This window comes from Rhinoderma darwinii, chromosome 3 (assembly GCF_050947455.1).
Source record: "Rhinoderma darwinii isolate aRhiDar2 chromosome 3, aRhiDar2.hap1, whole genome shotgun sequence".
Classification (NCBI taxonomy): Eukaryota; Metazoa; Chordata; class Amphibia; order Anura; family Rhinodermatidae; genus Rhinoderma; species Rhinoderma darwinii.
The window spans coordinates 307440873-307512961 of NC_134689.1; the positions used below are offsets into that span (position 1 = coordinate 307440873).

The following is a 72089-nucleotide window of genomic DNA, read 5'->3' on the forward strand; positions in this document are numbered from 1 at the left end:
TTTTTTTAGAATATATTTTAGGCACCATGTCAGGTTTGAAGAGGTTTTGTGGTGCCAAAACAGTGGAAATCCCCCAAAAGTGAGACGGTTTTGGAAACTACACACCTCAAGGAATTTATCTAGGGGTATAGTTAGCATCTTGACCCCACAGGTATTTTGCTATATTTATTGGAGTTTGTCTGTGAAAGTGAAAATCTACTTTTTTTCTGAAAAAATATAAAAAAAAATAATATTTGCAAGGAATAAAGATTAAAAAGCACCCCAGAACTTGTAAAGCTACTTCTCCCGATTACGCCAATACCCCATATGTGGTACTAAACTGCTGTTTGGACCCACGGCAGAGCTCAGAAGGGAAGGAGCGCCATTTGGATTTTGAAGCGCAGATTTTGCTGGATTGGTTTTCAGTTCCATGTCGCGTTTGCAACGTCCTGGAGTAAGAAAAAAAACGTGGAATCCCCCCAAAACTGACCCCATTTTGAAGACTACACCCCTCAAGGAATTGTTCTAGGTGTATAGTTAGCATTTTGACCCCACAGTTTTTTTGCTGAATTTAGTGGAATTAGGCTGTGAAAATGAAAATCTACTTTTTTCTGAAAAAACATAGAAATGTTTAATTTTTACAATGAATAAAGGAGAAAAATTACCCCAAAATTTGTAAAGCAATTTGTCCTGATTACAGCAATACGCCATATGTGGTAATAAACTGCTGTTTGGACCCACGGCAGGACTCAGGAGGGAAGGAACAATATTTCGCTTTTAGCTGGAATGGTTTTCGGGTGTCATGTCGCATATGCAAAGCTCCTGAGGTACCAAAACAGTGGAAACCTCCCAAAAGTCCCTTTAGGGGACTGGAACGAGCGATCATTAGGTTGCTGGTACAATACACTGCAATACTAATGTATTGCAGTATAATGTCATTTTACAGGCTCCTGTAACAGCGCGATCACTGTTCCTGTCCGTTAGTCCTGGGTGTCAGCTGTAATACACAGCGGACACCTGCAGAATATGGAGCATGCACAGTGCATGAGCCCGCTCCATAAATAACCCCTCGCACCACGACGTGCTATTAAGTCGTGGTGCGCCAAGGCGTTAATGCGCAGCGGATGGTGCAAAGTGAAAATTTAAATTTTCCACTGATGTGCCATTTTAATGCACAATATATTGTGCCCAGTTTGTGCCACTGAAGACAAATACCTCATACAATGTTGAGCGGTTTCTCCCGGATATAAAATGTCATATATGTGGACGTAAGCTGGTGTTTTGGCACGCTGTGGGGCTCAGAAGGGAGGGAGCGCCATTTGGCTTTTGGAGCGCAGATTTTGCTTGGTAACTGTTCTGTTTGGGGTTTTGCTGGTATTTCAGTTTATGATGTGGGGGCATATGTAATCTGTGCGGAGAACATCAGGGCATAATAAGAGGGTATAATAATGGTGTAAATAAATAATAATCCGCAGATATGTGGCCGGTGTCGCACTGATAAATGGCGCCCGATCTTATCCGCTTTTGGAACACTCTGCACATTTTGCATCGCCATATTCTGAGAGCCAGAACTTTTTTATTTTTTCTCCATCGGAGCTGTGTGAGGGCTTATTTGTTGCGGGACAATCTGTACTTTTCATTGGTACAATTTTAGGGTACATGTGATTTTTTGCAATCACTTTTTATTAGATTTTTTTGGAAGCAAAGTGACAAAGAAACATAAATTCTGACAATGTTTTTTGTATTTTTTTTTTTACAGTATTCACCGTGCGGTATAAATTACATTTTACTTTATTCTGCGGGTCGGTACGATTACGGCGATACCATATGTATATAGGTTTTTTATGTTTTGTGGCGATTGCGCAATAAAATCACTTTAATAAAATAATTTATTTTCTGTGTCACCATATTCTGAGAGCCATAACGTTTTTATTTTTCCGTCAAAAAAGCGGTGTAAGGGCTTGTTTTTTGCGGGACGGGCTTCAGTTTTTATTGGTACTATTTTGGGGTACATGCGACTTTTTGATCACTTTTTATTCTTTATTTTGGGAGGGTTGATGACCCAAAAAAAGTGATTCTGACATTGTTTTTTAATTATTTTTTTTGCGGTGTTCACCGTGCGGGAAAAATAATATTATAGTTTTATAGTTTGGGTCGTTACGAACGCGGTGATACCAAATATGTGTACTTTTTTTTAACATTTTCATTTTTTTCCTATAATAAAAGACTTATTATAGGAAAAAAAGCATTCTTTTTTTTTGTAACTTTTATGACTTGTTTTTACACTTTTATAAAACTTTTTTATTACTTTATTTATTTTACTTTTTACTTGTTTTACTTGAAGACCTGCAGCACTGATCGCTGCTATAATACATTACACTACCTAGGTAGTGTAACGTATTATAAACTGTCAGTGTGACGCTGAGAGTCACACTGACAGGAAGCTTATGAGGACCGGCCTCCGGCTGGTTCTCATAGGCTGCTGTGCATGGCAGACCCGGGGGCCGTTATATGGCCCCCGGTTCTGCCTTGTAACCGACTGCAGCACCAGCAATCGGTCCCCGGGAAAGTTTGTTGTAGCAACAAACTTTCCAGTTTGTTATAGCAACAAACTTTCCAGTTCGTTGCTACAACACACTTTCCCTGCGATCACATGACCGGGACCTGAAATAATCAGGTCCCGATCATATATCCGGGACCAGAGGCAGGTGATAACAGCGCGATCCGGGTGTCAGCGCTACTCTGAGACACCCGGATCGTGCTTTTAACACCCACCGTGAATTCACGTCGGCACTGCACAGAGCCCAGCAAATGCCGACATGAATATACAATGGGCGGTCGGGAAGCGGTTAAAGAGGCTATGTCACCACATTATAAATGCCCTATCTCCTACATAATGTGATCAGCGCTATAATGTAGATAACAACAGTGTTTTTTATTTTGAAGAACTATCATTTTTGACCAAGTTATGAGCAATTTTCGATTTATGCTCATTACTTTCTTAATGCCCAACTGGTCCAAGTGGGCATTGTGAAGAGAAGTGTATGGCGCTGACCAATCAGCAGCATACACTTCTCTCCATTCATGTTCATTTGTACTCATCACAGCGTGATCTTGCAAGATCATGCTGTGCTGTCACATAAACCCACATTAACTTTACTGAAGTGTCTTGAGAGTGAATAGACATGACCTCCAGCCAGGACGCAATGTCTAGTCACACTCCCGATACTTCGGTAAAGTTTGTGTGGGAATTAATCACTGCACAGCGTCATCTCACGAGATCACGCTGTGAATGACAGCATGCTGACAGCAAAGTTAAAAGACGCCCAGTTGGCCATTAAGAAAGTAATTAGCATAAATCTAAAATTGCTCATAACTTGGTAAAAAATGATCGTTTTTCAAGATAATAAACACTGCTATTATCTACATTACAGTGCCGATCACATTATGTAGGAGATAGGGCACTTATAATCTGGTGACAGAGCCTCTTTAAGGGCCATCATCAGAATGGCTGACATGTAATACTACATTTATCCTGCAGCTGGCCGGCTCTTAACTTGCAAAATCAGCTGTGCCAGGGAACTTGGGATCAGAGCCTGCGGCAATCAACTAATTGACGCAGCAACTCCCATATTAATATTAAAGCTGTTTTCTGTGATGAGACACACTTTTTAAATATGAAGGCAATTTTATAAAATATGTTGATAAAAAGTCATTGTTAGGGTATGTTCACACGGCCTATTTACGGACGTAATTCGGGCGTTTTTGCCCCGAATTACGTCCGAAAATAGCGCCTCAATAGCGCTGACAAACATCTGCCCATTGAAAGCAATGGGCTGACGTTTGTCTGTTCACACGAGGCGTAATTTACGCGCCGTTGTCAAATGACGGCGCGTAAATAGACGCCCGCGTCAAAGAAGTGACCTGTCACTTCTTTGGCCGTAATTGGAGCCGTTATTCATTGACTCCAATGAATAGCAGTGCCAATTACGTCCGTAATGGATGCGGCGTTCAAGCGCCTGCACATGCCGTTACGGCTGAAATTACGGGGATGTTTTCAGGCTGAAACATCCCCGTAATTTCAGCCGTTACGGACGCCCTCGTGTGAACATACCCTTATTATGGCAATTGTTCAGATTAGAATACAATAACATTCTTCCTTTACTTAACCCCTTGGAGCCGCATGAGCCCTGTTCAGCAGCGCATGGAGTCACTACAAGTTCTTATTACAGAGCCCTAGGTACTATATGTGTATTCTAAGGATGATCCATGATCTCCCCTTGAAGCAATGCTCCCAGATGTTAGATGTGAGTAATTGGCTTAATATGGATTCATATTAAAATAAAAAATTGCCACGTGTGAACCCAGCCTTAAAGGAGGATTCCAGGGACACCAAACTTTTTTTTTAAAAATGTTGTCTTCCGGACTTATGACTGAGATGAGCTTTTTTATTTTCCATTATAAACAAATATGCGCCTATGAATTTGCCCATTGAAATCTGTTAATGCTGTACACAAAGCCAATATACAATAATTTGTAGGTCATCTTTTAACAATTTTGTTTTATGAATTCAAATGAGCTACAATCCATTATGGTCATATTATAACAGAGAACAAAAATCCAGCAATAAAATAATTATAAAAATTTATATTTTTAGCATGAATTCAGTGTTAATTTAATTTTGTTAATGGTATTTAAGAAATTACATAGCAATTTATGACCGTGTAATTTAAGTGATCTGTTTATTGCATAATTCTCCACATTATTTACATGTATTTTGGACATATGCCTTCTTGTACACAGGATCATTTAAGGGAAGATCCTTTGCATGAAATACATACGTAGGAGGAGGTCAAATCCATCTTTTTCCTAAGTCCATGTTTTGCTAAATGGATTTTCACAGCGATGGAGATCAAGGACAAAATCACAATGTTGTGGGTTTTATATGCTTGTAAGACAAATTGAACAGCTGGAATTCTGTTCTTTCCATTGTGGCGAATAATGATATGTAGGGTTTCATGGTTGTAACAGTTGTGCTCAGAGCAAAAACAAACTGTCTATTTAATGAGACAAAAAGTAGATGGAAGTGTACCATAATTGTAAACCTGACTGTAAATACTACAACACAATATGTGAAAGCATAGCCGTAGTATTGTATTACTGAAACACAGATGCAATAATTTCTGTCATTCAAGTCAAAAAGGCACTACAAACCTTTGAACCAGGTTTGCAGATTGATGCAGTTTTTAAGGTACCTAAGTCTTTTCTTTATATGCTTCCTTTCTATAGTATTCACCCCGTACTTAAAAAACACCAAAAAACACCAACAAACACCAAAAACTTCATCAAGCTGGCCGTTGGCCGCCATTTTACAGATTAGAAAAAGAAAGAGGGGAGTAGAGGAGATAAAAAAATATATACTATATTCACCTGGCTTCCCGTGGGGACACATCCCTAGAAGAATCTTGAGATTATATAGATTCATCCAATGTGACCCCTGCAGCCATCAGAGACACATCGCAGACATGGGACAAAATTACGTCACTTCAGCAGAACGGCAGGCACGCGGCACTTTGGGAGACCAGGGAAGGTGAGTATGGTATTTTTGTTATATTAGGGATGGAATTGATGTCTTCTAAGACTGTATCCAACTTCAGATCAGAGTCAGTCAGGGCAATCTGGGCACTTGCGATTCACTGCAAATTTATTCGCATCAAATCGAATTAAACAGCCGATTCTATAGAATAACAATACCTATACCAGACTGTGAAGACTACTAGTATATCCAGAAAATGAAACACACATAGCACAAGTCATGTACCATGACAATATAAAATAAACTTTATTGAAATATACATAACACATTGGCCATCAAAATATAAAAACAATATAGCACACAGTTAAAAAGGAGAGTATGGAGGAGCTGCGTGAATAATCCAATATATATGCTACCATACTATAAACATCCTGTGATGTGGTAACAAATGCAGATATCTATAGAAAAGATAATCATATAGATCAAGTATTTGGACAACAGAAGCACATAAATATATTTAGCACCTAACAGAAGAGCACACAATTGTGCATGCATGTAAAAGTATACAGCTAAAGCTCCAAGTTGCACCCAAAACAAAGACCATGCTTTATAAATAAAGGATATTGCACAAACCCATGGACTGCATGATAGGAAGCACGCAGGAACACTCCACACTGACCGCCCCCGACGCACGTTTCACCGTCAGCTTTCTCAAGAGAAACGACGAAACGTGCGTCGGGGGCGGTCAGTGTGGAGTGTTCCTGCGTGCTTCCTATCATGCAGTCCATGGGTTTGTGCAATATCCTTTATTTATAAAGCATGGTCTTTGTTTTGGGTGCAACTTGGAGCTTTAGCTGTATACTTTTACATGCATGCACAATTGTGTGCTCTTCTGTTAGGTGCTAAATATATTTATGTGCTTCTGTTGTCCAAATACTTGATCTATATGATTATCTTTTCTATAGATATCTGCATTTGTTACCACATCACAGGATGTTTATAGTATGGTAGCATATATATTGGATTATTCACGCAGCTCCTCCATACTCTCCTTTTTAACTGTGTGCTATATTGTTTTTATATTTTGATGGCCAATGTGTTATGTATATTTCAATAAAATTTATTTTATATTGTCATGGTACATGACTTGTGCTATGTGTGTTTCATTTTCTGGATATACTAGTAGTCTTCACAGTCTGGTATAGGTATTGATATTGGCTTTATGATTTGTGTGGACGCATTATTGTTTGGCGCATGCCAATGGTCTATACTCGTATAGGTATTCATCATTCTATAGAATCAGACCTGAAACTAATTTCTGGAAATTCGCTCATCTCTAATATTGGATTATCAGTATTTTACTATATGCAACAGTTTCCACTGGACTTTAATAATCACCACTTTGAAATAACTTATAACCATACTATACACATATAAAAGGCACAAATACACAACAGTAACAGAAGACTTTACATATCCTTGTTAGGGCATGACCACACATGGCGGAATTCCTCCGCAACTGTCCGCATCAATGCCGCACAGAATCTGCGTTGCAGATTCTGCAGCGGATCTGCACAAAATGTGCAGAAAATTGATGCGGACTGGCCGCTGCGGACTGCAGGAAAAGTGCTTCTCTTCTCCCTATTCAGTGCAGGATAGAGAGAAGGGACAGCACTTTCCCTAGTGAAAGTCAAAGAATTTCATACTTACCGCCCGTTGTCTTGGTGACGCGTCCCTCTTTCGGCATCCAGCCCGACCTCCCTGGATGACGCGCCAGTCCATGTGACCGCTGCAGCCTGTGCTTTGCCTGTGATTGGCTGCAGCCGTCACTTACACTGAAACGTCATCCTGGGAGGCCGGACTGGAGACAGAAACAGGGAGTTCTCGGTAAGTATGAACTTATATGTTTTTTTACAGATACATGTATATTGGGATCGGTAGTCACTGTCCCGGGTGCAGAAACAGTTACTGCCGATCGCTTAACTCTTTCAGCACCCTGGACAGTGACTATTTACTGACGTCTCCTAGCAACGCTCCCGTCATTACGGGAGCCCCATTGACTTCCTCAGTCTGGCTGTAGACCTAGAAATACATAGGTCCAGCCAGAATGAAGAAATGTCAAGTTAAAAAAGCAAGACGTATCCGCAGCACACATAACATGTGCATGACAGCTGCGGACTTCATTGCGGAACTTTGAATCTCCATTGAAGTCAATGGAGAAATTCCGCCATGAGTCCGCCACTGCTCCGCAACAGACAGAGCATGCTGCGGACACCAAATTCCGCTCCGCAGCCTATGCTCCGCAGCGGAATTGTACGCATCGTGTAAACGAACACTGCTAATTTAAAGTGAAAGTCAATGGAGAAACGGCTCCGCTGCGGATTAACGCTGCGGAGTGTCCGCAGCGGAATTTAAGTGGAATTCCGCCATGTGTGAACCCGCCCTTACAGCTTTTATCTTTTCAATTTGCAGATAAATTAGCTGTAATCATTAGAACAAAGCATGATACATTGTTACATTTATAATGCAAGGTGATCTATTTGCTTATGTATATATAATGATTTCTCAATCTGACATCCTATTATGAAGATACATGAGTGACATAAAAAGCTAAAATACCTTCGTCTTCTAGGTGCTGCATGAATAGATTGTACCAAGATGTTAAAAAGGCATGGCACAAAAAGTAAACAAAATGTTCTGTATTCTAAGGGTCATTTGTTATTCATACAATAGTTCTGTTCTGAAGATAGAAGAGAGTCCACTGTAATCCATATTGTAAACCAAATCCCTAGTTGTATTTGTAAATGTTAGTGTTAGCTCATCATGACTATAAAAGCAGTAACTAGGCAGGATGTGGTTAAAGGTTATAAAACATTATATGACAGCACAGTGCTACATCTAATGATGTCTAAATGGATAATCTATCACATGCAGCTAATACCTCTAATATTCTAAACTGTCAAAGTCAGCTGATATATACTCTAGGTGCAAAGAACCAACATCACTAGTTTATGTGACAAAAATAATAAAACCAACAAAAGACAAACAATAGCTAAGTATCTTACCTTTTACGAGACTCTATCTATCTATCTATCTATCTATCTATCTATCTATCTATCTATCTATCTATCTATCTATCTATCTATCTATCTATCTATCTATCATCTATCTATCTATCTATCTATCTATCTATCTATCTATCTATCTATCTATCTATCTATCTATCTATCTATCTATCTATCTATCTAGCTATCTCATATCTATCTATCTATCTATCTATCTATCTATCTATCTATCTATCTATCTATCTATCTATCATCTATCTATCTATCTATCTATCTATCTATCTATCTATCTATCTATCTATCTATCTATCTATCTATCTAGCTATCTCATATCTATCTATCTATCTATCTATCTATCTATCTATCTATCTATCTATCTATCTATCTATCTATCTATCTATCTATCTATCATCTATCTAGCACACAGAAAAATGGCGACAGCACACTGCGAACAGTAATGTCATCTAAACCGCTAAATATAAATAAATATGCATTACTGCTAAATCTACTTACAATAGGGAGGTTCTTAGTGTACGTTTTTGTTCAAAAAGTGTTCGCCCACCTGCCACAACAAGGCACCCTCCATAGGTGGGGACCTACTCTGCACATACACCCAGAACTGGGACTAAGCCTACATAAATCTGGGGATGGTAGGATCCAGCATTAAACTATTTAAAATCACCCAGGGCAGAATGGGAGGAGTGCAAGAACAAAAAATGGAGGCAGTCACTAACCCCACATATATGAATCACATAAACAACACAAAAGATCAAAAAGTGTTTGCCCACCTGCCACGACATGGTGTCCTCCATTAGTGACTGCCTCCATTTTTTGTTCTTGCACTTCTTCCTACCATCCCCAGATTTATGTAGGCTTAGTCCCAGTTCTGGGTGTATGTGCAGTGTATGTCCCCACCTATGGACGACCCCTTGTCGTGGCAGGTGGGCAAAGAATTTTTGTGATCAAAACCCTCCCTATTGTAAGTAGATTTAGCAGTAATGCATATTTATTTATATTTAGTGGTTTAGGTGACATTAGTGTTTGCAGTGAGCTGTCACCATTTTTGTTGTGCTGTATAAATTTTCAGTCACAGGCGTTCTTGCACCTGTATACATGTTTTGTTTCATTTTGTTGGAATGTGCTGTTCAAATTTTTGTGTTGTTTATGTGATTCATGTATGTGGGGTTAGTGACTGCCTCCATTTTTTGTTCTTGCACTCCTCCCATTCTCCCCTGGGTGATTTTAATTAGTTTAATGCTGGTGCCTATTATCCCCAGATATATGTACGCTTAGTCCCTGTTCTGGGTGTATGTGCAGCGTAGGTTCCCACCTATGGTGGACGCCTTATCGTGGCAGATGGGCAAACACTTTTTGATCAAAAATGTGCACTAACAACCTCCCTATTGTAAGTAGATTTAGCAGTAATGCATATTTATTTATATTTAGCGGCTTCGGTGACATTGGTATCCACGGTGTGCTGTTGCCATTTTTTTGTGTGCTGTAAATTTGCAGTCACAGGCGTTCTTGCAACTGTATACACGTTTTGTTTCATTTTGTTGGAATGTGCTGTTCAACTTTTGTGTTATCTATCTATCTATCTATCTATCTATCTATCTATCTATCTATCTATCTATCTATCTATCTATCTATCTATCTATCTATCATCTATCTATCTATCTATCTATCTATCTATCTATCTATCTATCTATCTATCTATCTATCTATCTATCTATCTATCTATCTATCTATCTATCTATCTATCTATCGGTACTTTGGTGCAACCATATTAAAGATGTTCTCATTAAAAAAAGCTTTCCAGGCATAGCTAAAAAAAATCTAATTTACCAGGAAGTTTAGATGCTACATTTATTACTTGGAGATTCCAGAGATTACAGGGGTCATTCTGATATGCTGTCATAGGTCCTCTTTTATACTTGCAGGCATATCTCAGTACGTTTATGCACCAACCCACTTGCCTGGTGTTTTGTACAAATAATATACTCCTCTGCATCCACAGGAGTTTATCACTTATGTACCGCATAGTGCTGAGCGGCTGTCAGTTCTCACTCCCTAAATCACTAGAACAAATTAGCACCATACGTCTGTCCTTGGTGTCTAGAATGAGCTAAATTTCAAGCTGACCATTAGGTGCCCAGACGAACCCATTGGCAATACATACATTGGGACCAGGGTTTAGCATCTTGCTCTGTTAAGCCCCATGCACACGACCGTAAAATCGCCCGTAATTATGGTCTGTAATTACGGGCCCATTCATTTCTATGGCCGACGGACACCTTCCCTTATGTCTACGGGAGGGTGTCCGTGCCGTAGAAACCAGCCGAAAAAAAATAAGACATGTCCTATTCTTTTATATTACGGACCGCGCTCCTATACTTTATATATAATTACGGGCACAGTCGTGTGCATGGAGCCTAACTCTGATAAATTGACATTATACCTGGGTATAGCATGATAAATAATTGTATGTGGTCTTTCTAAACTGATTTTGTGTTTTGCAATTTATTTCTATACATTTTTTTGCTTCTGAGCCTTTTAGTCTATATGCAATTTTTTTTAATTATAGAGCTACAATTCTAACGTATAAGACAATGTAAGCTGAAATATTTTAACATGGATCCCTAATTCAGTCTCCAATATTTTATACAAGGAAACATGGCTCCATAGTAGGAAATTTGGTATCACTTAGCACGATTCTATAGGAGAAGATATAGCTATTCAGCCCTAACATTATTTGGCACACTTCTCAAACTCGTTTTCATCAACGGTGGTCTAGGTGCGCCAAACGTCTTGAGAAAATCACATATGTCAGCAGATTTCCTCCATTACCAAATTCATTATAAAAACTTGCAACTATGTCCCTCTCCAAGAAAAACCTATTTCACTACCCTTATGTCCACACTATCTATAAATCCAAGACAAGTCTGTGATAGTTTTAACTCCCTCTTTAGCCCTAAACTGCAGATACCTACAGTATCACAGATCTTACTGCTGAAGACCTGGTCACTTATTTCACAGTTATAATTGACAACATCCATCATGAAATTATCTCACCGTCCCCAAGCAGCGATGAACTCGTGTCCTCCCACACTCACACTTGTTCACTGTCAGCATTTGACCCAATTACAGAAGATGTCGTCTCTAGGTTCCTCTCTTCTTCTCGTCCCGCTACCTGCATTAGTGATTCTATTCTCTCTCAACTCGTCCAGTCCCTCTTCACAACTGTCACTAGTCACCTAACTAAAGTATTTAACCTCCCTCTTGCTCCTGGAATCTTTCCCTCCTCTTTTGAACATGCTGTTGTAGCCCCATTACTGAAAAAAAAGCAAAAACATTTATTGCCCCATCCTGCACTACTTACTACCGACCTGTCTCCAATCTCCCCTTCATCTGTAAACCCCTGGAATGCTTGGCCTGCTCTTGCCTAATCCGCTATCTCTCTGCTTGACCCCTTGCAATCTGGTATCTATCTATATGCTACAGAAACTGCTCTTACTAAAGTCCCTTTTGATGGCTACATGCAAATCTAACGGCAACCATTCTCGCTTATTTCTTCTGGACCTTTCTACTGCATTTGACACTGCAGACCATGAACTTCTACTCAGTATGCTCCACTCTATTGGACAATGCTCTCTCTTGCTTTTCTTCCTACCTCTCTGACTTCTCGTTCAGTGTATCAGTTACCGGTTCTACTTCTTCTCCTCTTCCCCTTGCTGTTGGAGTTCCTTAGGGCTCACTCCTAGGTCCTCTTCTTTTCTCTCTCTACTCAGCCCCTATTGGACAAACTATCAGCATATTTGGCTTTCAGGAACATCTGTACACTGATACCACTTCCCGTGACATAATTGCCGCTATAATACAAAAAAACGGTTATTGTCTGTCAGTTGTCTCTAACATCATGTCCTCTCTCTATCTGAAATGAAATCTTTCAAAAATGTAACTTCTTGTGTCTCCATTTCAGTGTGTGGCGCTACCAAAACTCATAGACAGGATACCCGCTGTCTTGGGGTTATGCAACTTATTACTAGTTTGTCTTCCCCTCACTAAACTCTTCAATCTGTCCTGAATGCAGCAGACAGGCTTATCCTTCTGTCCAACCAATATAATAATGCCTTTACCCTGTGCCTGCCGCTGCAGAGGTTGCAAATGTATAACTCTCATCCACAATGGTGTCCTCAGTGCTGCACCTACCTACATCTCTTCCCTCATCTCTGTCTATCGACCCATCCATCTAAAACTAACATCCTCCCTAATCCAAGCATCTCTCTCTCCCACATCCGTTTTTAGGATTTACTTTAAATATAAATATTTTTTTTTTACAGAATCTGGCAGAAACACCTTCAGTTGTCCTAGTTTCTGTTTCCTGTATTTTTCCCCCTTTGTATTGATGAAACAGATTGACCTTAAAAAGAGACATCTACACGATTCCCCTAAAGAATTAAACCTCTAGCTATGCTAATTGTAAAATAGTCATAGGCAAGCTTCTTCTACTGCACCACCCTTCCAGATCGTGATTCTAGATTCACACTATGGGGATTGTGTTTGGTGTGGTGCTTTTATCACATGCACTATCATGCATACAACTATGCCTATACATATGTCTGCCATTGACACCCCCATTAAAAAAAAAAAAGGAATATGGCCGCTAAATGTTTGTAATGGTATGTACACAACCTATTTTCGGCCGTAAACGCCCGAAAAACGGCCAGAAAAGCAGAAGCAGAACGCCTCCAAACTTCTGCCCTTTGATTTCAATGGAAAAACGGCGTTCTGTTCCGACGGTTTTTCTTTTTGCGGTATTTTTTTACACGTAAAAAAACGGCCGCAAAAAAGAAGTGCAGGACACTTCTTGGGACGTTTTTGGAGCCGTTTTCCATAGACTCTATTGAAAAAAACTCCAAAAACGCCCGTAAAAAACGCAGCAAAAAACGCTTCGAAAATTGCGAGTGGCACAAAAAACGGCTGAAAATCAGGAGCTGTTTTCTTTTGAAAACAGCTCTGTATTTTGAGACGTTTTTGACTCTGCGTGTGAACATACCCTAATAGAAAAATACATCTAATTGATAAAACTCTATGGGCACGATAGATAGATAGATAGATAGATAGATGTATGCATGGGAGATTTTCTCTGGCAAAAAGTGATGTGAGCCGAACCTAAGAAAGAAATAGCTTATTTTTGGGCTCTATTGAAAATCTCATGAGAAGTTCACTGCCCTGCATTTACTGAAGAGAATATCTTTGTTTTGGAAGATAATTGAAGAATTATATCCCTAGCGGCAGTAAATAACTAAGTATAATAAATATACTACACATAGTGTTTCTATCTAGATATATAGTATATAGAATTTTTCTAAGACCCTGTGTCCTTTTCCAGTAGACTTTTTTTAATCGGTACCGTATATGTTGATCATTCTTCATCAACTGGTCGATACCGTGACACCATAAATAGTCCTACTTGGATTTACCACAATGCATTTTTGCAATGCATTAACCTCGCTGCTGTTAAAACAAAGTCTGAGTCTTTATTAGTTTTAAATGCTGCGGATGGACCTGTGGTTTTTCAGAGATATGTGAGAGGAGCTGTTATCTCTTTCAGCTGCTAGAAAACATTCCTCTTTGTGGCAAGGGATTGGGCCTTGGGACTTTTAAAAAGCCAATTACAAAGCATCTTGGGTAGTGCTGCACATTGCTAGATAGTTACTCAATTATAACAATGCTGATGATACAGGCTCTGAAGGAATATTTATAATATCCGGGAGGTTATATGAAGTAAGCATCCATTTTATTCATGCAGAATTGTTTTCTGCAGACTCCAGCTCCTTTTGCATTTGTCGGTTTACAAATCAGGCACTTTGTATTTTTAAACATTAGAATAATTAGGTCTTTTTATTATATTAACTTTATTGCTCTCCGACACTAGAATTTGTGTACTAAAAGCATTCCCATGCCCATGGGAGCAGCCGACTGTCCTTCTTTTAGGGAAAAAAAAAGAAAGGTCTATAAATGCAACACATAGCATACACAGGAGCCCATCCAAGATAAATGACTAAAATGATTACAATATTTTAATTTAAGGCAAACGAATCATTGCAGAGCATATTTTACTCTTTAATTTAATATACCACAAATATGTGATCAGTAGGGGGGCAACCTCTGGGACCCCCACTAAGCCTGGTTCACTTCTATTGAAGTCTGTAGAAGATATGTACACAGCTAGTCACCACTGTGGGGAATACCCCATGTAAAGAGGTAATCCCTTAAATCATTTTCATATTGAAAGTCCAGAAATTCTGTTAATAGCGTTTTGAAAGTAATATGCACTGTTTCTAGCATATACCTTTCAGATTTGTATTTACTTGCCTGTGCCACCTTGATGCTGCTGTTAATCTTTGCTGTTGGGGGAGGGGCTCTGAGCAGAATCAGTCTCCTTCCCCCTCTGGCAGCTGGAAATATAGTCACTTCTTAGGGTATGTTCACACGGCGGGGGTCCGTAACGGCTGAAATTACGGGGATGTTTCAGCCTGAAAACATCCCCGTAATTTCAGCCGTACCGGCATGTGCAGGCGCTTGAACGCCGCGTCAATTACGGCCGTAATTAGCGCTGCTATTCATTGGAGTCAATGAATAGCGGCTCCAATTACGGCCAAAGAAGTGACAGGTCACTTCTTCTACGCGGGCGTCTATTTACGCGCCGTCATTTGACAGCGGCGCGTAAATATACGCCTCGTGTGAACAGACAAACGTCTGCCCATTGCTTTCAATGGGCAGATGTTTGTCAGCGCTATTGAGGCGCTATTTTCGGCCGTAATTCGGGGCAGAAACGCCCGATTTACGTCCGTAAATAGGCCGTGTGAACATACCCTTACTTTCCCTGCAGTAGGTAACAATGTGTCCAGAGTCGAAAATACAGTGAAGGAAATAAGTATTTAATCCCTTGCTGATTTTGTAAGTTTGGCCACTGTCAAAGACATGAACAGTCTAGAATTTTTAGGCTAGGTTAATTTTACCAGTGAGAGATAGATTATATAAAGAAAAAACAGAAAATCACATAGTCCAAATTATATATATTTATTTGCATTGTGCACAGAGAAATAAGTATTTGATCCCCTACCAACCATTAAGAGTTCAGCCTCCTGCAGACCAGTTACACGCTCCAAATCAACTTGGTGCCTGCATTAAAGACAGCTGTCTTACATGGTCACCTGTAGAGATGAGCGAACCGGGACAACCGAACCCGGTTTCGGTTCGAACTTCCGGAAAAGTTCGGTTCGCAGCGAATCCGAACTTCACCGGGTTCGGCCGAACCCGTTTTGACCGAACCCGGTCAAAAATATTATACAAATCGGCAGCCACTTGTCTCTATCAATCACTGATAGAGAAAAGAGGCTGCTGATTAAAAATAAAAAGCATTTCATACATACCTGGTCGTTGTCTTGCGGACGAGTCCCTCTTCTTCCTCCAGTCCGACCTTCTTTTCTGACGCGGCAGCCTGTGATTGGCTGCAGAGGCCTCTGCAGCCTGTGATTGGCTGCAGAGGCCTCTGCAGCCCGTGATTGGCTGCAGAGGCCTCTGCAGCCCGTGATTGGCTGCAGCGCTCACATGGGCTGCATCGTCATCAAGGAATGTCGGGCCGGATGTCGCGAGGGACGCGTCACCAAGGCAACGGCCAGGAGACCGGACTGGAGGAAGCAGGGAGTTCCCGGTAAGTATGAACGTCTTTTTTTTTTTACAGGTACTCTATATTGTGATCGGTAGTCACTGTCCAGGGTGCTGAAACAGTTACTGCCGATCAGTTAACTCTTTCAGCACCTTGAAGAGTGACTATTTACTGACGTCGCCTAGCAACGCTGCCGTAATGACGGGTGCACACATGTAGCCACCCGTCATTACGGGGCCTCATGCACACGACCGTAAAAACACCCGTTATTAAGGGTCGTAATTACGACCCGAAATAGCGGGCCCATAGACTTCTGTTAGCCACGGGTACCTTCCCGTTTTCTCACGGGAAGGTGCCCGTGCCGTTAAAAAGATAGAACATGTTCTATTTTTTTATTTTACGGGTCGTGCTCGTAATTACGACTCGTAATTACGAGCACGGCCGGCCACGGGCAGCCGGCCGCTTTTACGAGCCGTGCTGTCATTATAAGGGTATGTTCACACGACAGCATCCGTTACGGCTGAAATTACGGGGATGTTTCCGCCTGAAAACATCCCCGTAATTTCAGCCGTTACGGCATGTGCAGGCGCTTGAATGCCGCGTCCATTACGGACGTAATTGGCGCTGCTATTCATTGGAGTCAATGAATAACGGCTCCAATTACGGCCAAAGAAGTGACAGGTCACTTCTTTGACGCGGGCGTCTATTTACGCGCCGTCATTTGACAGCGGCGCGTAAATTACGCCTCGTGTGAACAGACAAACGTCTGCCCATTGCTTTCAATGGGCAGATGTTTGTCAGCGCTATCGAGGCGCTATTTTTGGACGTAATTCGGGGCAAAAACGCCCGAATTACGTCCGTAATTAGTGCGTGTGAACATACCCTGTGTTCACACGCACTAATTACGGATGTAATTCGGGATTTTTTGCCCCGAATTACGCCCGAAAATAGCGCCTCGATAGCGATGACAAACATCTGCCCATTGAAAGCAATGGGCAGACGTTTGTCTGTTCACACGAGGCGTAAATAGACGCCCGCGACAAAGAAGTGACTTGTCACTTCTTTGGCCGTAATTGGAGCCGTTATTCATTGACTCCAATGAATAGCAGCGCCAATTACGTCCATAATGGACGCGGCGTTCAAGCGCCTGCACATGCCGTTACGGCTGAAATTACGGGGATGTTTTCAGGTGGAAACATCCCCGTAATTTCAGCCGTTACGGACGCTGTCGTGTGAACATACCCTAAATTTTATAGCAGCACGGCCCGTAAAATAGAAAAATAGAACATGTTCTATTTTTTTAACGGCACGGGCACCTACCCGTGAGAAAACGGGAAGGTACCCGTGGGTAACAGAAGTCTATGAGCCCGTTATTGCGGGTCGTAATTACGACCCGCAATAACGGGTGTTTTTACGGTCGTGTGCATAATGGGAGCACGGCTTGGAAAAACGACCGGCTGCCTGTGGCCGGCCGTGCTCCTCTCCTGAAATACTCTGTGCTGCCTTAAACTCTGTGGACAGGTCAGGATCCTGTTTCTTTTAAATGCTGCTAGGGAACCCGCTCGATCCACTATATAAGGCTGCGCTACAGGATCCTGACCTGTCCACAGAGTTTAAGGCAGCACAGAGTATTTCAGGAGATGAGCGTGCAGATTCAGTGCTGCTGTGAACTCTGCTCTTACCATTACGTAGCTCTCAGTCTGTTACCTCTCCTCCACTACTGTCCTCAATAACACCTTCATGATTGGCAAGTCACCACGTAACGGTAAGAGCAGAGTTCACAGCAGCACAGAGTATTTCAGGAGATGAGCGTGCGGATCTTGTGCGCAGTGGTGACTTGCCAATCATGTGAAGGTGTTCTTGAGGACAGGAGTGGAGGAGAGGTAACAGACTGAGAGCTACGTAATGGTAAGAGCAGAGTTCACAGCAGCACAGAATATTTCAGGAGAGGAGCGTGCAGATTCTGTGCTGTTGTGAACTTTGCTCTTACCATTATGTAGCTCAGTCTGTTACCTCTCCTCCACTCCTGTCCTCAATAACACCTTCACATGATTGGCAAGTCACCACCCCGCACAAGATCCGCACGCTCATCTCCTGAAATACTCTGTGCTGCTGTGAACTCTGCTCTTACCATTACGTGGTGACTTGCCAATCATGTGAAGGTGTTCTTGAGGACAGGAGTGGAGGAGAGGTAACAGACTGAGAGCTACGTAATGGTAAGAGCAGAGTTCACAGCAGCACTGAATCTGCACGCTCATCTCCTGAAATACTCTGTGCTGCCTTAAACTCTATGGACAGGTCAGGATCCTGTTTCTTTTAAATGCTGCACTATAGCGCAGCCTTATATAGTGGATCGAGCGGGTTCCCCAGCAGCATTTAAAAGAAACAGTGTGTGTGTTTGGGTATGTGTCTTTGTCTGTTTTTGTTTTTATATGTGTGTTTGTGTTTATGTGTGCTTGTGTATATATGGGTGTGTTTGTGTATATGTGTTTGCGTATATGTGTTTGTGTATATATGTGTGTGTATATATGGGTGTATGTGTATATGTTTGTGTGTAGATGTTTGTGTGTGTGTGTTTTTGTATATGTGTGTGTTTGTGTATATGGGTGTGTGTTTGTGTATATATGGGTGTGTTTGTGTGTGTATATATGGGTGTATTTGTATATATGTTTGTGTGTAGATGTTTGTGTGTGTGTGTGTGTTTGTATATGTGTGTGTTTGTGTATATGTGTGTGTGTTTGTGTATATATGGGTATGTGTGTATATGTGTGTTTGTGTATATGTGTGTGTTTGTGTATGGTTGTTTGTGTGTGTGTGTGCGTGTATATATGTGTGTAGGTGAGTAGAAGTATTGTTATTGTTCACATTGATAACTGTTTTTTTATGTTGTTGCAGATTTTGATGTACCGATTGGACTACGTCTTCGATTCGTTGGACTACTGCGTAGATCTACGTTTTTTCAAATTTTAATAAAATGGTTAACGAGGGTTTTGTTGGGGATTTCTTATTTCAATAAAAAAGAATTGTCTTTGTGTTTTTTTTTAAACTTTATTAGTGCCTAGATAATGGCAGTTGGCTGATTGACAGCGTCCATTATTAAGGCGGTACTTAGTGTTAGCCGGTGCAGAGGCTAGCACTAACCACCCATTATTACCCCGGTACCCACCACCACCAGGGGTGCCGGGAAGAGCTTGGTACGATCCAGTACCCGACCATCTGTTGTGATGGTCGGGTACTGGGGCGGCCGTAGGCTGGTATTATGAGGCTGGGAAGGGCCAAAAACAGTGGACCTTCCCACCCTTGTAATGCTAGGCTGCTGCTGCTGCTGTGTTGTATCGGGCTGGTTATAAAAATGGGGGGGACCCCCACGTCGTTTTTTTTTTAAAATTTAACAATAGACGTTGGGTCCCCCACATTTTTAATAACCAGCCATATACAAGGCCGCAGCAGTCTGGCATTACATGGGTGGGAAGGGCCACTGGTTTTGTCCATTCCCAGGCTAATAACACTGTGTTGTATGTGGCTGGTTATGATAAATTGGGTGGAACCCCATGTCTTTTTAAAAAAAAAAATAAAAATAAATAAATAATTTAAAAAAAATGACGTGGGGGTCCCCCCCACTTGTATAACCAGCCAGATACAACACAGCAGCAGCAGCCTAGCATTACAAGGGTGGGAAGGTCCACTGTTTTTGGCCCTTCCCAGCCTCATAATACCAGCCTGCGGCCGCCCCAGGGCCCGACCATCACAACAGATGGTCGGGTACTGGATCGTACCTGGCTCTTCCCGGCACCCCTGGTGGTGGTGGGTACCGGGGTAATAATGGTGGTTAGTGTTAGCCTCTGCACCGGCTAACACTAAGCCTCGCCTTAGTAATGGATGTTGTCACTCAGACAGCGGACATTACTAAAGTGGTAGTAATAAAATTTGAAAAGAAAAAGACAAAGATATAGATAAAATATTTTATTGAAATAAAGCACCCCCAACACAACCCTCATTAACCATTTTATTGTAGAAAAAAAAACCGTCATCGAAGTAGTCCTCGAAACCGACGTAGTCCAAACACCAAACCTGTAAAAAAAAAAAAAAAATGAAATAAAACATGTCGTAGGCTTAGATTCAGTTTAATGTGTGATACTGACTGTTATACCATGTATAGAAGCCTGCCACGAAGTTGACTTAGATACAGGGCGCCAGCAGACAGTATCATACATGGCCATACAGACATATATACAAACAAACATACATGCATACATACATACAAACATACACACATACATACATGCAAACTATCATACATACATGCATACACACACACACATGAAACCATACATACAAACATGCAAAGATACATACATACATATATACAAGCATGCACAAATATACATGCAAACATAAATACATTCAAACATAATTACATACATGCACATATATATAAACATACATGCAAACATACATGCAAAAATAAAAACATGCAAACATACATGACAACATACATACATACATGCAAACATACATACATACAAACATGTATACATACATGCCAACATACATACATGACAACATACATACATACATGCAAATATACATTCATGCAAACATACATAAATGCAAACATACATACATGCAAATATATACATGCAAATATATACATGCAAACATGCACATATATACATACATGACAACATACATACATACATGCAAACATACACACATGCAAACATACATACATGCAAACATACATACATACATACATGCAAATATCTACATGCAAATATACATACAAACATACATGCACATATATACATACATACATGACAACATACATACATGACAACATACATACATGCAAACATACATTCATGCAAACATACATTCATGCAAACATACATGCAAATATATACATGCAAATATACATACACACATGCACATATATACATACATGCCAACATACATGCACATATATACATACATACATGACAACATACAACATACATACATACATACATACATGCCAAAAATAATAATAATACGTTCATACTTACTTTCCTCCTGTCCGGCATCCAGCGATGATGTTTCATCCATGTCGCCGCTGCAGCCTGTGATTGGCTGCAGAGGCTGTCACGTGGGATGAAGCGTCATCCTGACGTGCGTGACCGCCACTACAGCCTGTGATTGGCTGCAGCGGCGAAAGGGATGAAACGTCATCGCTGGAGGCCGGACAGGAGGAAAGTAAGTACGAACGTATAATTTTTATTTTTTTATTACATTTAAATTGTATTTTCCGCGCGCCGAGCATGTACTGTCAAGGTTGCTGAAAGAGTTAGTGCAGCCCATTAACTCTATCAGCACCCGAGACAGTAGCATGCTCGGCGAACTAGCCGAACCGAACTTTTGAAAAGTTCGCTCATCTCTAGTCACCTGTATAAAAGACTCCTGTCCACAGACTCAATTAATCAGTCTGACTCTAACCTCTACAACATGGGCAAAACCAAAGAGCTTTCTAAGGATGTCAGGGACAAGATCATAGACCTGCACAAGGCTGGAATGGGTTACAAAACCATAAGTAAGACGCTGGGTGAGAAGGAGACAACTGTTGGTGCAACAGTAAGAAAATGGAAGACATACAAAATGACTGTCAATCGACATCGATCTGGGGCTCCATGCAAAATCTCACCTTGTGGGGTATCCTTGATCCTGAGTTCAGCTGAAAACTACACGGGGGGAACTTGTTAATGATCTCAAGGCAGCTGGGACCACAGTCACCAAGAAAACCATTGGTAACACATTACGCCGTAATGAATTAAAATCCTGCAGCGCCCACAAGGTCCCCCTGCTCAAGAAGGCACATGTACAGGCCCGTCTGAAGTTTGCAAATGAACATCTGGATGATTCTGAGAGTGATTGGGAGAAGGTGCTGTGGTCAGATGAGACTAAAATTGAGCTCTTTGGCATTAACTCAACTCACCGTGTTTGGAGGAAGAGAAATGCTGCCTATGACCCAAAGAACACCATCCCCACTGTCAAGCATGGAGATGGAAACATTATGTTTTGGGGGTGTTTCTCTGCTAAGGGCACAGGACTACTTCACCGCATCAATGGGAGAATGGATGGAGCCATGTACCATCAAATCCTGAGTGACAACCTCCTTCCCTCCACCAGGACATTAAAAATGGCTCGTGGCTGGGTCTTCCAGCACGACAATGACCCGAAACATACAGCCAAGGCAACAAAGGAGTGGCTCAAAAAGAAGCACATTAAGGTCATGGAGTGGCCTAGCCAGTCTCCAGACCTTAATCCCATCGAAAACTTATGTAGGGAGCTGAAGATCCGAGTTGCCAAGTGACAGCCTCAAAATATTAATGATTTACAGATGATCTGCAAAGAGGAGTGGGCCAAAATACCATCTAACATGTGTGCAAACCTCATCATCAACTACAAAAAACGTCTGACTGCTGTGCTTGCCAACAAGTGTTTTGCCACCAAGTATTAAGTCTTGTTTGCCAAAGGGATCAAATGCTTATTTCTCTGTGCACAATGCAAATAAATATATATAATTTTGACAATGTGATTTTCTGTTTTTTTTTAAATATAATCTATCTCTCACTGGTAAAATTAACCTAGCCTAAAAATTCTAGACTGTTCATGTCTTTGACAGTGGGCAAACTTACAAAATCAGCAAGGGAACAAATACTTATTTCCTTCACTGTATATACCATGCAATATTTACTTAGCAACAAATCAAAATATAATAAAATAAAACAATATAAGACTGAGTGGGTGAGTAAATGTAATGTCAGAACCCTTCACTGGATAGGTTTTTTTTTTAATAGCTTTGTGGACCCGTGTGCAAGAGGGCCACTTTCAAATGTAGTGGAAGAAACCTGCAGCAAATCTGCTGCAAAATCCGCATGTGTTACAAGTGATGTGTATTCACTGTGGATTTCGCCCTATACATTGAAAGGGTGTAATCTGCGGTGAAAATCCACAGTTTTTCTGCAGCATAATGGGCATGCTGGGGATTTGAAAACCTGCGGCATGCCAATATTTCCGCTACGTGTGTATGGGGTTTTGATAACTCCATCTACATGTAGAGCACTATAAATTGCCACGGATTTGCGATGCGGAAAAACTGCCACGTCTGAACTTGGCTTTAGATCTCTTAGCACATAATTACATTTTCCAGGAAAATGGCTCTTTGGAAAACTAGAAAGTACTGCTCCCAAGAGAGGTTCCGAGCTAACATTAATTCTAATGTAAAAATGGTGACTGACACTTTATGAGTCCTTGTGCGCTAGTTACATGTGTAGCAGAGCTGATTTTTTCATTTAACTGTGTTATGATAATGTAGTAGATTTACCTTCAAATTTACCTAACCAAAAATTATGTATTGTTATATTATGATGCGTTTTTCCAAACTCCGCTTTGCTAGATCTTTATATTACAGACATAAGAATTTCAAATTCTTTTTTGCAGAATTTATTTAGGTTTGATTGACTGCAAATGAAATAGTTTTATTGCAAATGAGCATCTGCCAATTTTTTTTATTTCATTACTTGTCAGATACTAAGTATAAATACTGATAATAGAGACCAAAAATGCATTAGGGTTCTTTTACATTGACCTATTCTGGCCGCGAAAATGATCGCCGATCAACGAGATAGCTAGTTGATCGGCTCTTGATTGCTCCTTTTACAAGGAGCAATGATCAGTAATGTATGGGGAGCAGCGATTGTTACTTCGCTCATCCCCATGGATTTTCATCATGTCGTCAGCACATTTCCCTGTTTATGCAGGGAGATGTGCTGCTTTAACGATAATATTTTGTGCTGCACAAATTATATAATCAGCAAATGAATGAGCGTTTGCTCATCATATTCTGATCGTTATGATCGGGATTCATTTGAATGCTCGTTTGCCCGATCATTGGCATTGGAGTTTTCCACTTTAAAAAAAATATTTTCTAAAACATACTAAATAACTATCAAACTAACATTCTAACATACTTGCCCTTTGAAAGATCTTGATTTCTTCGAATCGCAGTGACGTCCATTCAGTGGGTTGCCCCAGTCGATGAGGCATCAAGCTCGGGCATGCACGGTTCAAAGAATCTCTCTTTGAACCACGCATGCGCTGTCCAATGATAATCCATTGCGCCTGCGCAGCCCTTCCATTAGTGGTGTACTGAGAGCAGTAAAATGACGACGGAGAGGAGGGAGCGTGTACTGGTGGGTGTATTATGAATGTTTGACAGGCCCTACTCCCAGCACATGGCATGCTGGGAGAAAAGCGGTGCATGCTGGGATCGGGCCGAACCAGAAAAGGTGACGGACCAAACAGAGGGATGTAAATAAACAACGGGAGGTCAACAGATAAACTTTATCCCTCGGGAGAACAAAGAAAAAGAATAAAAGGTATTCAGGGGGGTTTATTTATGGGCAAGAAAAGTGACAGAGGAAAAAAAAATGTAGATCTCGGAAAACCCCTACAACTCTAAAAGACGTATTAGATTGAATTAGAGTGAATTTAGATTGTGAGCCCCAATAGGGACAGTGAGTGAGGACAACTTTTGTACAGCGCTATATAAGTAACAAAAATAAATAAATATTGAAAGGTAAAGAGCTATACGCTGGGCCGCCATCAGGAATTTCAGGGCCCCATACAGATAAATTGTCTGGGCCCCCCTACCGTGGCACCGCCTGTTAACGGTACTCCATCCAGCACTAGATCATGCCACTCCTTCATTTCTACTTGCTCTCTGTAAATCGTCGACACAGATGTAGCGCAATTCAGAGTATTGCAGCCTTCTCACATTCACTTCATTGTGAGAAGGCTGCAATACTGTGAATCGCCGCTACATCCGTGTCGACGATTCACACTGAGCAAGTAGAAATTAAGAGGAAGCAGCACTCAGACCGACCCATAAACTATTGATGGCCTATTCTGATTCTGCAGCATAAACTGACATGCTGCGGCTTAAAAAAAACACACCGCAGGTCAATTTTTTTTGCAGCGTGTGGATGAGATTTGTTCAAATCTCATCCACTCTGCTGCGACTGTAATACGCTGCAGATTTTCCGCAATAAAATGTGTTGCATAAAATCTGCAACGTTCGTGCCTAGTGTGTTCCTACCCTAACAATAAGGCCCAGTTCACAGAGTTTTTGGGCCTTGATATTGACTCGGACACTGCGTCAGAATCAGCACCAAAAAACTTCCAAAACCGCCTCCCATTGATTTAATCTGAAATCAATGGGAGCCAGTCGCGGAAAAAATAAAAAGCAGCATGTCCTTTCTTGCCGCGGTTCTGCCTCTGACCTCCCATCGAAATCAATAGGAGGTAGAAAATGCATTTTTCGCTGCGTTTTCTTTGTCTGCTGTCCTCAATCGCCGCGGGCAAAAAACGCAGCAAAAAACGCGCCAAGATAGTGTGGGCAGGTCAAAATCTGCCTCAAAATTCTTTAAGGAATTTTGAGGCAGATTTTTTCTGCCTGCAAAATACTCTGTGTGAACAGGGCCATACATAAACAGCACTTTGAGACACTTTACTCACTGTGTCAGAAGAGCTGCTGGTTCCCACTCCAGTCCTCGTTGTCAGGTGATGTCTTCCAGGCGATGTATTCCAGGCGATGTCTTCGGTCCAGACGTCCAGTCCTTCACCTCCAACCAGGCTCCAGAAAATGGCGGGGATCGTAGAACGCCTGCCGCCGCGCTACAACTGGACTCCTCCCCCTCTCCTTACGCAGCTACGCTCTGGAGGAGGAGGAGAAGAAGGTGGAGGAGGCCCAGGTAAGTTGTCTGTGCGCCGCTGCCCTTGTGTGCCCGTCGGTGTGTCTCGTTTGCGCGTGCGCGCGGGCGCGGGTTGCGCACGTGGGCGTGCGCGAGATGGCGTGCGCGCTGGGCCGGCGCGAGCGAGTGGGCACGCGCGCAAGCGGGCGGTGTTTGACGGCTCCCATGACGAGAGGGGGGGCACGCAGCTCACGACATTCTTTTTGTGAAAAGAACAGGCCCCATTGCAGGGGCCTGTTTTTTTCTACCAAAGGCAAGTTGTGGCCGTTGCCGGGCCCCCCTTTCAATTAGGTTTGGCCGGGCCCCTTACAGAACTACCCCAAATACCCCCCTGATGGCGACCCTAGCTATACGTATAGGGGGCAAAAGCTTTTTTTTTTTTCTTAGAACTATTTCTTAAATAATTTCTTCAGATCATGCTGTGGATGATATACATGCAGCATATGCTAAAAATTTCTCAAAACTCTAAGGGTATGTTCACACGCCCTATTTATGGACGTAATTCGGGCGTTTTAGCCCCGAATTACATCCGAAAATACGGCTCCAAAGCGGCAGCATACATCTGCCCATTCATTTGAATGGGCTTTACGATGTTCTGTGCCGACGGTCATTTTTTTTACGCGCCGCTGTCAAAAGACAGCGCGTAAAAAAGACGCCCGCGTCAAAGAAGTGCCTGTCACTTCTTGAGACGTAATTGGAGCCATTTTCCATTCACTCCATGGAAAAACAGCTCCAATTACGTCCGTAATGGACGCAGCGAAAAGCGCCTGCACTTGCCATTACGTCTGAAATTGCGGAGCTATTTTCTCCTGAAAACAGCTCTGTGATTTCAGCCGTTACGGACGAGTACGTGTGAACATACTCTAATGCGTGAATGGGAATTCACACCAGAGGATCCTTCAGTTGACCCAGGCTCTGACACAGTAACTGGCCCCAAAAGTCCAATAAAGGACAATTCATCAGCTGACTTTGGAATGCAATCAGTTGCCATTAGGGTATTTTTCCCATGGTTTCATTGAAAAATAACCTATTAGACCTTATTGATAATGTGTCCTATGTCTACAATGATAACAACAAAATGCAACTAAAAGTAAATGTGTACAGGTTCTGCATAGATGGATGATGGGCCCAAGGAAGCCTAGTCCAGCACTGCACATTCATCACTAGCATTGCACATCTGACACCTGTGTAAAAAATATCACAGCAGAGAAAACACGTGAACGCCATCTTATAAAAATAGAAAATGAATGCTATTCCGGAGTTATCAAAACTTACAATACCAATAGAGAACATTCACAGGATATAGGAGTATAAGTACAATGTCCAAATAAACTGAAATCAAGACATGTTTCTGCATCCTTTGGCCCGAGGCTTGATTCAAGACTTTGCCGCATTCACACAGGCACAGAGTGAAAACACTATATAGAGAAGCTAAATTATTTTGTCAGTTCTAGTGCTAGAACAAGCAACACTCAAGGAAAAATGTCTTCATGTCCTTGAAAGGCCAAATAATATATTATGATTTGCACAGTTACACTAGACAAAGTACTTATTACTGAACCATGTCATAATAAAAAAATCTGTACACCTCCCAAAGTTTGTAAAAAAGTGATTTTACACTTTTTAAATTAGTTTCAGTTGTGGAGTTTGGCTTTGAAGCTGTGTTGTAGATATAGCTGAGAAGTTCCAGCTGAATGCAATACGAGAAGAGATGAACAAATCAATCCACCCAATTTGATATTTAATTTGCAAATTGGGACCAGCTTTCTTATTAACATATATTAGAAGAATCAATTTGCATAGTAGTGATTTGGTGCATAAATCCAAATGAAAACTAAGCAAATCGCCACATTACTTTATTAATTTTCCGTAGCTTTTATAGCGCCGACATATTCCTCAGCACTGTACAGAAATTTTCGCCATTCCCGTGTGCCCACTTGGGGTTCACAATCTAATTTATTATCCTATCGGAGAAATACACAATATGGAACATTTCATAGGAAGACGCAATTACATTATTAGCATGATTTTATAGTGTGGATAGAAACCCATGCAAGCACAAGGAGAATATACCAACTCCATGCAGAATTTGCCTTTGTTCAGATTCGTACCCAGGACCTTACAATAGTTTGACCACTGAGCCACCGAGCTGTTTTCTAATCTATTAAATTGGCAAATTGGGAAGTTCAATTACAAGTGGTTAGGGCCCAAAAGTAGAGACTATAGGATATTTATGGATTGTTTATATTGCCTGTATTGCTAAGTGGCATTCTACTTTGTTGTGAAACACAAAGACCTTATGCAGTAGTTATACCCAGTGGTGGTTTAATATGATCTTGCACCTTGGGCTGTACATAAGCTATTGGCCCCACAACGCACCACACATTAGATGAATGTTAGCCAAACCCACTGAAATTGGCTTGAACGGCCGACCATCTAACGTGCATTGTGGTGTCCTGACAGGTGTTGAGATAATAAAGGGTATGGCATGTTCGATTTCAAAATGCCTGGTCCCTTTGTTCTCTTGGAATATATGTTTTGTCCGCCCCCCCAAAAAAAGAAAAAATTTAAAAATAAATCAAAGATTTATAACATATGACAGAGCAACCCTTATCAGAATACACGTTATCATCTGCCATGCCTGTGGCAGAGCCGTTTATATAGTCCAGGAAGTAAGGGGATTGGTTAGGGAACATTTTGGCTGATGTGCACGCTGGCCCTTTAAGGCCGTGGACGAGCACGCATGCACACCCTCAAAACAGGGGGAAGCAGCCGCGAGAGTTGGCATCTCTTAGGAGGGAGAATGCTGACTAGCTCCTACTGTCGCGGCTGCCTCTAAGCACGGCGTGCAAGTGGTCAGTGACCGCGGGCACAACAGTACCCCCCTTATGCCCCCCCTTTGATTGGGCATTATACTGCATGGGGGTATCTCTGTGGGCTTTATACTGTATGGGGGCATCTGTGTGGTCATTATACTGTATGTGGGCATCTGTGTGGGCTTTATACTGTATCAGTGCATCAATGGGGGCATTATACTGTGTGGTGGCAGCTATGGGGTCATTATACCGTATGGTGACAATTAGAGGGCATAATTCTGTGTGAGGGCAGCTAGAGGGCATTATACTCTGTTGCTATTCATGCCACATCAGTTGTCCCTCTTTGTGATACTTGAAAGTTGGGAGGTATGGAGAAATCCCCAGCCAAAGCGTTGCCGATGCTGTTCCCAGGGGTTCCGCTCCTGGAGAAGCCAGAGAGCATCAGGTACCAGCAGAGGTTGGGGCAGACCTGCAGGTTTAAAATGAGGGGACTTGTTTAGAGCACAGTTAGCACAGGATGAAATCCAAGACATCCCTAGGAAGCGAGGGCGACCAGTAATGACGTGCAATAAAGTCTCGAGTCTTTCGAACACCAGGATGCCCGGCCATTTTGGAATTATGCCCCCATCGAAAAATTGTTTTCCTGTCAGCAGGACGGACAAAGATCTTTCCAGGCGGAATGTCCTTGATCTGCAGGGCGTTTATGGCGATAATCCCAGAAGGGTCAATAATATATTGAGGTTTCTCTTCTGAGTCGTCAGTCTCAAATGATCGAGACAAGGCATCGGCCTTAATGTTTTTGTCCGCAGGGCGGAAATGAAGAAGAAAATGAAACCTGGAGAAGAACAGCAAGCTCTTGGCTTGTCGAGGATTTAGTCGCTGTGCAGACTGCAGATTAAGATTTTTGTGGTCGGTGTAGATGATGATGGAGTGGACAGAACCCTCAAGCAGGTGTCTTCATTCCTCCAAGGTCAACTTGACAGTGAGCAACTATCGATCCCCAATAGAGTAGTTGCGCTCAGCAGGGGAGAAGAGTTTGGACAGGAATCCGCAGGATATTGCCTGACTCTTAGAATTTTTTTTAAACAGGCGTGGTCCAGCACCAATGGAAGAGGCATCAACCGCCAAGAAAAACTGCTGAGTAAAATCTGGATGATGAAGAACAGAAGCAGACGTGAAGGCGTTCTTGAGGTTAGAGACTGCCGACTCTGCTTCAGGGGTCCAGTCCATAGCGTTCACTCCCTTTCTGGTGAGAGCTAAGATGGGAGCAGTAAGGGACTAGAAGTTTAGAATGAACTGGCCATAGAAATAAGCGAATCCAAGAAATCTTTGTATAGCTTGGAGACCCTCAAGACGTGGCCACTCCAAGACGGCCTTCACCTTCTCCGGGTCCATTTGAAGACCACGATCGGAGACAATATAGCCCAGGAAGGGCAAGGTCTTTTTTTCAAATATGCACTTCTCCAGTTTTGCGTACAATTTATTCCCCCTTAACCGCAACAAGACTTGGCGTACATGCTTCTGATGCGTCGTCGAATCAGGTGAGTAGATTAAGATGTCGTCCAGATATACTACCACACAGACATACAGGAGATCTCGGAAGATGTCGTTCACGAACTTCTGTAACACTGCCGGAGCATTACACAGTCCAAAGGGCATGACACAATACTCGTAGTGACCGTCCCGGGTGTTAAATGCGGTTTTCCATTCGTCGCCCTTACGTATATGAGTCAAGTTATAGGTCCCGCGTAGATCCAGCTTAGTGAACACCTTTAGCTCCACGAATCCTGTCGAAAAGCTCAGAGATAAGTGGCAAGGGGTACTTATATTTTACAGTTATTTGGTTCAGTCCACGGTACTCGATGCACAGTCGGAGTGACCCATCCTTTTTCTCCATGAAGAGGAATCCAGCTCCGGCTGGTGAAGTAGACTTTCTGATAAACTCCCTGACCAGGTTCTCCTTGACATACTGTGACATGGCCAGGGTTTCAGGCAAGGAAAGTGGGTAGCCTCATCCACGAGGGAGATAAGCTGCAGGAAGCAACTCTATAGGACAGTCATATGGACGATGAGGAGGAAGGACTTCTACCTCCTTCTTGCTGAAGACCTGAGGAAGGCAACAGTGCAGACATTGCGGTCCCCACTGGAGAACCTCTCCGGAATTCCAATCAAGGACTGGAGCATGTTAGCGAAGCCATGGTAATCCAAATAGGATGGGGTTGATAGCCCTGAACAAGATGTAGAAAGTAATCAGCTCAGAATGAACAAATCCTATCTACAACCTTAGTGGTTTGGTGATAGAATCGCGTCAGAGGCGACCACCAAAGGTTTCTCCCAAGAGACTGTGGTCAAATGAAGATAATCAACTATGTCCTGTTGGATGAAATTTGCGGCCGCTCCAGAATCAAGTAGGCAGGCACACAGTGCGATCCTTCACTGGTGAAAATAGTCACGGGAATAGACAATTCTGGGAGAAAATGTTGTGGCAGAGAGTGATTCAGTCAATCGTCTGCCTTGTCGTTCCTGGTCGGACAATCAGAGTGTATCTACCTGCATAGGCTCCTCCAAAGGTGTAGTAGGACAGGGTAGTAGCGGCCTTTGAAATTTCTGAGCTAGTCAATAGGGTTTCTTCTCCCGATGGACTTCCAGCATACTCTCTTGGATCCGCATATTGATCCGGGAGGCCAGAAATATTAAGACATCTAAGGTAATGGGAAGTTCTTGAGCCGCCAGTTCATTCTTAATATGAGGAGCAAGACCCTGCCAAAAGGTCGCCACCGGGGCCTCATTATTCCAAGCCAGCTCTGCCACCAGTGTACGGAAGGAGATGCCATACTCCCTTACAGTTGACTCCCCCTGTTTGAGGCAGTAAAGGCAGCAAAATCATAGATCCAGGACAGGCAGGAGGGGTAACAGGTAATGGAACAGCAGCAGCATCCAGAGGGGGAGCACTAGGATGATCCAAATGGGTGATGATTGAATTTACTGCCTGTAGAAGCTGATCCTGGCATGCCCGCAGATCATGCATGTCTGTTTGCATCACATGAATCGCCATCTTCGGTTAACCAGCGAAATCCATTGCCTGAGCATACTGTCACGCCTGTGGGGTATGTGGACCCAGTATGCCGCACCACTGTAGCGGAGTAGCAGCTGGCCAACTATAGTCAATAACAGTCTCTAGTGTAAGAGTACATGGGAGAATGTTCAGACAGATGCTCGGAGTGGCAGACACGTGGCACAAGTGATGCTTGATGTGGCAAATGACACCAGACGTGGAGGATGACACGGAACGTGGCAGGTGGCAACACGACTCCAACACCAGATGCAACCCAGGAACAAGTACAGTTACAGGATACAGGTAGTAGGATACGGGAACACTGGGTTCAGCAACCAAGGGACCAATTGAAAAACTAACATGGAAATACAACAACAACAATGCTCAGGCAAGGAGTAGAAGGGCAGATCCCTTTATATAGTCGAGGAAGTAAGGGGATTGGTTAGGGAACATTTTGGCTGGTGCACGCACTGGCCCTTTAAGGCCGTGGACCCTAGAAGCAGGGGGAAGCAGCCGAGAGAGTCGGCGTCTCCTAGGAGGGAGATGCCGACTAGCACCTAGTGTCCCGCGGCTGCCGTTACATATGACGTGCCGGCAGTCAGCGACCGCTGACACAACATCAACTGTTACTGAACAAAACCCAGCATACCAAGACAAATATAACTAATAATAACACTTTATAAGGGCCAAATAATACTGCCACACCGTGACCATATATTATTACCAAATTGTGAATGTATAATACCACCATACCGGTACCAGATTATACCTTTACACCAGGACCACATATTACCACCACATATAGGCTCAATCATACCACTATACTTTTACTGAATAATATCCACATCATGATCACATATTACCACCATATAAAATGACTGAATAATACTATCATACTGTTAATGGATAATACCTCCACACCATGGCTACATATTGCCACCACAAAGTGATTAAATAATACCACCATAATGTGACGGAATAAAACACACTATACAAAGACCAATCTTACCACCTTAGTGACTCAATAATATCACCATACTGCTAATGAATAATATCCACATCCTGACCACATATTACCTCCACATAGTACTGAATAATACCACCATACTGATACTGAATGATACCGCCAAACCATGGCCACATATTAACACCACATAGAGAGTGAATAATATTATCATACAGTTACTGAATAATACAGCCACACCATGATCATGTTACCACCACACATAGTTACTGAATATAACCAGAATGAACACATATTACCAAATTTTGACTGAATAATACCACCATACTGTAACCAGATAATACCTCATCACAAATCCACATCATAACCACATATTACCACCACACAGTAACTGAATAATACCACCATACTGTTGCTGAATAATACAACCACATGATCATACATTACCACCACATCGTGACTGAATAATACCGTCATAAACATATATTATTACCACATTGTGAATGAATAATTTCACTATACCGATAATACCACCATATTGTTACTAGATAGTATATGATCTGTTAGTAATTAAACACTATACAAAGATTGATACTGGCACCATACAGTGACCATTAAGTTGTAGTTACTAGTTTTACACAGGTGATTACAGTACAGTTTCATCCAGTGACTCAAAGGTAATCCACTCTGATTGGAGTAATGCACTTTCCATTTTTTCTTCGTCCAGACCGCCATGAGGACCTCTCTCGGCCATGTCTCGGCCATGTCTCGGCCTTGCACAGGCATCTTAGGTGCTTCGCTTTTTCAGCAAACTCCCCCCTTATTCTCCACCTTTACATAATCTCCCCATTCACAGTGCTTCAGACGGTAATAAAGCCACCCTTGGGGCCCCACACAGTAATAGTATCCCCTTTTTGTGACCCCTGTAGGCCCCACAAAGTAAGTGCCACTTCTAGTTCCCCCACACACTAATAGTGTCCCTTTTAGACCCACACAGTGATAGTGCCACTTTTAGCGCCCCTCACACACAAATATTACACCCTTTTATGCCCCACTCAGTAACAATGTCCTTTCTTATGTCCCCACTCAGTAATAATTCCCTCTTTTATGTCCCCACTCAGTAATAATGCCCTCTTATGCCCCCAAAGTAATAATGCCACCTTTTATGCCCCAAAAGTAATAATGACACATTTTATGCACCCACAATAACATGGCTCCTTTGCCCCTTTAATGCTCTACTCAGTAATAATGCCTCCTTTTATGAACCTACTAGTGGCGGGCGGGATGCAGTGACGTCATTAACATGCTCCCAGTTTCTCATAGGTTGCAGGCCTAATAAGACTGCGGCCTGCAAGAGTAAATGGTGCAACAGGGAGCCAATGGCTCTCTTTTTCGCCATAGTTTTTGTCCTCCCAGGCACAGTGGACCCCGGCACCTGCCTGGGTTTGCCGGGTGCTGACGATGGTGCGTTTTTAGGTATGGATGGGGCCCCGGAGCAGTGGTAGGCAGTCTCCCCTCTGGTTATCTGCCACTGGTTATACACTAATGCCATCAGTCAATATATCAGTGCAAGTGTGCTGTCACAAAATCATAAGCAGTCAACAACTTATCTTTTGGTTCTTCTAGAGTACAGGTGAGTAATATCATATATGGAATACAACAAGACATTAGCATTGCATGCATAATGATATGCAAAAATCATACTTGTTATGCACTGCAGCCCAAACCTAAATCTCTCAACCTGAATAAATAAAACGCACACTTCGTGACTTTGGTATAAGGGCTACAGCAGCCGTTTCTTAACATACCAAATAAATTAACATTATAAAACATAATCAAACATTTAACAAAACATTTCAGATAAATTACAATAAGGCAGAGAGAGTAGGTCATCTGAAGTATCAGAGTAAACTCCCCCTAATGCTTTTAACCCTCTCAGCCTATATTTAAACAGTCCTCAGTCATGCTTCCTTTCACACAGGCTCTACCTTGCTCCAGTATTTAGGGGATTGTGATGTACTGACGCCCAAACCTTAAAAGGGCTCTCAGTGCATTTTATATTCATGGCCAATCCTTAGGTTAGGCTATCAATATCATGTCTGTGGAATTTGCTATGTCTCTTGCTATGCCATTGATTTGCCTAAACCTGTCCCGGTAGTGGGTATCGACTCCACTCCTCTTGCTAATGGTTATTTTACACAGCATACCCCTGTTTTTGAACTCCTTGTTGGCTCCATGCATTTGGAGCAGTGCTCTGTACTGTTGATGCAGGGATTATCGTCCGATTTGGTTTTAGGCCTTCCCTGGTTGCAGTTGCATAATCCCATGTTTGACTGGAATACTGGGGAGCTTACCAAATGGGGTAATGAATGTTTGACGTCATGTTTTTCTGTTAATTCTATTTCTCCCCCTGAGGAGGTGAACACGCTACCTGAGTTTGTTCGGGACTTCGCTGATGTTTTCTCTAAGGAGGCCTCCGAAGTGTTACCTCCTCATAGAGCATACGATTGCGATATCGAATTGGTACCAGGAGCTAAGCTTCGTAAGGGTAGGATATTTAATCTTTCTTGTCCCGAACGTGAAGCCATGAGAGAGTATATCCAGGAATGCCTGGCCAAGGGTTACATTCGCCCCTCTACTTCTCCGGTAGGTGCTGGCTTCTTCTTCGTAGGGAAGAAGGATGGTGGTCTTAGGCCATGCATTGACTACCGTAACCTGAATAAGGTCACTGTAAGGAACCAGTATCCCCTTCCTTTGATTCCTGATCTCTTTAATCAGGTTCAGGGGGCCCAATGGTTCTCTAAGTTTGATCTACGGGGGGCGTATAACCTTATCCGCATCAAAGAGGGGGATGAGTGGAAGACTGCATTTAACACGCCCGAAGGTCATTTCGAATACCTCGTCATGCCCTTTGGGTTGTGTAATGCTCCGGCGGTCTTCCAGAATTTCATAAATTAGATTTTGAGAGATTACCTGGGGATATTTCTTGTAGTGTACCTTGATGACATACTGGTGTTTTCCAAGGACTGGTCCTCCCACATTGAGCATGTCAGGAAGGTGCTCCAGGTCCTTCGGGAAAACAAACTGTTTGCAAAAACCGAAAAATGTGTGTTTAGGGTACAGGAGATATCATTTTTGAGTCAAATCCTCACTCCTCATGAATTCCGCATGGACCCCGCCAAGGTTCAGGCTGTGGCGGAATGGGTCCAACCTGCCTCCCTGAAGGCGTTACAGTGTTTTTTGGGGTTCGCTAATTTGTTACAGGAGATTTATTGCTAACTTCTCGGTCATCGCTAAGCCTCTTACGGACTTCACTCGCAAAGGTGCTGATCTCCTCCACTGGCCTCCTGAGGCTGTCCAGGCTTTTGAGGTCCTTAAAAAGTGCTTTATCTCGGCCCCGGTGCTGGTTCAGCCCAAGCAAATGGAGCCATTTATCGTGGAAGTTGACGCATCCATGGTGGGAGTGGGGGCTGTCTTGTCCCAGGGTACCAGGTCCCTCACCCATCTCTGCCCCTGTGCCTACTTCTCCAGGAAGTTTTCGCCCACTGAGAGTAACTATGATATTGGCAACCGCAAACTCTTAGTCATTAAATGGGAATTTGAAGAGTGGTGCCACTTCCTGGAGGGGGCTAGGCACCAGGTAACGGTCCTACCGACCACAAGAATCTGGTTTTCCTAGAATCTGCTTGGAGGCTAACCCGAGACAAGCTCGATGGGCGCTATTTTTTACCAGATTCAACTTTTTGGTTACCTATAGGGCTGGGTCTAAAAATAGTAAGGCCGATGCACTGTCGCGTAGCTTCATGGCCAGCCCTCCTTCGGAGGAAGATCCTGCTTGTATTTTGCCTCCCGGTATAATCATTTCTTCTATTGATTCTGATTTAGTCTCTGAAATTGCGGCTGATCAAGGTTCAGCTCCCGGGAACCTTCCTGAGGACAAACTGTTTGTTCCCCTGCAATACCGGCTAAGGGTACTTAGGGAAAATCATGACTACGCACTATCTGGTCATCCAGGCATCCTGGGTACCAAACACCTCATTGCCAGAAACTATTGGTGGCCTGGGTTGCCTAAAGACGTTTAGGCCTACGTCTCCTGCTCTGCGTTTGGTACCTCGTGCTCTCCTGGTTTGACTTGGCTCGTTCACCACTCTGGTTGCTCACGGTGTTGCCATGGGCAACTGCCCCTTTCCCTTTGCTTTGTGTTCCCTTGTATGTTTGTCTCGTGCACTTACTGAGCGTAGGGACCGCCACCCAGTTGTACCCCGTCGCCTAGGGTGGGTCGTTGCAAGTAGGCAGGGACAGAGTGGCGGGTAGATTAGGGCTCACTTGTTCGTTTCCCTACCCCTGTCATTACATAATCACATCGTCACGCAAAAAACAAGCCCTTATACGGCTATGTCGACGGAATAAAAAAAAAGCTATGACTCTTGGAATGTGACCGTGAAAAACAAAAAATAATCCTTGGTCATTAACGTGCAAAAAGGCCTGGTCATTAAGGGGCTAAAAGGAAAATAAAAATGGGCACAAGATGATATGACCCTCTTAGTGAAAAACCTGACATAGCTACTTGGTTAGCGAAACACGTGTCAAGGTGCCCCATTCTCCTTTATAGTATTCACAGCATGATAAAGGATAAGCTCTCTAGATTTTGTTGAATCTTTTTGTTGCCTGTTTGGGCACGGTGGCTATTTGGGTTGACAATATATAAATAATGTGTGTTATATCACTGCTCGTACTTATTTATCATTTGTGAGGGTTAATCGACATTATTTGCATATTTTGTTTGTCTGCACGGCCGCAAACTATAGGCATATCCTTTTGGACCCCACTATATTACATTTGCCCTTATATACTGTACGTTAAATGACCAAATGTCTATATTGATTTTGTATGTACAGTATGTGTTATGTAATTTTTTTCTAATATCTTGTTAGCTATTGGACTTTTTCTGTTCTTATTATGACATCATGCATGGTTATTTACCTGTGCTTTGTGTTTTGGTTTTCTTGGAGGTGCGTTCTGGGATTTTCAGTACGAGGGAAATATAATCTTGTGCCCATTTTTTCTGTTATTTTAACTAATTGTGATAGTGAAAGCATTTACTTTTTGATATATGTATCAACCCAATCTCAAGACCGCTGGGCCAATAGCACAGCCCTAACTACCCCCTCAGGCCCACAACACATACCCACCGACAATTTGACAGCGACAAGCCAGCACCTCACACATTCCTAACAAACACTGCAAGACCACCTGCCCTACAGATACCTCCCCAGGACTAACTCTACCCCAAGAGCGCAAACCCAACAGATACTCCCCCACAGAAGTATTAGACAAGACAGACAGACAAGACACATATATACGAGGAAAAAAAGGGGATCTTCTAGCACATCCTTAAAAAGGTATAACTGTATGCGGCAAACATAATTAAAAGTTTGAGACAGAGCACAGGTTAGGCATGTAGGCATTAGACAAGACACATAGGGACACTCATCAGGCCACCCCTAGGGGAGTACCCTGTTCAGCCACATCAACATGTCCAGAAGTTGCAGCTGATCCAGTGTCCCGCTGTGATCACTCTGGTCGCTGCCAGTGACCATGACAACACTGCGCACAGGAGCAGCGGAAGAACCGAAACACCAACACTGCCACAGGGCTCAGGAATCTCCTGGATGATGTCATCCCCAGCCTCATTACTGATGCTGCAGGAGGTGGCTCTATTACGCCTACCACCAAAAAGAGCCGCAGGACGAGAGCCAGAGCAGGTGAACTATGAAATTATGTTAAAGTGACCGTCCAGTCCCCCAACTGGAAAGTTGTTCTGGCTCCCCTGTATAAACACACATACACAAAATAAATATTTCAGTGTTACAATGCTACACTTCCTGTCGGCTGCTGCAGAGTTGAGTGGAAGGGCTACAGCGGATGAGTGACTTCCTCAGCCTGTGCCCACTTGCTCCATCGGACTGACTGTGCCGATGTATATGATTAGGCGCCAACACAGTCAAGAAAAGCCTCCCAGGCAATACATACTGCCCAAGCAGGGAAGCGGCAGTCTAAAGACATGACGACATCCATCACTACGTCTTCAGCTGTAATCGCGCTGGTGGCTTTTAGCCACTAGAGTAATCCCATTGAAGAAAAGAGAATGGGAAGGCTGAAAATAACTATTAGGCCTTATTCACACGAACGTGTCCATTTTGCGTCCGCAAAAACGGACACGTTTGTAATGCGCTGCAGTTCTGTGTGTCATCCGTGTGTATTCCATGTTGCATCAGCTGGTGATGTCACTGTTGGTGCACATTTCTTTCTTTTTTTCTTTTTACATTTCTTATGAACTTGTGCGTGACTCACGGACAGCACACGGATGTGCGTCTGTGTGCTCTCCGTGATTTTCACGCACCCATTCAATTCAATGGGTGCGTGATGCGCTAAAAACGCACAAGAATAGGACATGCAGTGAGTTTCATGCAACGGAAACACGCTGCGTGAAAAACACTGCATGTCTGAATAGCCCCATTGATTGAATTGGCCCATGTGACGGCCATTGTTTTAACGGCCATCACACCGACGTATTACACGTTCGTGTCAATAAGGCCTTACATGTAAAGTAACAGCAAAATCTGATATACTAATATTAATTTTATTTTATTTTTTAAATGGCTCAGGCACACAGCGTGAGTATATGTGAGTATATGTCCTGCAAAACAAAACGGTGAGTTTAGCAGAACTAATCCTTGATAAATAACATTTAAGAAATTATATCATTAATTGGTCATTTCTGGGCATACCTTAGAATACTAATTTTCTCATCTCCAAAATTAATGTTGGTGGCTGAATAGAACCGTCTTCATCTCCTTCTATTTTAAGACATAGTTTTGTATTGCATAAGGAATCGCTCATTTAAGACACATGAATTCTGCATTAATTCGCAAGCTGAGCAGAAACAAGGGAAGGCATTCTGTAAATGAGACACTGTTTAAAACTTCTCATTGATTGAAGAAGAATAGGCTTATGATTAGCTGAAGGCTTTTTACCAAGTCACCGGGAGGGGAAGCCAATTCGATTACAGCTAGAAATACAGTACATCTCCCATGTACAGGATGATAGTTGCCAATGACTGTGCACCTGGCAGTAGAATCTTTTATGTGCCTCCCCTATTGCTACACATAATTACTAACCAACTTATCTGCTACTATTCTACCAATGCAGCCAGATAAAACAATATCCAACAGCTCGCAGGATAGAATTAGCATGTATTCTGGATGTTGTAACTGTGCAATAGATAAAGCACTGGCACAGACTTGTAATTTTTTCCTTCCATAGATTACCTATGTTTGCTTTCTATAAGGCAACCTAATGTATTAGGGCTGAGCTTGTCATTGTCATGTGTGAGCTGTTGTTCTATACGGAACTGCAAGTACACAAACTAGTTCTAACAACTTATCAAGTTATTATAATACACAACAGATGCAGTCCCAAAGGGCCAAATGACAAGCTGAGGCCTTTTTCACAGCACGTTATTGCACCACGTTTGACGTATATGCCGGAAAATCACCTGCCGTATGCGTTACACGCAAGCTGTGATGAATGCCTAAGGGTATGTTCACACGGAGTGGTTTCAGCCGTTTTTCGGGCCGTAAACAGCGTTCTGTTCCGACGGGCTGTTTTTTTTCGTGGCCGTTTAGAAAACAGGCGAAAACAGCTCCTGATTTTCAGATGTTTTTGCAGCAACCCGCGTTTTTCGTGGCATATTTTACAGCTGTTATTGGAGCTGTTTTTCAATGGAGTCAATGGAAAAACGGCTCCAAAAACATCCCAAGAAGTGACATGCACTGCTTTTTCGCGGGCGTCTCTTTATGCGCCATATTTTGACAGCGACGCGTAAAATTACAACGCGTGGGAACAGAACACCGTAAAACCCATTGCAAGCAATGGGCAGATGTTTGTAGGCGTTTTAGGGGCGTTTTTTCCGGAGTAATTCGAGGTGTAAACGGCCAAATTACATCTGAAAACTGCGTGTGAACATACCCTAAGGCCTTATTCACACGTACGTGTGCGTTTTGCGCACGCATAAAACGCTGCGTTTTTTGCGCATTGCAGTTCCGTGTGCCATAAGTGTTTGCTGCGTTTCTGCGTGATTTTCACGCATATGCCATCCTTATGACACGCGGTTTTGATATTTAGAAAAATAAATGAAAGAAGTGGTTTTATTTTTCCATTCATTTCTTGATCTACTGTTGCGCGAATCACGCGCGACACACAGAAGTGCTTTCGTGTGCTGCGCGTGATTTTCACGCACCCAGTAATTTCAGCCGTAACGGCATGTGCAGGTGCTTGAAAGCCGCGTCCATTACGGACGTAATTGGCGCTGCTTTTCATTGGAGTCAAGGAATAACGGCTCCAATTACGCCCCAAGAAGTGACAGGTCACTTCTTTGACGCGGGTGTCTATTTACGCACCGTCATTTGACAGCGGCGCGTAAATACACGCCTTGTGTGAACAGACAAACGTCAGCCCATTGCTTTCAATGGGCAGATGTTTGTCAACGCTTTCAAGCCGCATTTTTCGGACATAATTCGGGGCAAAAACGCCCGAATTACGTCCGTAATTAGTGCATGTGAACATACCCTCAGCTTCAAAAACTCCTGAAAATCAGAGGCTGTTTTCTCTGAAATCAGCTCCGTATTTTTCAGATGTTTTTTGTTAAGCATGTGAACATACCCTTAGGCTGGGTTCACACACCCTATTTACGGACGTAATTTGGGCGTTTTAACCTCGAATTACGTCCAAAAATACGGCACCAAAGCGCCGGCAAACATTTGCCCATTCATTTGAATGGGCTTTACGATGTACTGTGCCGACGGTCATTTTTTTTACGCGCCGCTGTGAAAAGACGGCGCGTAAAAAAGATGCCCACGTCAAAGAAGTGCCTGTCACTTCTTGAGACGTAATTGGAGCCATTTTCCATTGACTCCATGGAAAAACAGCTCCAATTACGTCCGTAATGGATGCAGCGAAAAGCGCCTGCACTTGCCATTACGTCTGAAATTCCGGAGCTGTTTTCTCCTGAAAACAGCTCCGTAATTTCAGCCATAACGGAGGCTGCCGTGTGAACATACCCTTAGGGTATGTTCACACGCTTAACAAAAAACGTCTGAAAATACGGAGCTGTTTTCAAGGGAAAACAGCGACTGATTTTCAGATGTTTTTTTGAGCAACTCGCGTTTTTCGCTGCGTTTTCGCTGCGTTTTTTACGGCCGTTTTTGGAGCTGTTTTCATTGGAGTCTATGAGAAAACAGCTCCAAAAACGTCCCAAGAAGTGTCCTGCATTCTTTTGACGAGGCTGTAATTTTACGAGCCGTCTTTTCACAGCGACGTGTAAAATGACAGGTCGTCGGCACAGTACATCGTAAAGCCCATTGAAAGTAATGGGCAGATGTTTGCCGACGTATTGGAGCCGTTTTTTCAGACGTAAAACGCCTCCATTACGTCTGAAAATAGGTCGTGTGAGCCCAGCCTAAGGGTATGTTCACACGCTTAACAAAAAACGTCTGAAAATACGGAGCTGTTTTCAAGGGAAAATAGCCCCTGATTTTCAGACGTTTTTTGAGCAACTCGCGTTTTTCGCAGCGTTTTTTACGGCTGTTTTTGGAGCTGTTTATTGGAGTCTATGAGAAAACAGCTCCAAAAACGTCCCAAGAAGTGTCCTGCACTTCTTTTGACGAGGCTGTAATTTTACGAGCCGTCTTTTGACAGCGACGCGTAAAATGACAGGTCGTCGGCACAGTACGTCGGCAAACCCATTCAAATGAATGGGCAGATGTTTGCCGACGTATTGTAGCCGTATTTTCAGACGTAAAACGAGGCATAATACGCCTCGTTTACGTCTGAAAATAGGTCGTGTGAACCCAGCCTTATGGGCAGATGTTTGCCGATGTATTGGAGCCGTTTTTTTCAGACGTAATTCGAGGCGTAAAACGCCTCCATTACATCTGAAAATAGGTTGTGTGAACCCAGCCTAATAGTTACAGAAACAGCATAGCTCGGATGGTTCACTACTTCTGTAGCTGCCAATCACTGTTATGGGAGTTACGGAAACAATGTAGCTGAGTGAGTTACGCTGTTTCTATAACTCATCCATGTTTTGAGGTGTATTGTACAAGCAATCTAATGATCGCTGGTTCAAGTACCCTAAAGGAACTAATAAAATGTGTAAAAATAAGTTAGATAAATTTTTAGAAGTGTAAAAAAATATTAAAATTTAAAAAAAAAAAACTTTTCCCATTTTTCCCCAAGCACAATGTAAAAATAAAATAAAATAAATAAAAACAAATTGTTTTTTCTTTGTAAAAGTAGTAAAATATGAAATTTTCCCCTATTTTCTGTTGTATAAACCCTGGGTGCGTCTTATAGTCAGGTGCGTCTTATTGTCCGAAAAATACGGTAAATTATTTGATTTTCTTTGGGTATATTCACTCACAGCAGATTTATTGCAGAAATTCTGGCATCTGAATATCGTTGTTTTTATAGAACGTGCATGGATTTCTACAAGCCCCATTCAGATGAATTAGAACAGTCAGGCTGGGTTCACACGACCTATTTTCAGGCGTAAACGAGGCGTATTATGCCTCGATTTACGCCTGAAAATAGGGCTACAATACGTCGGCAAACATCTGCCCATTCATTTGAATGGGTTTGCCGACGTACTGTGCAGACGACCTGTAATTTACGCGTCGTCGTTTGACAGCTGTCAAACGGCGACGCGTAAATTGACTGCCTCGGCAAAGAAGTGCAGGGCACTTCTTTGCAACGTAATTTGAGCCGTTCTTCATTGAACTAAATGAAGAGCAGCTCAAGATTTACGAGCGTCATAGACGCATCACATAATACGAGGAGGAGCATTTACGTGTGAAACGAGGCAGCTGTTTTCTCTTGAAAACAGTCTGTCTTTTCACACGTAAATGCCGGCTATCGTGTGCACATACCCTCACAGAAATTTCTGCAACAAATCTGTTGTGTGTGAACATACCCTTTAGCAGAACATTGCAGTTTTAGTTTTTCAATGTGTTTATCAAAAATGTAAACTGAATTCACCTGCCTAAATGATCTCATCTTGCGTAATATACTCCTAAGGGTATGTTCACACGCTTAACAAAAAACGACTGAAAATACGGAGCTGATTTCAGAGAGTACAGTCTCTGATTTTCAGGCGTTTTTGAAGCTGAAAATGAAGCTTCTTTTAATTTGGAGCTTCTTTTGAGAGTATGTTCACACGCAGTGGTTTCAGATGTAATTCGGTCCGTTTACGCCTCAAATTACCCCTGAAAAGACTGCACCATTATGCCTCGAAACATCTGCCCATTGCTTGCAATGGGATTTACGGTGTTCTGTTCCCACGAGGCTTAATTTTACGCATCGCTGTCAAAATATGGCGCGTAAAAAGACGTCCCCGAAAAAGAAGTGCAAGATACTTCTTGGGACGTTTTTGGAGACGTATTTTCAGACGTATTTTGCTAAGCGTGTGAATATACCCTGAGACTTCTTTTCAGGCTTCTTTTGAGGCGTTTTTTGAGGCGTTTTTCTTAGGGTATGTGCACACGATAAGGGTATGTGCACACGATAGCAGGCATTTACGTGTGAAAAGACAGACTGTTTTCAAGAGAAAACAGCTGCCTCGTTTTACACGTAACTGCTCCTCCTCGTATTATGCGAGGCGTCTGTGACGCTCGTAAATCTTGAGTTGTTCTTCATTGAGTTCAATGAAGAACGGCTCAAATTACGTTGCAAAGAAGTGCCCTGCACTTCTTTGCCGAGGCAGTCAATTTACGCGTCGTCGTTTGACAGCTGTCAAACGACAACGCGTAAATTACAGGTCGTCTGCACAGTACGTCGGCAAACCCATTCAAATGAATGGGCAGATGTTTGCCGACGTATTGTAGCCCTATTTTCAGACGTAAAACGAGGCATAATACGCCTCGTTTACATCTGAATATAGGTTGTGTGAACCCAGCCTAAGGGTATGTGCACACGGTAGCAGGCTTTTACGTCTGAAATGACAGACTGTTTTCAGGAGAAAACAGCTGCCTCGTTTCAGTCGTAAATGCTGCTCCTCGCATTTTGCGAGGCTTCCCTGACAGCCGTAAATTTTGAGCTGTGCTTCATTGAGTTCAATGAAGAAAATTATGTCTGCAAGAAGTGTCCTGCACTTCTTTTGACGAGGCTGTATTTTTACGCGTCGTTGTTTGACAGCTGTCAAACGACGACGCGTAAATGACAGGTCGTCTGCACAGTACGTCGGCAAACCCATTCAAATGAATGGGCAGATGTTTGCCGACGTATTGTAGCCCTATTTTCAGACGTAAAACGAGGCATAATACGCCTCGTTTACGTCTGAAAATAGGTCGTGTGAACCCAGCCTTAGTGTTCAATGGAAAATCAGCTCGAAAAAACGCCTCAAGAAGTGACAGCCACTTCTTTTTACGGAGCGTCTTTTTACGCTCCATTTTTTAAAACAGCGGCCTAAAAAGACGCCCCGTATTAACTAAATGTTGTATGTCCCATTGATTTCAATGTGTAGATGTTTATTGGCATTCAGCTTCCGTTTTTTCAGCCGTTTTTCGAGGCATAAACGCCCCGAAATACGCCTGAAAATAAAATGCCAAGCTACAGTTTTTGCAGATGGAAACAATAGGAATTTCAGTTGCATCATGCCAGCAGAATAAGGTCAAATTGATTTATATAAAAGTCTTTCAGGATTTCAAAACTTTTTGAAATAAGTATCAATTCTACATTTCAGTAGAGGTATATCTTCGGGTATAGTCACATGCGGCAGATGTTTTACGCCTCGAATTACCCTTAAAAACGCCCCTAATACGCCTACAAACATCTGCCCATTGCTTTCAATGGGAATTACGATGTTCTGTTCCCACAAGCCTTTATTTTACGTGTCGCTGTCAAAATATGGCACGTAAAATGACGGCTCGTCAAAAGAAGTGCAGGACACTTCTTGGGACGTTTTTGGAGGCGTTTTTCATTGACTCCATTGAAAAACAGCTCCAAAAACGGCCGTAAAAAAAGCAGCGGAAAACATGAGTTGTTAAAAAAACTTCTGGAAATCAGGAGCTGTTTTCGCCTGAACACAGCTCCGTATTTTCAGATGTTTTTGCTCACTGCATGTGAACATACCCTAACTTGCATTGTGGAATATCTGCAGCCTATTAGGGCATGACCACACATGGCGGAATTCCTCCGCAACTGTCCGCATCAATGCCGCACAGAATCTGCGTTGCAGATTCTGCAGCGGATCTGCACAAAATGTGCAGAAAATTGATGCGGACTGGCCGCTGCGGACTGCAGGAAAAGTGCTTCTCTTCTCCCTATTCAGTGCAGGATAGAGAGAAGGGACAGCACTTTCCCTAGTGAAAGTCAAAGAAATTCATACTTACCGGCCGTTGTCTTGGTGACGCGTCCCTCTTTCGGCATCCGGCCCGACCTCCCTGGATGACGCTCCAGTCCATGTGACCGCTGCAGCCTGTGCTTGGCCTGTGATTGGCTGCAGCCGTCACTTACACTGAAACGTCATCCTGGGAGGCCGGACGGGAGGCCGGACTGGAGACAGACGCAGGGAGTTCTCGGTAAGTATGAACTTATATTTTTTTTTACAGATACATGTATATTGAGATCGGTAGTCACTGTCCCGGGTGCAGAAACAGTTACTGCCGATCGCGTAACTCTTTCAGCACCCTGGACAGTGACTATTTACAGACGTCTCCTAGCAACGCTCCCGTCATTACGGGAGCCCCATTGACTTCCTCAGTCTGGCTGTAGACCTAGAAATACATAGGTCCAGCCAGAATGAAGAAATGTCATGGTAGTAAAAACAATACGCTCCGCAGCACACATAAGATCTGCGGACTTCATTGCGGAATTTTGACTCTCCATTGAAGTCAATGGAGAAATTCCGCCATGAGTCCGCAACCAGTCCGCCACTGCTCCGCAACAGACAGAGCATGCTGCGGACACCAAATTCCGCTCCGCTGCCTATGCTCCGCAGCGGAATTGTACGCATCGTGTAAACGAACACTGCTAAATTAAAGTGAAAGTCAATGGAGAAACGGCTCCGCTGCGGATTAACGCTGCGGAGTGTCCGCAGCGGAATTTAAGTGAAATTCCGCCATGTGTGAACCCGCCCTTACAGTCCCAGCCATGTATAGAAGATTTGAACAAATCTCATCTACATACTACAGAACATTTTCTGGATGGAAATCAGAGCATTCTGCATTTTTGCTGCGGAAATGCTGCAGAATTTCTGGGGTAACGCTGCGGAAAAATCTGCAACATTCATGTCCCTTGTGAATCTTGCCTTATATGTAGACTTTTTCACAAATTTTGCCACAGAAATCTCTTTTTGCATTGCAATGGGTCAAATTCACAGGAAATTTGTGACCTGGTAGATTTAAACATCTCAAAAGAATTTTTCCCCAGTATGTAAATGTAATTAAGTAAAACCCTATTCACATGCAATGTACGTTGAAACTGTAAATTATGGCGAAACATGTCGGGGATCAATGTGTAACAGTTTTTAAACAGCTGAACAGATCTTAGTCCATATCCTGTCTCTCCATCTGAATGAGAAGAAAATATATAGGTGTCAATAATAGCACAAAAGTGTCAATACTAACTGCAAATAGCAAGTATTGATACTAGAAAGACAAAAATTCAAATATCAATACAAAGACAAAATATCAAGTTGGAGATGATATTAGATTCTTCCTGGATTAAGTCGATTAAAATTGATTATTTATTTATTACATGACAATTGCTTGGTCTGTTATCAGGGCCAACTATTAAGCAGCAGCAGCCTAGCATTACCAGGGTTGGGAAGGCTCATTGTTTTTGGGCTTTCCTAGCCCAATACCAGGCTGCGGATGCCCCAGTACCCGATCATCACTACAGATGGTCGGGTACTGGATCGTACCCGGCTCTTCCCGGCACCCCTCGTGGCGGTGGGTACCGGGGTAATAATGGAGAGGTTAGTCTTAGCCTCTTCTCCGGCTAACACTAAGCCCTGCCTTAGTAATGGACGCGGTCTATCAGACTGCCACCATTACTAAGGCAGTAGTAATGAAATTTTTAAAAAAACACCCAAGACAGAAAAAATATTTTATTTAAATAAAGGCACAACACTCGTTAACTATTTTATTAAAAATAAAAACGCTGTAATCAAAGTAGTCCTCAAATCCGACATAGTCCAACGACCAAACCTGTAAAAAAACACACAAAAATCTTTAGTAACACTAATAAGTAAAAACGCAAAACCATTATTATACTTACCTTCCTGGGACTGTGACAGTAAACTAAGCTCTAAGCTGTCATTAGTTAGTTTACATCACGTGGTCCCAGGTTACCTCAGTTCATTGGCCTACTTAGGCGAATGAACTTAGGTAACCAGCCATCACGTGATGTAAACTAACTAATGACAGCTTAGAGCTGTCACTGCTTAGTTACTGAGCCTTATAAGTGGCGCAGGATCACCCGAGATGAGCCAAAATTTTAGCGCATCTCGGTTGCGTGTGCCACTATAAACCTTGTGTGGAGACTCCTGCAGATACAAAGGAGTCCCCGCGCTAGGAGTTACTAGCATTGGCGGGGCTCAGCAATAAAGTTTCCGCTGATGCAGGCCTGGTGTTTTCTGATCTGGCCTGCTCCAGCGGAAAAACGGCAGGCGGCGCGATGACGTCATCGCGCCGCCTGCGCCACAAGAAAGTACCAAATGATGAGAAAGGGAACTAATAGTTCAGGGACTCTATGGCAGGCACTATCTACAGGCGGCTCTATGGCAGGCACTATCTACAGGGGGCACAGTGTGTGTGTGGGACATGGTGTATGGTGCTATTATAATTAGAGGTGCAGTGTATGGCGCTATTATATTTAGGGGTGTAGTGTGTGGTATAATGATAACTTTATATTTATTTATAGGTGCAGAAATGTTGGAAAAGTGAGAAGTTGAAGACATCTGAGCGGCAAACTGCATAAATGGGCTGTGACCGGGAGAAGTCATCATAGAGGTCTGGACTGGATGGAGAGAAAGAACTAGAATCTGAGACGTCACCGGTGAGTCACTTAATGTAAATGTTTATTCTGCCTCTAATCAGTACTGTAGTCACTGTATGATCTGCAGCGAGATGATGGGTGGTATGATTATGATAGGATTTATTTTTTGTGAAACGGCATCTCCCAGCATATCCTTATCACTGTTTGGGCCATGCTGGGAGCTGTAGTTTTACGCCGTACAAACCTATACGGCAGGGGTTGCACTAAATTGAGCTGTATTTGTGCTGGTGTTGTATATATGTAGTGAGCTTGGTTCTGGTGTTTTGTATAGAACCATATTGCTTGTGAAATGTACAAATGTTTTTATGCTCGCGTTACATAAAAAGAAATGACACGTCGATTGGTAGAGGAAACAGACACGGCGAGGGGGAAGGAGATGTCGGGAAAGAGGTTGGGGGGGGGGCGCCAAACTGAATCTTTGCCCCGGTTGCTGGAGAACCTAGTTACGCCTCTTGTCATGATACCAGAATTTGGACTTTAATACCAATACTTTGTGTATTATTGCGATTCTCAATACCAAAACAATACTTGGCAACAATAATAATAATAATTAAAAAAAAAAAGTTCTTCAGTTTTTTGATGTGAGGCATGTGGTGTGAAGAATTTTGAACCTCCGTATGCCTCACATTAAGGCCTTATTCATACGAACGTTATGCGCGAATTGCAGTTCCGTGTGTCATCAGTGAATGGTGCATGGCTGCGTGATTTTCACGCATATGCCATCCTTATGACACGCGGTTTTGATGTTTAGAAAAATAAATTAAGGAAGTGCTTTTATTTTTTCCTTCATTTCTTTATCTACTGTTGTGCGAATCACACGCGACACACGGAAGTGCTTAGAATGCGCGAAAAATGGCCAAGTACAGGACATGTCGTGAGTTTTATGCAGCAGTCATACGCTGCGTGAAAATCACGGACTGTCTGAATGGCCCCGTTGACTAAAATAGGTCCCCTAATAAAGGCCCCCATGTCTGCCTGTAGTGAATGCCTGCCGGAGGCATGACCTAGCAAATGCCTGTTCGTTTTAAACGGACAGGCAGTAATACACTGCAATACAAAAGTATTGCAGTATATTATAATAGCGATTAAAGTCCCCTAGTGAGACTAGTAAAAATGTTTAAAAAAAAGTTGAATAAAGTTAATTAAAAAAAAAGTGAAAAAAAAAATTTAAAAACCCACTTTTCCCCTTACAAACTGCTTTACTATTAAAAAAACAAAATAAAGTAAAAAAGTTACGCATATTTGGTATCGCTGCATCCGTAACGACCCCGACTATAAATCTATTACATTATTTAACCCGCACGGTGAACGCCGTAAAAAATGTAATAAAAAATTATGGAAAAATTGCTGTTTTCTGTGATTACTGACATTAAAAAAATGTGATAAAAAGTGATCAAAAAGTCGCATCTACTCCAAACTGGTACCAATAAAAAGTCTTACCGCAAAAAAAAAGCCCTAATACGACTGCATCGGCGGAACAATAAAAAAGTTATGGCTCTTCAAATATGGAGACACAAAAACAAATAATTTTGAAAAAAAAGCGTTTTTACTGTGTAAAAGCAGTAAAACATACAAAATCTATACAAATTTGGTATCATTGTAATCGTAACAACCCGCTGAATAAAGTTATTGTGTTATTTATACCACACGGTAAACGGCGTAGATTCAGGATGCAAAAAAGTGTGGCAAAATTTCTGTTTTTTTTCTATTCCCCCCCCAAAAAAAAGTTAATAAAAGTTAATCAATAAATAATATGTACCTTAAAATGGTGCTTTTAAAAAATACAACTTGTCCCGCAAAAAACAAGACCTTATACAGCTATGTCGACGCAAAAATAAAAAAGCTCTTGGAATGCGACGATGGAAAAACGTAAAAAATGGCTTGGTCATTAAGGTTTAAAATAGGCTTGTCATTAAGGGTTAATATCACCATTTGAGATTATACAGTGTCATTGCCAATGGGCAGTTGACACTGGAATAGTGTCCAGGGGTAGCGACATATAATCCTCACTGTATATAGTTAATGCATGACATATCATGTATACCTTAGAGTACTAGACTATTACTGAATGATCTATCCTGCATGTCTTAGAGTACTTGACCATCACAGTTAGCCACCTCTATTTGGGTATAAATGCCAACATAATAGTCTATTATCTTGCAACTTAATGCAACTTTAGGACAAAATAGCAACTTAAGGACAATTGCCAAAATATCATCCGCCTCATTGCTTAATGCATCTACATTCCGCCTCATCATCAATAGGGTATATGTACATACTTGATAATATGGAGTGGACCAGTCCAGTCACCTGACCGGTGAGGTCAGATGACTGGACTGGTCCACTCCCGGGCCGGCATCGATCGCAGTGAGAACACCGCCGCAAGACCCCTGCCTTCTGATCGCTGCTGCAGTCAGCAGTGATCAGCTGTTTGGATGCAGCGCCCAGCTGGACATTTCAGACCGCCGGGACGGTGGGACAGCGGTGAGAGACCGGGACTGCCTGATCAAATGTAGTTATTCAGCAGAAACGTGTACGGTATAAAATATATGTTTATTAGTTGACAGGATAGGTACTAGTTAGAATACTTGAGGCAGGTGAAAGCAATGCTAGAACCAGCCTGACTGCTACCAAGCTAAGGCCGGGTTCCCACAAAGCATAAACGCTGCAGAAATTCCGCAAGAAAATTGTGTGCGGAAATTCCACAGCATTTACAGTAGCAGCACAGTGGATGAGATTTTGAAAATCTTATGTCCACGCTGCTGAAAAAAAAACCAGTGAAAACGTTAATAAATTGACCTGCGTTGTGAAATTTAAATCCGCAGCATGTCAATTTATGCTGCGTTTTCGTTGCTTTTCTGTTGTGGGTTTTCCCCATTGAATTCAATGGTGTTGCAAAACCCGCAACAAAGTCAAGTGTTTTGCGACTTTTGCAGCGTAATCGCAGCGATGCTGACACAAAAAAACGCAACTCAAAAAATGTTTTTTAAAGATTCATACTTACCAAGAACTCCCTGCTTCTTCCTTCAGTCCGGCTTCCTGGGATGACGTTTTATCCCATCTGACCGCTGCAGCCAATCATAGCCTACAGTGGTCAAATGGGCTTTAGCGTCATACAGGGAGGCCTGACCTGACAGTCACGGATGGATGCATCACCATGACAACGGCCTAGGTAAGTATGGGCTTAAATTATGTCTACGCTGCTTACCACAGCAGAAATTCTGGCCGAAAAACCACAATGTGGTGCAGTTTTTCAGACGTAAGGTGCTGCGGGCTCCAGGTCGGATACGCTGCGTGGTTTTTACGCAGCATATCCGACCTGTGGGAACCCAACCTAACAGTACAGAGTCTATTCTGTCAAACGCCTGTGAGGGTCATAACAGACCAAGCATTTGTCATGTAATAAAAAAATAATTTGTTTTAATTGTCTGACTCTTATTCAAGAATTTAGCTGAATTACAAGAGACGCCTCAGATGAGAATGACCGCAGCATTTGAGGGGTTAAAAGTACAGGAACAGCACGATCGTTGTTCCTGGCCGTTAGCAGCACGATTGTTGTTCCTGGTCGTTAGTGCCGGATGTCAGCTGTAAAAAAACAGCTGACACCCACAGCGTATGGAGCGTGCTCAGCATGTGAGCGTGCCCCATACTTCTCTCCCTGCTCCAGGACGTACCGACGTGAAGGGGTTAATATTACTTATATAATCTATCTCAATATAGACGTTGCTTTTTTTTTTTTACTTTGTTAGGTCTCATTCAAATCTTCGTCGGGCTTCCGTTCATGGGTTCCGTTACATCTCTCCAACAGGGGAACCCATGAATGGAATGCCAAACGGAAACCATAGCTTCTGTTTGCATTACCATTGATATCAATGGTAATTCTACCGTTGCAAATGGTTTTAGTTTGTCTCTATTCCGTAAGGTTTCAGTCTTTTTAGCGCAAACAATAGCATGCTCAACTGCGCTATTGTTTCCGCTAAGAAAAAGGAAACCTTAAGGAACGGAGACAAATGGAAACTATTTGCAATGGAAGAATTACCATTGATATCAATGGTAATGCAAACAGATGCTATGGTTTTCGTTTGGCATTCCGTTCACGGGTTCCCCTGACGGAGAGATCTAATGGAACCCATGAACGGAAGCCTGACGCAGATGTGAATGAGGCCTTAATGAATTACATTACATATCTGCACTAGTTCTCAGTAACAGCTTGTATTTTTAGCTTGTCCAGAACTGCATTCACAATACTTTTGGTTGCAATTGAAAAATAAGGACAAACACATCGACAGACATATTTTGAATTGCTTATATGAGCTCATGCGGGGACGTGGCAAAAATTAGCTTCTCCTATATCAGTGCAGTGTCTGGTGTAAAAACTGTATTTCCAGGAACGCAAATCCAGCTCCGTTCACACAAACGACATGGCTTCTATATTTAATGGAGCCATGACTGGTTTCTGACATTCCAACCAAAATTGCCAAGTTGGGTGATGATGCATGGGTGTCAGTCTCAGAAATGGCAGCCCTAGTGGATACTGATCTCCCTAACAGCCGGGAGAACAGCCCAGCTAGTAGTCAGCGGGATGGTAATGCAGGTAAGCCAAGACAATTGATAGTCGTAGGGGATTCTATAAATCAGGAAGACGGATAGAATTATTTGTCGCCAAGACCACCTCAACCGAATGGTTTGCTGTCTCCCTGGTGCCAGGGTTCGGCATGTGGTGGAACGGGTGGACAAATTGCTGGGAGGGGCTGGTGATGATCCAGCTGTCGTGGTCCATGTCGGTACCAACGACAGAATAAATGGTAGGTGGAGGAGCCTTAAGAATAATTTTAAAGAACTAGGCTACAAGCTGAAGGGAAGGACCTCCAAGGTTGTATTCTCAGGAATACTGCCTGTGCCATGTGCATCACAGGAAAGACAGCGGGATCTTAGGGAGTTAAATGCATGGCTGAAGTCTTGGTGTAGAGGAGAAGGATTTGGGTTCCTAGAGCACTGGGCTGACTTTTCATTGGGGTACAAACAGTATTCTGCAGATGATTTGCACCTAAATGGAAGGGGGTCCGCTGTGCTGGGGGAGAGAATTCTAGCTGGAGTGGTGGAGTATTTAAACTAGGGCTGAGGAGGGAGGTCAATGTAGAAAAAAAAGGGGTAGCCAGGTTAGAGAGGGGTCAGACTATATTGGTGGGGGGAGAAACAGAATGTGGGGAGAGGACTAGGCAACAAGATAAGGAGATCCTTTCATTACAAAACAGCAGTGTAAATAAAAATGCCCAAATAATGTCAAATCACATTTCTGATAATAAAAGTGAAAAACTGACAGGCAAGTTAAAGTGTATGTTCACAAATGCCAGAAGTCTAGCAAGCAAAATGGGGGAGCTGGAGGCCTTGATACTGGAAGAAAATATAGATATAGTTGGTGTTGCTGAAACATGGCTGGACTCTTCACATGACTGGGCTGTAAATCTACAGGGTTTTACACTGTTTCGGAAAGACAGGACAAATATGAAAGGCGGTGGTGTATGTCTGTACGTGAGAAATGATATGAAGGCGAGTGTGAAAGAGACAATAGTGGGTGAATACTGTGAGGAGGTTGAAACCTTGTGGGTGGAACTAGAAAGGGAGGTAAACACTGAAAAAAATACTTTTGGTGTAATCTATAGACCCCCCAATATAACTGAGGAGATGGCAGGTCAGCTATATAACCAGATGGACCGGGCTGCACAGGCGGGTACTGTAGTGATAATGGAAGATTTTAATTTCCGGGATAATAATTGGTGTCATGGTTCAGCTTCAACTGCAAAGGGGAGACATTTCCTCAACCTGTTGCAGGAAAATTTTATGGGCCAGTTTGTGGAAGACCCGACTAGAGGTGAAGCTCTGTTGGATCTGGTCATTTCTAATAATGCAGATCTTGTTGGGAATGTCAATGTTCGTGAAAACCTCGGTAACAGTGATCATAATATAGTTACATTTTACCTATACTGTAAAAAACAAACGCAGGCTGGGAGGGCAAAAACATTTAATTTTAAGAAAGCCAATTTCCCCAGGATGAGGGCTGCAATTCAGGATATAGACTGGGAAGAACTAATGTCAAATAATGGGACAAACGATAAATGGGAGATTTTCAAATCTACTTTGAGTTATTATAGTGCAAAATGTATTCCTATAGGTAACAAGTATAAACGAATCAAATTAAATCCCACATGGCTTACACCTTCTGTGAAAGGGGCAATACATGACAAAAAAAGGGCATTTAAAAAATACAAATCTGAGGGTACAGCTGCAGCCTTTGTAAAATATAAAGAGCTTAATAAAATCTGTAAAAAGGTAATACAATTAGCAAAGATACAAAATGAAAGGCAGGTGGCCAAGGATAGTAAAACAAATCCCAAAAAATTCTTCAAGTATATAAATGCTAAAAAGCCAAGGTCTGAACATGTAGGACCCCTAGATAATGGTAATGGGGAGTTGGTCACAGGGGATCAAGAGAAAGCAGAGTTACTAAATGGGTTCTTTAGCTCTGTATATACAACTGAAGAAAGAGCAGCTGATGTAGCCGGTGCCAGGGCTGTTAATATATCAGTTTATATACTGTATTGGATGAATGTAGATATGGTCCAAGCTAAATTAAATAAAATAAATGTGCACAAGGCCCCGGGACCAGATGGGTTACACCCTAGAATTCTTAAACAGCTTAGTTCAGTTATTTCTGTCCCCCTTTTCATAATATTCAGAGAATCTCTAGTGACTGGTATAGTGCCAAGGGACTGGAACAGCGCAAATGTGGTGCCTATTTTCAAAAAGGGCTCTAGGTCTTCCCCGTGTAATTATAGACCAGTAAGCTTAACATCCATCGTGGGGCTATTGAGGGAATATATACAGGATTATGTGACAAAAAATAGTATTATAAGTGACAGCCAGCACGGTTTTACTAAGGACAGAAGTTGTCAAACTAACCTAATCTGTTTTTATGAAGAGGTAAGCAGAAGCCTAGACAGAGGGGCTGCTGTGGATTTAGTGTTTTTGGACTTTGCAAAGGCATTTGACACTGTCCCCCATAGACGCCTAATGGGTAAATTAAGGACTATAGGTTAAGAAAATATAGTTTGTAATTGGATTGAGAATTGGCTCAAGGACCGTATCCAGAGAGTTGTGGTCAATGATTCCTACTCTGAATGGTCCCCGGTAATAAGTGGTGTACTCCAGGGTTCAGTGCTGGGACCACTATTATTCAACTTATTTATTAATGATATAGAGGATGGGATTAATAGCACTATTTCTATTTTTGCAGATGACACCAAGCTATGTAATATAGTTCAGTCTATGGAAGATGTTCATGAATTGCAGGCAGATTTAAACAAACTAAGTGTTTGGGCGTCCACTTGGCAGATGAAGTTTAATGTAGATAAATGTAAAGTTATGCATCTGGGTACCAACAACCTGCATGCATCATATGTCCTAGGGGGAGCTACACTGGCGGATTCACTTGTTGAGAAGGATCTGGGTGTACTTGTAAATCATAAACTAAATAACAGCATGCAGTGTCAATCAGCTGCTTCAAAGGCCAGCAGGATATTGTTGTGTATTAAAAGAGGCATGGACTCGCGGGACAGGGATGTAATATTACCACTTTACAAAGCATTAGTGAGGCCTCATCTAGAATATGCAGTTCAGTTCTGGGCTCCAGTTCATAGAAAGGATGCCCTGGAGTTGGAAAAAATACAAAGAAGAGCAACGAAGCTAATTAGGGGCATGGAGAATTTAAGTTATGAGGAAAGATTAAAAGAATTAAACCTATTTAGCCTTGAAAAAAGACGACTAAGGGGGGACATGATTAACTTATATAAATATATTAATGGCACATACAAAAAATATGGTGAAATCCTGTTCCTTGTAAAACCCCCTCAAAAAACAAGGGGGCACTCCCTCCGTCTGGAGAAAAAAAGGTTCAACCTGCAGAGGCGACATGCCTTCTTTACCGTGAGAACTGTGAATCTATGGAATAGTCACCGCAGGAGCTGGTCACAGCAGGGACAGTAGATGGCTTTAAAAAAGGGTTAGATCATTTCCTAGAACAAAAAAGTATTAGCTCCTATGTGTAGGAATTTTTCCTTCCCTTTTCCCGTCCCTTGGTTGAACTTGATGGACATGTGTCTTTTTTCAGCCGTACTAACTACGTAACTATGTAACTATGTAATGACTGCTGTGACGGATCTGTTTTACAACAGATCCAAACAGACACATTGACAGACTTATTTGACTTTAATATGGTCTGTCAGGGTTCCGTCTGTATTTTCTACTGCAAGAATTGCGCTGTAGACTGCACTTCTCTTGCCATTACAAATACCACAAATGGCATAATAAATAAACCAAATCTTGACAGAAACCTTTAAATGAGATTGTAAACAGAGCCTCACCTGTGCAAGTTGTGTGCAGACAATGGGCCAGTAAGGGTATGTTCACACGTCTTACCAAAATACGTCTGAAATTACGGAGCTGTTTTCAGGCGAAAACAGCTCTTGAATTTCAGAAGTTTTTGCAAGTGCACGCGTTTTTTGCGGCATCCATTACGGACGTAATTGGAGCTGTTTTTCAATGGAGTCAATGAAAAACGGCTCCAATTACGTCCCAAGAAGTGACATGCACTTCTTTGAGGCAGGCGTCTTTTTACGCGCCGTCTTTTGACAGTGACGCGTAAAAATACACCTTGCCTGAACAGAACATCATAAGACCCATTGCAAGCAATGGGCAGATGTTTGCAGACACATTGGAGCCATCTTTTCAGGCATAATTTGAAGCGTAAAACGCCCGAATTACGTCTGTAAATGGGCCGTGTGAACATACCCTTAGGGCAACTTAGAGATTTCAGCTCTGAAGCCTTCAGATTTATGAATACAGCTCAGATACAGGTTGTAACTCAGGATCAGTAAGGGTATGTTCACACGAGGTCACTACGTCTGTAATTGACGGACGTATTTCGGCCGCAAGTCCCGCACCGAACACAGTGCAGGGAGCCGGGCTCCTAGCATCATACTTATGTAGCGTCGTACATAACTATGATGCTAGGAGCCCGGCTCCCTGCAGTGTGTTCGGTCCGGGACTTGCGGCCGAAATACATCTGTCAATTACGGACGTAATGACCTCGTGTGAACATTCCCTGAAAAATAAATACTACAATAAATAATACAATGTGTTTATGAAGTTACTAAACTTTCTATGTAGATTAATTCTATATGTAAACTGTAAATTGATGCTTAAAGGCAAGCTAAACGTTATAACTGCCAGAAAAATAGACTGCAAAGTAAATCTCAAGCCTTTAATACCTGCATTTCCCACAATTTCTATAAGAAAATATTATTTCTTATTTAATTAGCTCATATTTTAATTTCATAATTACCATTGGCTTTTAATAATATGCCTCATTTAAGCGTGCTTATGCATTCTACATCTTTCCAGCTTGCTGATAATTTCATCCTTTAGAGAATGCAGTGAAAGCTTAGAAGGGTCATGAATTTCTACCTTACAGAAATACACAGTCACTTTTAGGGCTCGTTTACACGAGTGTGTTATACGTCCGTGCAACGCGCGTGATTTTTACGCGCGTCGCACAGACCTATATTAGTCTATGGGGCCGTGCAGACAGGTGCGTGATTTTTGCGCAGCGTGTGTCCGCTGCGAAAAACTCACGACATGTTCTATATTTGTGCGCTGTTCGTGCATCACGCACCCATTGCAGTCAATGGGTGCGTGAAAATCACGCATGTCACACGGAAGCACTTCCGTGGGACAAGCGTGATTCGCGCAACAGCACTGAAAAGGATGAATGAAAACAGAAAAGCACCACTTTTCTGTTTACAAACATCCAAACGGAGTGTCAATGATGGCGGCTTCGAGAAAATCACGCAGCAGCGCATCATACAGGACTGACACACGGAGCTGTTAAGTGCCTTTTGCACACGCAAAACGCTGCGTTTTTTGCGTGCGCAAAACGCACACGCTCGTGTAAACCCGGCCTTAGTCAAACAGCATAGTTCCTTTCAACAGACATACTCTGGAAACTTTATAAAAAATGGTTATTTTCCTCTCTATTTATGCTAAGGGTATGTGCACACGACCTTTTCAGGCGTAACGGCTCTAATACGTCGGCAAACATCTACCCATTGCTTGCAGTGGGTCTTACGATGTTCTGTGCAGACGAGCTGTCATTTTACGCGTCGCTGTCAAAAGACGGTGCGTAAAATTACGGCCGTGTCAAAGAAGTGCAGGACACTTTTTGGGACGTAATTGGAGCCGTTTTTCATTGAACCCAATGAAGAACAGCTCCAATTACGTCCGTAATAGACGCCGCGAAAAACGCGTGCACTTGTAAAAATGTCTGAAATTCAGGATCTGTTTTCTCCTGAAAACAGCTCCGTAATTTCAGACGTATTTGGCGTTGTCGTGGGAACATACCCTTTCAGTAAATAACCTTGCTTCCTTTGAGTAAAGTAACTAATTGCCAAATGATGGCACCTCAGACTCAAATAGTCTTTGGCACCATTTTGCCAGTTATTTCTTCCCTTCTGTTTACACGCTCATCTCTGGCTTCATTGTGCCACTTATTCCTTTCCTTCTCTTAATATGCCCATTTTTGGCACCATTGGGCCACTCATTACTTCCATTCTTTTTACATGCTTATCTTTGGCACTAGTGTGCCACTTATTCCTTCCTTTTACACGCTCATCTGTAGCTCCATTGTGCCACTTATTCCTATCCTTTCCCTTTACATGCTCATATGTGGCTCTATTGTGCTGCTTATCCCTTCTCTTCTCTTTAAACACTCATCTATGGCTTTATTCTAGCGCTAAGGGCATGTTCACACGCAGAGTCAAAAACACCTTAAAATACAGAGCTGTTTTCAAGAGAACACAGCACCTGATTTTCAGACGTTATTTGTGCCACTTGTGATTTTCGCTGCGTTTTTCGCTGCGTTTTTTACGCCCATTTTTGGAGCTTTTTTCACTAGAGTATATGGAAAATGGCTCCAAAAACGTCCCAAGAAGTGTCCTGCACTTCTTTTTTGCGGCCGTTTTTTTACGCGGAAAAAAAACTCTGCGAAAAACGCTCCGTCGGAACAGAATGCCGTTTTCCCATTGAAATCAATGGGTAGATGTTTGGAGGCGTTCTGCTTCCGATTTTTCAGTCGTTTTTCGGGGAGTTTACAGCCCGAAAATTGGCCGTGTGAACATTCCGTTATTGGTTAGTATTACATATTGGATATGACCAGAGGAGGCTTAACTTATGCTACTTAACGGAAGCACCCAGGCTACCATGCAGAAACAGCCTCTGCAAGTACAATGAGGATATGTGCACACGACAACGCCAAATACGTCTGAAATTACGGAGCTGTTTTCAGGCGAAAACAGCTAATGAATTTCAGATGTTTTGACAAGTGCACGCGTTTTTCGCAGCGTCCATTACGGATGTAATTGGAGCTGTTTTTCAATGGGGCCAATGAAAAACGGCTCAAATTACGTCCCAAGAAGTGACATGCACTTCTTTGACACGGCCGTAATTTTACACGCCATCTTTTGACAGCGACGCGTAAAAATACACCTCGTCTGCACAGAACACCGTAAGACCCTTTGAATTCAATGGGCAGATGTTTGCAGATGGTTTTGAGTCGTTTTTTCAGACGTAATTCGAGGCGTAAAACGCCTGAATCCCGTCCATAAGTAGGGCGTGTGAACATACCCTTATAAGGGCAGGTTCACACGTGGCGGAATTGCTGTAGAATTCCGCTGCGGACAGTCCGCACTGGAAATCCGCAGCAGACAGTCTGTCCATTGATTTCCACACCTTTTTAGTTATCTTCATGCAGACGTTGCTGACCACTCCACTGCGGACCATAGGCTGCGGTGCGGAATTTGGTGTCCGCAGCATACACTGGCTGTTGCGGACTTGATGCGTACTTGTGGCGTAATTTCTCCATTGACTTCAATGGAGTTGCAAAATTACGCAATGAAATCCGCAGATGTTATGTGTGTTGCGTTGCGGATTGCTTTTGCGAACAGGATATTTCATCATTCTGGCTGGAACTATGTGTTTCGAGGTCTACAGCCAGACTGAGATGGAATGTTTTAAAAGAGAGCAGGATGTACTCCACCTGAATCAGCCACGACCAATCCGCAGCATTTTACTTCACATTTTAGGCAAAGGCGCAACGGAATCTGCAACGCAGATTATGTGCGGCATTGATGTGGACAGTGCCTGCAGAATTCTGCCACGTCTGAACATGCCCTTATTGGTTAGCTGCAATGTTTCCGATTTGCTTTCATTGCTCGGTTAGTTGTTTTATCCTTTCACAGAAGTCGCTACTCTGCTATTTAGTGCAAGCTACAACAATAGAGTAATCAAAAAAACATGAGGTTCATGAAATAATATTTAAGACATATAGTTATATTATATTGAATATATTATATTTACATACACTTAAAAGTCGAATAAAGAGAAAGGTATAGTATAAACATGCGGGGGGGGATACATTGGCCATAATTGTAACATTCACTGGACCATAATGGACACCATTGCCTGCCTGTAACCGTGACACATGTTTAGCGTCTACCGTTTTCTCAAAGAAATATTAGGTTTGCTGTTTGGTCATCCAATTTAATAATCAGCTCGCTCGGGCCAGGGAAGTTTGGAGCCCCAGCGACATGGGACCATGGTCTGAATTGGGATTGTTGCTGTGCTAAAATTGACATAGCTAATAAATAGGAGTAAGGGCACGGCAAGACGTGTCAGAGTTTTTCCGCTGCAAATGTTGGTGCAGATTTGGGGCAATTAAGCAACGAATCTGCACCAACATTTGCATATTTGACAGGTAATTCAGACGTTGCAGAAAAGACAGCGGACTTGCCACAGATTTCAGTTTTGGCATTGCAAAGGCTGAAATCCGCAGTGAAACTCCGCTTCTTCTCCGCAACAGTCAGTGCATGCTGCGGAAGGAAAATTCCGCACTGCAGCCTATGGTCCGCAGCGAAGTTTTCCGTAACGTCTGAACTAACTTGCCTAAAAATTTATTGAAACAAATGTAAAAAACGGCCGCTGGAAAATTCCACTGCGGGTTGTCCGCAGCGGAATTCCACAGCAATTCCGCCACCTCTGGCCATGCCCTAATAGCTATTAGAACTACCGGACACTAAGGCCACGTTCACACGGGCACAATTTTTCCGCTGCAAATGTTGGTGCTGATTCGGGGCAATTACGCAACAAATCTGCACCAACATTTGCATATTTGACAGGTAATTCAGACGTTGCAGATATCACAGCGGACTTGCCACAGATTTCAGTTTTTGCATTGCAAAGGCTGAAATCCGCAGTGAAATTCCGCTTCTTCTCCGCAATGTAATGAGCATGCTGCGGAGGGAAAAATCTGCACCGCAGCCTGATTTCCACACAGTTATTTTCTGCAACGTCTGAACTAAGTTTCCTAAAAATGTACAGAAAGAAATATAAAAAACGGCTGCTGCAGAATTCCACTACGGACTGTCCTCAGCGGAATTCAACAGAAATTCCGCCACATCTGAACATGGCCTAAGAGTTGCCAACTGTGCACCTGTTCTATGACATAAGGGATTGAGCAAAGAGTTAAGGTATGTTCACACGGCCTATTTACGGACGTAATTCAGGCGCTTTATGCCTCGAATTACGCCTGAAAAGATGGCTCCAAGACGTATTTGGCGTTGTCGTGTGAACATACCCTTAGGGTATGTTCACAAGCAGAGTCAAAAAGTCTGAAAATACGACGGAGCTGTTTTCAAGAGATAACAGCTCCTGATTTTCAGACTTTTTTGTGCCACTCGCGATTTTCGCAGCGTCCCAAGAAGTGTCCTGCACTTCTTTATCGCGGCCGTTTTTTTATGCGTAAAAAAAACGCCGCGAAAAACGTTCCATCGGAACACAACGCCTGTTTTCCCATTGAAATCAATAAGCAGATGTTTGGAGGCGTTCTGCTTCCGATTTTTTGGGCCATTTTTCGGGCGCTTACGGCACGAAAAACGGCCGAAAATAGGCCCTGTGAACATACCCTGAGGATAAAAGACTTGAAGGAGGCAGTCACCACTCTCTGTCAGGTACATAGAATAGCATCTGGATAAAGGAGTTCCTAAATATTATTGTACTTCAGCGGGTTTAACAGAGCCTACCATCCTGATTGGCTAGAGGCATCAAAATGCGGTCGCAGCCATGGCACTTGTGTCGCAGCCTAGTCACATGTTGTCTCTCAGCTAATTTATCATTAGCATACACTGTTTCCTTTTGAACGGCACCCCAAACTGAATTTTAAGGCACCATTCAGCGAGCGCAACAGCATCTGCAAAGGACAATACTATGAGTATCTTATAAGTGCTATTAATATTTTGCACTGGAAATTTAGCAGAAAAAATTATTGTAAAAAGCTCTTGTTCTCTTGAATTGCAGCATTTTAGGACAAACAATCTTGATACTGACTATTGTTAGGGTATGTTCACACACAAACTCAAAAATGTCTCAAAATACGGAGCTGTTTTCAAGTGAAAACAGCTCCTGATTTTCAGACGTTTTTTATGTCAATCGCAATTTTCACTGCGTTTTTCACTGCATTTTTTACAGCCGTTTTTGGAGCTGTTTTCAATAGAGTCTATGAAAAACGGCTCGAAAAACGGCCCAAGAAGTGACATGCACTTCTTTTTCGTGTCCGTTTTTTTACGCTGCCTTTTTCAAAATGGCCACGTAAAAAAATGGCCCATCGGAACAGAACTCAGTTTTTCCCATTGAAATCAATGGCCAGATGTTTGGAGGCATTCTGCTTCCGAAAATAGGCCATGTGAACATAACCCTCATTCAGCAAACTCCACAGACTTCTTTTATGCTGCAGTACCTGATTTATATTTTAGGATTTTGTAGATGCAGAATGCTTGGCAGCTAAATCTTTTAGGCGGGATTCACACACAGAATTCACTCGCACTTTAGGTGGCATTTTCCACAACTTTTTTTCCTAATTTTTTTTTGCCTCAGCTGTTACTGTGGTAAAATATGAGAAAGCCTGCATACAAAGTTTTTTGTTTATGTTGTTTTTGCAGCGTTAAAATGAAATGTCCAACAAATAGAATGACATTATAGAAATGATTAACAATTGTAAATTCTTCCCTGTGTCGGAGTGATTGAGATATATTACTATCCATTGGTCGGTATAATCTCATACTCAGAAACTAGTAAAGAAAAAAAAAGAAACCATGAGAGCTGTAAGGCTTTAACATTTTATCACATTAGCTCTGGGTACATGATTTATGCCCTATAAACATGATAAGATTTTTATTTCATCATTAAGGAAGCCATAAAAAAAATCTTTAGAGGCATTAGGTTATACAGAACAATAGCCAACATGATTAAGGGCGCCTCGGGGTAAGTGAGATTTTAAAACTTCTGTGGTCCTACTGGAATTGACTTCATTGCTCTGTAAAACTAACTTTATCCATCTAACAAAAACAGATAGATTTTTATCAAGAACTGGGCAGGAAAAGTCATTGTCAATTTCCAGGTGCGTTTCCTGGATGTAGATGGATGACATTTTCTTAGAAACATGAACCTTGGTAGTTTTTCAGTGTGAGCAACATGCATGAGCTAGATGTCCAAACAAAAACACATTATAACGTGACCTTTGGGCTAGATTTATATCCCCTACCAGAGACAACCATCTGTTATGTCACTCGCGGAATGTACAGAATAAAAGCAGGGCCTCCCATGTGACTCACTAATCAATGGAAGAGGTCACTTATTATGATACAAATAATATGAAAAAGTAGACGGGAGAAAAAAATATATATTTTTTGATCTTACACAGTAAAAAGTAAAAAGCAAAACCTATCATCTACAAAGCTGACTATCACAACAATGCCCGCAAATGTAGAAAAGAAAAGCTCACCACTTATCAGATGCAAATCCAGTGCGTGGAAAAGCGCTTCAGCACACATGGTGATCATCAAAGGCAGAAAGAAAAAAGATCCAGCACTTGCTTTACCCATTAAACTTAGTCTTTATTCCAAGAGCATTTAAAAGATATCCAACTGTAACTTGCCTTCGTGTTTCTGACATGCAGTCTTTGGTCATAGCATGGCAAGGAAAGTGCTGGATCTCTTTCTTTCTACCCATTAGATCAATGGATACAGAAATAGCTCGAATATTCTGCAAATGTTAGATGTATTTTATTTTGGGCCGTACAATAATTTTGATTGAGTTGCATATCTTAAAGAATCCACAACTTTTAAATGATTTTTCGATCATAAGAAGAGATCATCTATGACTAAGATATGCCAACATTTCATGATCGGTGGGCGTAGGGCTATCTCAAGATTTTTGTGGTCCCTTGGGTGATAAAGGCACAGTAGGTTCCCTTATGTCTTAACTTCTGTCACCTACCCAGTGCACTATAAACCAATAATGTAATCAATGGCACTAAGGGTATGTTCACACATATCATTTTGCCATGATGCTTGCTACTTTTTTTGTATTTGATTAAAAAAAAACTAAATTAGGAATATACTTTTCTGGCATCTTTACCAAAGAAAGGCAAAACACCCATGATCACATTTAAGCCCCAGCACCACAAAATATTGAGAGACCCTGGAACATAATGGCTCAGATGTTGCCTCTTTTTAAAGTCAGAGAAACTACACAGGACATAAACACTATCTTCGCAGTAGGGCAGGCAGCAGTGGGCCCTAGGAGAAACTGCAAAGAACTGCGACCCAATCTAAGAAGATAACATTAGTGGGCCCTGCCTTTTTCGTTGGGTCCCAATATTTGCCTGACCTTGCCGGTTGCTGTCACCAGCCCTGGCTGATGGTCCAACCGCTGGGACTACCGTAATCAGCTGAACAAAGGCAAGGAAGCCCCTTCTGTTTTTCTCCTTCACCGGTGCTCCCAACCATCCACTGGGAAGGGAAGTACAACACAACTCCATCAAGTTGCTCGAGAGTGAGAGAATGAGGGTTTCGTTTATAGCATATTTATATATTCCCAATTATCAATAGATGTTTATCATGTTCCATCTATATTTTTCTCTAATATAAATGAGAAAAAGCAAAGGATGATTTTAGCAGGAAAATGATTGATACCAGTCTCTGTCCTGTTTTGCTTCTTGGTGTCTGTTCAGAAATCATTATTAGCACCAAGAAAGAGATTGATGCTTTCACAGCTATTTACAGCTTAGAGATAAGAAGCTCCAGAGCCTCAGCTGGGAATCTATCTACAATGGACCTCAGAAGGGGCTTCTAACAGCTCATCAATTGTCTCACAAACAGAATAATAAAAAAATAAAATACCTTATTGTTTAATGTAAAAATATAGCTTTTTTTTCCCATGGGGGAATTTATTTATTATTTATAGTTTTAGAATAAGTTTCCTGACATCCTCTGATAATAGTGATTTACTCAGTGCAGAATACAATTTCATTTTAGCACTTGGCTTGGTGCTATCGTCCATTACAGATCTGATGTCCTACAGTGTGGCATTTTAAAATCCTGCATTTTATTTTCTCAACTTCAGATTGTTTTATTGGTTGAAATTCTATCAACTAATGCCTTATTTACACGAACGTGTGCGTTTTGCACGTGCAAAAAACGCTGCGTTTTTTTTGCGCGTTGCAGTTCCGTGTGTCATAAGTGTTTGGTGCGTGGCTGCGTGATTTTCGTGCATATGCCATCCTTATGACACGTGGTTTTGAGGTTTAGAAAAAAAAATGAAGGAAGTGGCTTTATTTTTCCCTAAATTTCTTGATCTACTGTTGCGCGAATCACGCACAGCACACGGAAGTGCGTCCGTGTGCTGCGCATGCTTTTCACGCACCCATTGACTTCAATGGGTGTGTGATGCGCAAAAAATGCTCAAGTACAGGACTTGTTGTCAGTTTCACGCAGCGGACACACGCTGCATGAAAAACACGGAATGTCTGAATGTCCCCGTGCGACGCGTATCACGGATGTGAACTATGCTCGTGTAAATAAGGCCTAACTCAAATACTCTGATGTTCTTGGCTAGAAAAAAATTATCTTGGTTATAGATATACAGCAAATTAACCAATGTAGAAGATTTGGGTGTATATTTCTGGGTATTTTGCAGTGCGGAGAAAAACATAGACTGCTTTTTTATTTAGGCCTCATGCACACAAACGTATTTTTTCCCTCCCGTAAATATTGGCGTAAATACGGGTCCTTGGTCACACATATTCTACCCGTATTGCACCAGTACTTACGGACCCGTGCCCGTAAATACGGGTCCGGTGTCACTAGTATTCCACCCGTATTTACGGGCACGTTTTCGCGGCAAAATTGCACTGCACTAATCGGCAGCCCCTTCTCTCTATCAGTGCGGGATAGAGAGAAGGGACAGCCCTTTCCGTAGTAAAAGTAAAAGAAATTCATACTTACCCGGCCGTTGTCTTGGTGACGCATCCCTCTCTTGACATCCAGCCTGACCTCCCTTGATTACGCGCAGTCCATGTAACCGCTGCAGCCTGTGATTGGCTGCAGCAGTCACATGGGCTGAAACGTCACATGGGCCAGACTGGAGGAAAAAGGAGGGAGTTCTGGGTAAGTATGAACGTCTTTTTTTTACAGGTTGATCTATATTGTGATCGGTAGTTTCTGTCCAGGGTGCTGAAAGAGTTACTGCCGATCGTTTAACTCTTTCAGCACCCTGGACAGTGACTATTTACTGACGTTGTCTAGCAACGCTCCCGTAATTACGGGTGCACACACGTAGTCACCCGTAATTACGGGAGCCCCATAGACTTCTATGGGCCTGCCTGTGCCGTAATTACGGCCTGAAATAGGACATGTTCTATTTTTTTCAACGGCACGGGCACCTTCCCGTAAGCATACAGGAAGGTACCTGTGGCCAATAGAAGTCCATGGGCCTGTAAAAACGTGCCGTAATTACGGCCTGTAATTATGGGCGTTTTTACGTTCGTGTGCATGGGACCTTAGATGTCTTTGTGTTTGCTTTTTGTATTATACAATTCCAGATATCATCTGTACTAGAAAGTTGTTGTCTTTACAAATGCCCAAAAACTTAGCAGGAACTTCTAGCTTTGAATATACTTTACAATTTGTGGCTACACTACATTTGCATTTACATCTACAGCTGCCTAAGGAGTGATTTAAAAAAAAAAAAAAATAACATTAATGATTGCTATTTTTTTTAGATCAAATTCACTCAGTAATAATAGTAAACACACAGTAGCAGAAAAATGACTGTACCTGATTCTTAGGCTAAGTTCGCAACCCGTTTTGCTATCCTGTTGAAACGTATGTCTGAAATTTTATTATGGTTTTTAAAAAATGGATCCGTTATCGGATCCATTGGTTTTAATGGGGCTACGGTAATTCCAAAAAGGGTTGACAAACATAGACTGCCGTATTCTCTGTCCTGTTGAACAACTGGATCCTGATGGTTCAGTTTTTCTGTACAATGCATGTCTAGGGCAACAGAATGCTACAGAATAGACATCCTATTGAACTGTCCTGTTTAACATCCATTTTTTTTACATGAAAAAAAAAAGTATGTTTTAGCAGGAACCTAGCCTTTACAATAAGGCTTTTTGCAGACAAAAGAGACACAGATTTTGTATGATGCAATGTTTCCAGAGGAGAATAGATCAGTCATGCTCTGTGTCGGAGGCATCTGTAGTTTTTGCCAGAAAAAATAGCGCAGCATGCTGCGTTATTTTGTCTAGCAAAATAACGAACACTTTGATAAAAACTCGTCAGTACCCATTAAAGTCAATGGGTCCCATTGGGTGCCGTTGATTTCCATCATCCACTGAATTCAGCAGCTCCATTTTTTGTTGCTCTGCTCCTATGACGGAGCAGAACAACGGAAAGCCCTGACACAGATCCGGACAGAGCCTAATATGGCATGTAAAGGAGTATATAAACGAGTATCCGGCACACCAATTTTATTTTGTTTTTGTTTTTAATGCCAGTGACAGAGTGCGACATTTCGGTCTAAGTGACCTTCATCAGGCACTGAGCCGTGCTGGAAAACTTCATAGACGAGCACTAGTGGTGCTGATAGCGGCTGGCCGCTGTATCATTGTGCCATGATGGTGTGCTGGATACTCTTTTATATTTATATTTGGGTTGGGCCCCTAACCATGCAAAACCCCACCCTTCCACATATCTAGTGCTGTCTGAACCTATACACAAATGTAAGGGAGTATGTTACCATTTTTTGGGGGGATGTGTACAAAAAACCTCCACAAACTCCTCCTTATGAAATTTCAATAGGTTCCCAATTACAGCTCTGTACAATACAGAGCTATAATACAGCCGTGTGCGAAAAGCCTTGAAGAAAAAAAAAATTCTGCTTCATAAATTAAACGTACAGAAGCAGAACATGTTTTCCGCTCCAATCCCTCCTCTTACTATGAACAAATTTGCATGAGGCTTATAGAGAAAACAAAAACCTGGCGCTCACACAATAGTAAATTTGGCACAATTTTTCATATTAAAAAGACATAACTTATAAACGTCTATTGTTCACATCAACAATACTTTGAAATGTGTTTCAATACCACAATGCCTATAGTAATAGCAACTGATTTTCTAAAATGTAAAAATGTAATTTAAAAGAATTTGTAAAAATATTTACAATTTTGAAAGTGCAAAATACTATACTTTTATCGACTACTTATGAGGCAGTCGTATAAATTGTGAAATACGTAATCTAGGAAAGTGCTTATCTATATGTATTGTATGTCACTGCAATAGATAGAAAATCATCATCTTGAGATAAAACCAACAAGAATAATTCATGGTCTTCATAAATGCTTCAGTACTATTTAATACTATTCATTGAATATAACCAAGATTACAGGGGAAAATCAAGTCAGTGCTTGATATAATTGTTTCCCCGAGAGCGCTGTTCTTTTAACTGGGTAGTCTACAGCAGAGTGTATTATATCATAACGTGAGAGCTTGGAGTTATTGGTATCTTCATTCCCTGATAATAATCCATGTCTGTTGTGAACATTGTAATTTAGCATTGTATGCTCTAATAAAAGATTTTTTAATGGCTTTCTTGGGACCTAAAGTATCGGAGTGCAGAAGTCTGGCGCCAGAAGCTGAGCTGGTGAGTAAACCAAAGGTGCTCTGCGTGATTTAGTAATAGCAGTAGGGTAGGGGCTAGACGCACACGGTGCGCTTGGACATTTCAGACTGTTGTTTTGGCTGTGAAAAATAATTAACTGAGAATCAAGCACCTGCAACTGCAGAGGGAATGGAAATCTCTGAAGTGTTGTCTTAACTGAGATGCTCTTCATACATAAGCCTCGGCTTCTGCCTCATATAACAAATTCATTTTCAGTTTACTGTGTTATCAGCGCCACTATTATTGGGAAGAATATATTTTTAAACATCTTGACTGCAAATTGCTTCCTACCTCACGGGCTGTTTGCTTTTGTTCTTCTAGACAATCAAAGCCTTGATAAGACCACAATTGGACTAGCTCAAACCTCAGGGATGGAATTTGTTCTGCTCACAAATGGTTTGCACACAATTGATGTATATTAATCCTTCTTGAGCTGTGAAAGATGCCTTTAATGAATAACTAGAAGCTTGTGGTTATTCAGATTTCTAGTTTGCACATTTACTTTGAAAATGTATTAACTTGGGATTTTTGTCCACGGCCCATCAAATCCCTTAAAGTGACCATATACTGTACATTCTTGAGAATCGGACTGAGCATTAGGCCATAGGATTACGTGATTACAGGGACCCTAAGCACTCAACACTATGCATGGAGATATTTCCAACACATCAAAAATAATAAATTGCTTCACCCACCTTTAATCTCATGGTGGTTATATACCAGGTTTGGCCATTTTTGCTACTGATTTGCAACATATTTGCAAATTTTTTTTTAATTAAAATACCAGGCTACAGTGTATATTTTACCTTCTATTAGCCAAATGAATTCACTTGCCATGAATATGTCATGATTTTGAACATTGTAGCCTTTACAATGTTTGAGTTTTGGGATATACAGTAACTGCTATAAAGATACCTAATATGTGTACTTCCATTAAAATATAATGATAACTCCTATAGTGATACCCAATACATTCACTTTGATGATAATATACTGCTGTAGCCAAACACTGGCCTTAGCGCTCTTTTGCCATAAACTGCTGAGGCCAGTGATTGGCTGCAGCGGTCAACTGGATATACGTCTCGACATTGCAACAGCCAAGTAATCAAAAACTGACAAGGAGCAGTGGTGCTGAAGTGGTTAGAGATTTATTAGGTTAGTATTGGTTATTTAATTCCTATAACACTATTCCTGATGCTTGCCCATTTTTTTGCTAAACTCGGAAAACCCCATTGCAAGGTGGGGCCACCATGGATCAGACCTATTTTTCCAGTATATCCCACACGTGCTATCGGATTAGGATCTGGGAAATTTGGAGGCCATGTCAACACCACAAATTCTCTCTCATATTTCTAAAACCATTCCTGAACAATTTTTTCAATGTGGCAGGGCTGAATGAGGCCACTGAATGAGGCCACTGCCATTAGGGAATATGTTGTCATGAAGGAGTGTATTTGGTCTGCAACTATGTTTGGGTAGGAAGTACAGGTATGGGTAACATCCACATGAATGTCAGAACTCAAGGTTTCCCAGCAGAACATTGCCCAGAGCATTACACTGCCTCCAAAGACTTGTCTTCTTCCTATAGTGTATCCTTGTGTAATCTCTTCTCTAGGTAAGCGATGCACACTCACCGGCCATGCACATGATTTATCAGACCAGCCCACATTCTTCCATTGCTCAGTAGTCCAGTTCTGATGCTCACGTGCCTATTGTAGGTGCTTTTGGCGGCGGACAGGGTTCAGCCCTATCGCAACAAGCTACAGTGCACTGTGTGTTCTGACAACTTTCTTTCAAAGCTAGCATTCACTTTTTCAGCAATTTGTAGTACAAGAGTTCTGCTGTGGAATCAGACCAGACTGGCTAGCTTTTGCTCCCTACACACATTAATGAGCCTTGGGCACCCAAGACACAGTCGCCAGTT

The 72089-nt window shown here is 42.2% G+C and overlaps 1 long non-coding RNA gene across 1 annotated transcript; it reads right to left on the reverse strand.

Moving 5' to 3' along the window:
- Window positions 1-4774: 4774 nt before the first annotated feature.
- Window positions 4775-12443, reverse strand: LOC142748149 (uncharacterized). The gene is made up of 3 exons (XR_012882153.1): window positions 12251-12443; window positions 8135-8255; window positions 4775-5036 (listed from the first exon to the last, which is right to left on the reverse strand). It is a non-coding gene; the product is annotated as an uncharacterized LOC142748149 (long non-coding RNA).
- Between the last annotated feature and the right edge of the window lie 59646 nt (window positions 12444-72089).